Below are 72,089 nucleotides of genomic sequence, written 5' to 3'. Positions count from 1 at the left end.
TCTTTATCAGGTTCAATAATATTCCATTGTATGTGTACCACATTTTGTTCATTCATCCATTGAAGGATATTTGGTTTGTTTTCATCTTTGGAACATTGTTGTACAAATATCTGCTAGATTCTCTGTTTTCAATTATTTGGAGCACATATCAAGAATGTAACTACTGGACATGGCAATTCTATGTTTATCTTTTTGAGGAATCACATTATATTTTCCACAGTGGCTGCACCATTTTATATCTCCACCAGCAATACACAAGAGTTTCCATTTCCTCACAGCACTTATTCTCACCAACAATAACTTTCCATTAACTCATAATAGCCATCCTAGTGGGAATAGACTGTTATCCCACTGTGACTTTGATTTGAATTTCCCTGATGATTAGTAATATTGACCATCTTTTATGTGCTCATTGACCATCTGTAATATCTTCTTTGCAGAAATATCTATTAAAGTATTTTGCCTATTTTTGAATTGAGTTTTTGATTTTTTTGGTTATTCTTGCATTGTAGGAGTTCTTTATGTATTCTGGATGTTAATTTCTTTTTTAAAAAAACATCTTTATTGGAGTATAATTGCTTTACAATGTTGTGTTAGTTTCTGCTGTATAGCAAGGTGAATCAGCCATATGCATATATATATATATATATATATATATATATATATATATATATATCCCCATATCACCTCCCTCCCACCCTACCTATCCCACCCGTCTGGGTAGTCACAAAGCACCGAGCTATCTCCCTGTACTATGCAGCTGCTTCTGACTAGCTATCTTGAAATAGTCTCAAGGATCTTTTCCTACCACAATGTTTTGAGGCTAGATATCAATTACAGGAAAAAAAACTGTAAAGAAATACAAACACATGGAGGCTAAGCAATACACTACTAAATAACCAAGAAATCACTGAAGAAATCAAAGAGGAAATCAAAAAAATACCTAGAAACAAATGACAATGAAAACACGACAACCAAAACCTATGGGATGCAGCAAAAGCTGTTCTAAGAGGGAAGTTTATAGCAATACAATCCTACCTCAACAAACAAGCAATATCTCAAATAAACAACTTAAGCTTACACTTAAGCAATTAGAGAAAGAAGAAGAGCAACAAAAACAAAGTTAGCAGAAGGATATAAATCATAAAAATCAGATCAGAAATATGTGGAAAAGAAATGAAGGAAACAATAGCAAAAATCAATAAAACTAAAAGCTGGTTCTTTGAGAAGATAAACAAAATTGATAAAACATTAACCAGACTCATCAAAAAAAAAAAAAAGGGAGAAGACTCAAATCAACAGAATTAGAAATGAAAAAGGAGAAGCAACAACTGACACTGCAGAAATACAAAGTATCATGAGAGATTACTACAAGCAACTCTATGCCAATAAAATGGACAACCTGGAAGAAATGGACATTCTTAGAAAAGCACAAACTTCCAAAACTGAACCTGGATGTTAATTTCTTATTAAATATATGATTTGCAAATATTTTCTCCAATTCTGTGGGCTGTCTTATCACTCTATTGATACAGTTCTCTGAGGCACAGAAGTTTTAAGCTTGGTGAAATGAAACATCTCTGTTTCATGTTTCCTGTGCTTTTGATGTCCTATTCAGGAAATTTTCATAATATCCAATGCCATGGATAATTCACATGTTTTTTTTTCCTGAGTTTTATAGTTTTAGCTCTTATTTTTAAGTCTTGGTTCCATTTCAAGTAAATTTTTACATATGGTGTATGGTAAGAACCCAACTTTATTATTTCCATGTGAATATTTAGTTTTCCAGGCACCAATTGTTAAAAAGACTCTCCTTTCTCATTTGAATATTCTTGGCACTCTTATTAAAAAATCAATTGATTGTATATGCAAGGGTTTATTTGTGATTTTTTAAAATTCTAGTTGCTTGATCTATATATCAATTTTTATGCCAGTAACACCGTATTGATTACTGTAGATTAGTAATTTTTATTTATTTATTTATTTTTTTGTGTGTGTGGTACACGGGCCTCTCACTGTTGTGGTCTCTCCCGTTGCAGAGCACAGGCTCCAGATGCACAGGCTCAGCAGCTATGGCTCATGAATCTAGCCGCTCCATGGCATGTGGGATCTTCCCAGACCAGGGCACAAACCCGTGTCCTCTGCATCGGCAGGCAGACTCTCAACCACTGCACCACCAGGGAAGCCCGGTAATATATTTTTAATATAAGAAATGTGAGTGCTTCAACTTCATTGTCTTTTTTCAATACTGTTTTAGTTATTTGGGGTCTTTTGAGATTCCTTATGGATTTTAGTATAAAATTTTAAACAAAAACTTGCTGTTGGGATTTTGATAAAGATTGCATTAAATCTGTAGGTCACTGTTGATAGTATTGTGACCTTAACAATATTACATCTTCCTGTTCATGAACACAGGACCTATTTCCATTTATTAATGTCTTCTTAAATCTCTTTCAACAATTTTCTGAAATTTTTAGTGTACACTGATTTTTCTTCTTTGGTTAATTTTATTCAAAAATATTTTATTCTTTTTGATGCTATTATAAATGGAATTATTTACTTGTTTTCTTTTTGGGGTTTTCATGTTACTATATAAAAGAGCAACAGATTTTTAGGTGCTGATTTTGTACACTGTAACTTGGTTGAAATTGTTTATTAGTTTTAACATTTATTTGTGAACTATTTAGTGTTTTCTGCATATAAGATCATGTTATCTGCAAACAGATGATTTTAACACTACTTTTATAATTTTGTAATTTGTAACTTGATGTCTTTATTTCTTTTTCTGCTTAATTATTTTGACTAGAATTTTCAATACTATGTTGAATAGACATGGCAAAAGTGATTATCCTCGTCTAATTCTTTATGTTAGGGGAAAAGATTTCAGTGTTCCATTATTAAGGATAATGTTAGCTGTGGGCTTTTCATAGATGAGCTTTCCTATGATGATGACATCACCTTCTATTGCTGGTTTATTTCTGGTATCTGATAACAGAAAGAGGTTTTGAATTTGGCAAATCATTTCTCTGCATTAATTGAGGTGATCATTTGATGTTTCTTTCCACTTCATTCTGATAACATGGTATATTACATTGATAATTTTTCATATGTTGAACTATCCTTCCATTTCAGGAATAAATCTCACTTCATTGTGTTTAATCTTTTTAATGTGCTGCTGAATTTGGTTTACCAGTACTTTGTTTCGGATTTTTTTCATCACAAATCATAAGGAATATTGGTCTATAATTTTCTTATGATATATTTGTCTAGTTTGAGATATGAATAATACTAGCCTCATAGAATGAGTTAAGAGGTGTCAAAAAAAGTGTCCACTACTCTTCTATTTAGGGAAAGAGTTTGAAAAGAATTGACATTAATTTTTTTTTTTAATATTTGGTAGAATTTAACAGTGAAGCCAACTGGTATAGACTTTCCTTTGTTCAGAGGTTTTTGATTACTGACTCAACCTCCTTATTAGTTATTTCTCTACTGAGATTTACTAGTCCTTTATTCAGCTTTGATAGCTAGTGTGTGGTATGAACTGAATTGTGTCCCCCAAAATGTATATGTTGAAGTTCTAACCTCAAATGTTAATGTGTTTGGAGATAGAGCTTTTAGGAGGTAATTAGGATTTCTGGCTTTTTTCTTTTTTTTTTCTTTTTTTTTTTTTTTTTTTGCTGTACATGGGCTTCTCACTGTTGTGGCCTCTCCTGTTGCAGAGCACAGGCTCCGGACATGCTGGCTCAGCAGCCATGGATCACAGCCCCAGCCACTCCATGGCATGTGGGATCTTCCCATACTGGGGCACGAACCCGTGTCCCCTGCATCAGCAGGCAGACTCTCAACCACTGCACCACCAGGGAAGCCCAGGATTTCTGGCTTTTTAAGAAGAGGAAGAGAGCAAGCTCTCCCTCTGCCATATGAAGGTAAAACTAAAAGATGGCTGTCTGCAAGCCAGGAAGTGAACTTTCACTAGAACCTGACCATGTTGACACTCTGATTTTATCCTTCTCTTCTCCAGAACTATGAGAAAATGTCTGTTGTTTAAGTCACCCAGTAAATGTTATTTCATTATAACAGCCTGAGGTGACTAATATAATTTGTTTCTAGGAATTTGTCCATGTCCCCTAGATTCAATTCTCCAATGCATGTACAAATGTTCTTATTATCTGATAACCCTTTTTATTTACATAATGTTCCCATATTTATCTCCAATTTTAATAATATGAATCTTTTCTGTTTTTCCTTAGCCAATATAGCTAATGGTGTGTCAATTTACTTATCTTTTCAAAGAATGAGTTTTTGTTTTTCTTGACTTTCTGTTTCCTTTCTATGTCCTTTTATTTATATCCACTTTAATGTGCATTATTTCCTTCCTTCTGCTATTTTTGAGTTTAGTGTGCACTTTCTTTTCTAGTGCCTTAAGATGTAATGTTAGGTTACTGTTTGACATTATTCTTGCTTTTACTGTATACAATTACAAATGTAAATTACCTTTGTAATACTTCTTTTGCTGCATCCCAACAAGTTTTTTATTTATGTTGTATTTTTCTTTTCATTGGTCTCAAGATATTTTTAAATTTCCCTTATGATTTTTTCTTTAAGCTGATTCTTTATTAAATAAATGTTAATTCATCTGTGAAATTTCCACTTTTCCTTCTATTATTGATTTCAAGCTTCATTCCATTGTTATTAGAAAAATTTTACTCTGTATGATTTTAATATTCAAAATGTATTAAGGTTTGTTTTGTAGCCTAAAGTATTGCCTATGTTGGAGAATGTTCTATTAGCACTGAGAAAATGTGTTTTCTGCTGTTATGAAGTAAATGTCCTATATATATATATATGTCAGGTCTAATAAGTTTATAATGTTTTTCAAATGTTCTGTTAACATATTGACCTTCTATCTGGTTATTCTATCCATTATTGAAAGTGAAGTAATAAAATTTCCATTTTTTAACTGCTGTCTACTTGTCCCTTTGATTATGTCTGCTTCATGTACTTTGGAGCTGTGATATTCAGTACATATATGTTTATAATTGTATTATATTATTGAAGTGACACTTTTATCAATATATAGTGTCCTTCCTTGTGTTTTGTAACAGTTTTTGATTTAAAGTCTCTTTTTTATATTGATATAGGTACCTCAACTCCTTTTTGTTACTACTTACATGGAATATATTTCTCATTCTTTTCGCTGTCAGACCATTTGGTTCATTAACCTGAAGTGAGTTTCTTTTGGACAGAATATTGTTAGTTAATGTATTTTCATCTATCATACCAATCTATGCTTTTTGAATTTAGAGCCTAATCCATTTACATGTAAAGTAGTTACTGACAATGAAGCAATTTCTTCTGCAATTTTGTTATTTTTTCTGTAGGTCATGACTCTTCCCCCCACCCCCACTCATTTTCTTCTTTAAAACTTCTGTTGTGTTTATTGGAGTCGTTTTTCCTTGTTGTTTTAGACTTTAGTCTTATTTATTTATATATTTGTTTACTTTTAACATCTTTATAGAAGTATAATTACTTTACAATGGTGTATTAGTTTCTGATTTATAGTGAATCAGCTATACATATACATATATCCCCATATCTCCTCCCTCTTGCATCTACCTCTCACCCTCCTTATCCCACCCCTTTAAGTGGTCACAAATCACTGAGCTGATCTCCCTATTCTATGCAGCTGCTTTCCACTAGCTATCTAGTTTATATTTGGTAGTGTATATATGTCCATGCCACTCTCTCTTCGTCCCAGCTTACCCTTCCCCCTCTCCATGTCCTCAAGTCCATTCTCTACATTTGCACCTTTATTCCTGTTATGACCCTAGGTTCTTCAGAACCTTTTTTTTTTAGATTCCTTATATATGTGTTAGCATACAGTATTTGCTTTTCTCTTTCTCACTTACCTCACTCTGTCTGACAGACTCGAGGTCCATCCACCTCATGACAAATAACTCAATTTCGTCTCTCTTTATGGCTGAGTAATATTCCATTGTACATATGTGCCACATCTTCTTTATCCAATCACCTGTTGATGGACACTTAAGTTGCTTCCATATCCTGGTTATTGTAAATACAGCTGCAATGAAAGTTGTGGTACATGACTCTTTTTGAATTATGGTTTTCTCAGGGTATATGCCCAGTAGTGTGATTGCTGGGTCGTATGGTAGTTCTATTTTTAGTTTTTTTAAGGAACCTCTATACTGGTCTCCAGAGTGACTGTATCAATTTACATTCCCACCAACAGTGCAAAAGGGTTTCCTTTTCTCCACACCCTCTCCAACATTTATTCTTTGCAGATTTTTTGATGATGGCCATTCTGCATGGAGTGTGGGGATACCTCATTGTAGTTTTGATTTGCATTTCTCTAATGATTAGTGATATTGAGTATCCTTTCTTGTGTTTGTTGACAAACTATATCTTCTTTGGAGAAATGTCAATTTAGTACTTCTGCCCATTTTTGGATTGGGTTGTTTGTTTGTTTTGGTATTGAGCTGTCTGAGCTGCTTGTAAATTTTGGAGATTAATCCTTTGTCAGTTGCTTCATTTGCAAATATTTTCTCCCATTCTGAGGGTTGTCTTTTTGTCTTGCTTATGGGTTCCTTTGAAGTGCAAAAGCTTTTAAGTTTCATTAGGTTTCATTTCTTTATTTTTGTTTTTATTTCCATTTCTCTAGGAGGTGGGTCAAAAAGGATCTTGCTGTGATTTATGTCATAGAGTGTTCTGCCTAAGTTTCCCACTAAGAGTTTTATATTGTCTGACCTTACCTTTAGGTCTTTAATCCATTTTGAGTTTATTTTTGTGTATGGTGTTAGGGAGTGTTCTAATTTCATTCTTTTACATGTAGCTGTCCAGTTTTCCCAGCTCCACTTATTGATGAGTCTGTCCTTTCTCCATTGTATACTCTTGCCTCCTTTATCAAAGATAAAGTGACCATATGTTTGTGAGTTTATCTCTGGCCTTTTTATCCTGTCCATTGATATATATTTCTGTTTTTGTGCCAGTACCATACTGTCTTGATTACTGTAGCGTTGTAGCATAGTCTGAAGTCCAGGAGCCTGATTCCTCCAGCTCCGTTTTTCATTCTTAAGATTACTTTGGCTATTCGGGGTCTTTGATGTTTCCCTACAAATTGTGAATTTTTTTGTTCTAGTTCTGTGAAAAATGCTGTTGGTAGTTTGATAAGGATTGCACTGAATCTATAGATTGCTTTGGTAGTATAGTCATTTTCATAATGTTGATTTTCTAATCCAAGAACATGGTATATCTCTCCATCTGTATCATCTTTAATTTTTTCATCAGTGTCTTATAGTTTTCTGCATACAGGTCGTTTGTCTCCTTAGGTAGGTTTACTCCTAGATATTTTATTCTTTTTGTTTCAATGGTAAATGGGAGTGTTTCCTTAATTTCTCTTTCAGATTTTTCATCATTAGTGTGTAGGAATGCAAGGATTCTTCTATATATGCAAATCAATCAACGTGATAAATCAGATTAACAAACTGAAGGAGAAAAACCATATGAGCATCTCAATAGATGCAGAGAAAGCTTTTGACAAAATTCAACACCCATTTATGATAAAAACCCTCCAGAAAGTATGCATAGAGGGAACTTTCCTCAACATAATAAAGGTCATATATGACAAATCCACAGCTAACATCATTCTCAATGGTGAAAAAGTGAAACCATTTCCTCTAAGATCAGGAAGAAACCAAGGTTGTCCACCCTCAGCACTATTATTCAACATAGTTTTGGAAGTTTGAGCCACAGGAATCAGAGAATAAAAAGAAATAAGTAATCGAAATTGGAAGAAAAGTAAAGCTGTCACTGTTTGCAAATGACATGGTACTAGGCATAGAGAATCCTAAGGATGCTATCAGAAAACTACTAGAGCTATGCAAAGAATTTGTATAAGTAGCAGGAGTAATTGATTTTTCAATGTTGAACCAGCTTTGCATACCTGGCATAAATCTCACTTGGTCATGGTGCATAATTATTTTTTTACATTCTGTAATTTGATTTGCTAATATTGTTTTGAGGATTTTTGCATCTAGTTCATGTAAATAGTGTTCTGTAGTTTTCTTATAATGTCTTTGGTTTTGGTATTAAAATAATACTGTCCTCATAGAATCAGTTAGGATTCTTTCTCTCCACATCTACCTTCTGAGAAAGAATATAAAGTATTTTATCCCCCGTACTGTTGACCTATTTGTTTTTATATTTTAGGCAAAGTACTGATAATTAATGTATATTTGGGTTTTGTTTTTTATTCACTCACAATCTCTATCACTTAATTCGTGAATTTGGATTTTTCACAAAGTGATTATTGATATGGTTTGATTAACATCTACCATGCTTGTAATAGTTTCCTGTTATTTGCACTTGTTTGATTATTTTTTCTTTCTCTATTATTCTTCCTTTTTTGGTTTATATTGAGCATTTTAGATAAATCTATTTCTCCTCTCTGAGCATAATGATTATATTTCTTTTTATAAGTATTTAGTTGTTGCCCTGCAGTATGCAATGTACATTTCTAATTAATCTATGGCCACTCCCAAATAATAGTATAAAACTTCACAGGTAGAGTAAGTTCCTTATAATACTCTATTCCCTATCACTTCATCCTATTTCTTATATCATTGCTATCATTCAGTTCACTTATTCATATGCTGTAATCAACAAAAATGTTATTATTATTAATTTGAACATTATCTACTAGAGAAATTAAGAATCATAAATACTTTACTTCCATTACATTCATTTACTTTCCAATGCTTTTACTTTCTTTTTTTATATCTGAGTTTCTGATGTATACAATATTTCATTTACTTGGAGACCTTCTTTCACCATTTCTTTTAGGGTAGCTCTGATGGTTTTAAATGCCATCAGTTTTTGTTTCTATGAGAAAGTCTTTATATCACTTCCATTTTTGATGGATTATTTATTTGAATGTTAATTTCTAGGTTGGTGGTTGTACTAATTACTTATGTCTACCATAACAAATTACTACAGTCTGGATGGATTAAAATAACAGAACCTTATTCATAACAATTCTAGAAGTTAGAAGTCCAAAATCAAGGTTTCAGTAGGGCTGTGCTCTCCTGAAGCTCTAGATGATATTCTATTTTTGCATCTGTCAGATTTGGTATATATATACATACCCGTTTTGGTATACACACACACACACACACACACACACACACACACGGATATACACATGAATATAAAGCTACATAAATAAAACATTCAAAGAAATCTTGGCTGCACATTTCAAATAAAATCATAGAGTTTTCTCTTTTATTTTCAGCAGTAACTTTGTCCTGAAAGAATTGAATCCCTGTCTATACTTCTCATGGTCCAAGACTCCACTAGAAAACAGTTATTCTATGCAGTTTGATCGAGATAGAATGATTACTACTAGCATATTCAGTTATTCCAAGTAGTTCTTATGCCAAGAAGAGGAAACTTGAAATTATAAGCTTTCTTTTTAATTTATTTTTGAACTATGATAAGTACGAAAAACTAAGTCCAGTTCAACCTCAACTAAATGAAGAAAATTAAAGTAAAACAAAAAAAACTGGAGAAAGTGTTTAAGTAAGGCAATTCATCTATTTACAGACTTTAAATTATATTAATTCATTGAATTTACAATCACTAACTTACAGTACATATGCATGCTGTAGGCTACACAGATATTACTTCTTTTCTCCCTTATATGATTTAGATAGAATTATTTTCCCAACATAAAAGTAATGGTAGAATAAAGCTGGTGACATGATCAGAAATGGTAGACTAGGTAATTCCAGAGTTTGGTCCATCCCCCAAATTATGTCAGAATAAATTTTTGCATAGCTCTGAATCTAGTCAAAAACTCTAAAGAACTATAGGTAGGCTTGGTGAAGAAAGAAGCTGGTGCTTTATGATAAAAAGCACTATGGCTTTTAAACTGCACAACTACCTTCCCAAACTCCAAATAGACAGTGGTTATGAAGATAGCAGCTCACATTCCTGTGCTAGTTAACATTGACAGTGAAAGCATGTTCACAAAAGGCCTGAGAAGACTCTCAGATTTTATACCTCACTTTTACCTTTATGTTCTCTTAAGCAAGAATTAAATTTGGCTAAGGCAGACTTGTAAATGTAGTAGTTTAACATGAAGTACTGTCTCAACACAAAGCCAATCTGCAAAGGCTGGGAAACTTTTCTTTTCTTTTATTCCTTTTTATTTTTCTTTTTTGGTTCTAGGTGTTTTTTTTTGTTTTTGGTTCTAGGTGTTTTTAAGACCACTACCTAATAACTATTTGACCAGTAAGCAAATGAATCACAGACTTCAGTGGCCACATGTGACAAAGTATTCAGTCTTTACAAAAATAGTTTAGAAAAATAACTAAAAAAGCAAACAACAATGACTGACATCAAGCACTAATAACAAATCATGGTTACCAGAATCAAAGTGATATCAAGTTTTGATGTCATGAATGATGTCAGGGTCATGGCAAATTTGTGTGTGGCTCTCTCCCTTTAAAGCTACTACCAGTCAAACATCCAGAACTCAACAAAGTTACCTGTTCCCAAGACACCAGGATGCTGGAGAAGTCCATATATCTGTACATCTAAAGTTGGATGGAGTGGAACACATAGAGGAGGCAGAACCAGAGGAAGGATGGAGACCATGCTGGTAATCCCAGCCTTTTGGCTACAACAGCTGAGCTCATAGCCCCAGAGAAGCCAGTAACAGCAGGGGAGGTAACACACATAACCCCAGCCTCCCATCCACAGTGGTGTCCTCAGCCACAGGTATCTGGGGAACAGTGACAGTGTGGCCTGAGATCCTATCCCTCAAGCTGCAAAGACCCTCATGATTCCTGCCCCTTACACCCCATTCACAACAGCAGAGGCCATGAACCCTACAACACCTGACAGAGCAGAGGTATCCATGTGAGCCCAGCTCCCACAAATTCTCCCCTCCAATGTGGTGATGGAGTCTGCAACTCAAAGGATCCCAGTCATGGTGGAAGAGCCTACTGTCCTGGTGCCCCAGAGAGTGATGCAAGCAACACTGACAGCAGCAAGGTAACAATGACCATGGAGGAGAAGCAATAATGAGGTCGTGGAGCAGCACCTCTGACAGAGGCAGTGGGAGGTAGAATGCCAAATATAACTAGAGACAGCTCAGGTAAAAGGAATAAAAATACTTGTGTTATAATAACACCTATTGGAAAACAAAAGAAAAGCCTGACCCTGCTCCTCATTTTTTCAGGCTGGGAAAATGCTTCTAGACTCAGTTCTCCCCTGGTTCAGACATCCGAGAAAGATATCTATCTACATGGAGTATACAGACCCTTCTTTAGGAAGGAGAGCCATAAGAAGTTTGACTGACTTGAAAAATAACATAGCTCTATTCACTGTTTTAGGAAAATCTTCCTGGTTCCTGTGTGTAGTGGATTCAGAATGCTTTTGCTATGAAGATTTAAAACTAAAGTAAGTAAGGAGGAAGGAGGCAAGATGGTGGAGTAGATGGACTTGAGCTCACCCCCTCTTATGGAAACACCAAAATCACAACTAACTGCTAAACAAACACTGACCAAAAAAAAAATGCTGGAACCTACCAAAAAAAGATAAGCTACATCCAAAGACAAAGAAGAAGCCAAAAAGGAGAGACAAAAAAGAGATGGTAGGAGGGGTGCAATTGTGAAAAAATGAAATCCCATACATGACAGGTGAGCAACTCACAAACTAGAAAATAATTATACCACAGAACTTCTCCCACAAGAGTGAAAGTTTTGAGCCCCATGTTGGGCTCCCCAGCCTGGGGGTCTGTCCATGGGAGGAGGAGCCCCCAGAGCGTCTGACTTTGAAGGGCAGCAGGGGGTGACCACAGGAATTCCACAGGACTGGGGGAAACAGAAACTCCACAATTGGAAGGCACACACAGGATCTCATGTACACCAGGACCCAGGGAATAAAGCAATGACCACATAAGACACTGGATATACTTGCTAGTGTTGGAGGGTCCCCAGCAGAGGCAGGGATTGGCTGTGGCTCACTGTGAGGACACTGGCAGTGGTGGCTCTGACGTATGCTCATTGGTGTGAGCCTTCTAGGAGGCTGTCTTTTTCTCATTAAGACATGGCCCCACCCAACTGCCTGTAGGCTCAAGTGCTAGGATGCATCAAGCCACACAACCAACAAGGAAGGAACACAGCTCCACCAATCAGCAGACAGGCTGCTTAGAGTCTTCCTGAATAAACAGTTGCTGGATAATAAACACACACCTTGACATGGCCCTGCCCACCAGAGGGACAAGACACAGCTCCACACACCAGTGGGCAGGAACCAGTACCTCTCACCAGGAAGCCTGCACAAGCCTCTTAGAGAGACTCATCCACCAGGGGCCAGGCAGCAGGAAGTAGAACTACAACCCTGCAGCCTACAGAACAGAAACCACAATCACAGGAATTTAGACAAAATGAGACAGCAGAGGAATATGTCCCAGAAGAACAACTAAGTGAAGTGAAGATAGGCAATCTACAATAAAAAATAATAATAATAACTCAGAGTAATGAGAGTAAAAATGATCCAAGATCTCAGAAAAAGAATGGAGGCACTGATTGAGAAGATACAAGAAATTTATATAAAAGAACTAGAAGAACTAAATAACAAATGAAAAGAGATGAACAATACAATAATTGAAATGAAAAATACACTAAAAGGAATCAATAGCAGAGTAACTGAGGCAGAACAGATAAATGACATGGAAGACAGAATGGTAGAAATCACTGCCATGAAACAGAATAAAGAAAAAAGAATGAGAATAAATGACGACACACTAAGAGACCTCAGGAAAAACATTAAATGCACCAAGATTTGCATTATAGGGGTCCCTGAAGGAGAAGAGAAAAAGAAAGGGTCTAAGAAAATATTTGCAGAGATAATAGATGAAAATTTCCCTAACATGGGAAAGGAAACAATCATCCAAGTCCAGGAAGCTCAGAGAGTACCAGTCAAAAAAAAAAAAAAAAAAAAACAAGGAGTAATACACTGAGACGCATAATAAACAATTTGACGAAAATTAGAGACAAGGCAAAATATTAAAGGAAACAAAGGAAAGGTAACAAAAAAAAATGTACAAGGAAATTTCCATAAGGTTATCAGCTCATTTCTCAGCAGAAATTCTGCAGGCCAGAAGTGAGTGGCACAATATACTTAAATTGATGAAAAGGAAGAAAATAATCTACCCAGCAAGACTCTCATTCAGGTTTGATGGAGAAATCAAAAGCTTTACAGATAAGCAAAAGCTAATAGAATTCAGCACCACAAGACCAGCTTTGTAACAAATGCTATGGGAACTGACCTAAATGGAAAGGAAAAGGCCAAAATTAGAAATAAGAAAATTACAAATGGGAAAACTCACTAGTAAAGGCAAACATACAGTAAAGGTAGGAAATCAACTGCACAAAACTATGATATCAAAACCAGCAATTGTGAGAAGAGGAGAACACAAACGTTGAATATTGGAAAGGCATATGAAATTAGAAGACCAGCAACCTAAAACAATCTTGTTTATATATAGACTGCTATATCAAAACCTCACTGTAACCAAAAACCAAAAATCTATAATAGACGCACACACAAAAAAGAAAAAAAAATCCAAACAAACACTAAAGTGAGCCATCAAATCAAAAGAGAAGAGAACAAAAGAGGAAGGGAAGAAAAAACACCTACAAAAACAAATGCAAAGTAATTAAGAAAATGGCAATAAGAACATACATGTCAATAATTACCTTAAACATAAACAGATTAAATACTCCAACCAAAAGACATAGACTGGTTGAATGGACACAGAAACAAGAAACACATATATGCTGTCTACAAGAGACCTACTTCAGATAAAGGAAGATATACAGACTTAAAGTTAGGGGATGGAAAAAGTTATGGCATGCAAATGAAAATCAAAAGAAAGCTGGAGTAGCAATACTCATATGACAAAATAGACTTTAAAATAAAGACTGCTATAAGAGACAAGGAAGGACATTACATAATGATCAAGGGATAAATTAAACAAGAAGATATAATAATTGTAAATATATATGCAACCAACATAGGAGCTCCTCAATATACAAGGCAAATTCTAGCCACCATAAAAGGAGAAATCAACAGTAACACAATAATTTGGGGGACTTTAACACCCCACATTCATCAATAGACAGATCATCCAGACAGAAAATTAATAAGGAAACACAGGACTTAAAAGACAGATTATACCAGATAGACTTAATTGATATTTTTAGAGCAATCCACCCAAAAGTAGCAGAATACACATTTTTTTCAAATGTACATAGAATATTCTCCAGGATTGATCACGTGCTAGGTGACAAATTGAGCCTCAGCAAATTTAAGAAGACTGAAATCATATCAAGCATCTTTGCCAACTACATGCTACTAGAAATCAACTACAAGAAAACATGGTAAAAAAAACACACACACACATGTGAGGCTAAACAACATGCTACTAAATAACCAATAGAGGGCTTCCCTGGTGGTGCAGTGGTTGAGAGGCCGCCTGCCAATACAGGGGACACAGGTTCATGCCCTGGTCCGGGAAGATCCCACATGCCACAGAGAGGACCCGTGAGCCATGGCCGCTGAGCCTGCATGTCCGGAGGCTGTGCTCTACAATGGGAGAGGCCACAGCCGTGAGAGGCCCATGTACCGCAAAAAAAAAAAAAAAAAAAAAGATCACTGGAGAAACCAAAAGAAAATTTTAAAAAAATACCTAGAGACAAATGAATACAAAGAACTATGACTCAGAACCTATGAAATGCAGCAAAATCAGTTCAGAGAGTGAAGAATATAGCAATATAATATTACCTCAGGAAACAAGAAAAATCTAAAATAAACAATCTAACCTTACACATAAAGCAACTAGAGAAAGAAGAAAAACAAAACCCAAAGTTAGGAGAAGGAAAGAAATCATAAAGATTAGAGCAGGAATAAATGAAATGGAGACAAAGAAAACAGTAGAAGAGATCAATGAAACTAAAATTTATTCTTTGAGAAGTTAAACAAAATTGATAAACCTTTAGCCAGACTCATCAAGAAAAAGAGGGAGAGGGCTCAGATCAATAAAATTATAAATGAAAAATAAGTTACAACAGACACCACAGAAACACAAAGGCTCATAAGACTATGACAAACAACTATATACCAATAAAATGGACTACCTAGAAGAAATGAACAAATTCGTAGAGAGGTAAACTCTCCCAAGACTGAACCATGAAGAAATAGAAAATATGAACAGACCAATCAGAAGTACTGGAATTGAAATTGTTATTTAAAAATCTCCCAACAAATGTCCAGAACCAGATGGCTTTGCAGGCTAATTCTAGAAAACATTCAGAGAAGAGTTAACACTTATCCTTCTGAAACGATTCCAAAAAATCTCAGAGGAAGGGATACTCCCAAACTCATTCTATGAGGGCACCATCACTTTGATATAAAAAAACAGACAAAGTTATCACACAAAAAAGAAAATTATAGGCCAATATCACTGATGAATATAGATGCAAAAATTCTCAATGAAATACTAATAATTGGAATCCGATAATACACTAAAAGGATCATACATCATGATCAAGTGGGATTTATCCCAGGGATAGAAGTATTTTTCAATATCAATCAGTGTGATACACCACATCAACAAATTAAAGAATAAAAACCATATGATCATCTTAATAGATGCAGAGAAAGCTTGTGACAAATTTCAACACCCATTTATGATAAAAAATCTCCAGAAAGTGGGCATAGAGGGAACATACCTCAATATAATAAAGGACATTTACAACAAACTTACAGCTAACATCATACTCAATGGTTAAAAGCTGAAAACATTTCCTCTGAGATCAGGAACAAAACAAGGATGTCCACTCACACCATTTAAAACTTTTTTACTTATTTATTTATTTACTTATTTACTTACTTACTTATTTATTTATTTTGTCTGTGTTGGGTCTTCATTGCTGTGCACGGGCTTTCTCTAGTTGCAGCAAGCAGCGGCTACTCTTTGTTGTGGTGCCAGGGCTTCTCATTGTGGTGGCTTCCCTTGTTGCAGAGCACTGGCTCTAGGCATGTGGGCTTCAGTAGTTGTGGCATGCAGGCTCAGTAGTTATGGCTTGCAGGCTCTAAAGCACAGGATCAGTAGTTGTGATGCACAGTCTTAATTGCTCTGTGGAATGTGAGTTCTTCCCAGACCAGGGCTTGAACCCGTGTCCCCTTCACTGGTAGGTAGGTTCATAACCACTGCACCACCATGGATGTCCACTCTCACCACTTTTATTCAAAATAGTTTGGAAGCCTTAGCCATGGCAATCAGAAAAGAAAAAGAAATAAAAGGAATCCAAATTGGAAGGAAGAAGTAAAAATGTCACTGTTTTCAGATGACATGATAATATACATAGAAAATCCTAAAGGTGCTACCAGAAAACTACTAAAGCTCATCAATGAATGGTAAATTTGCAGGATACAAAATTAATACACAGAAATATCTTACATTCCTATACACTAAAAATGAAAGATCAAAAAGATAAATTAAGAAAAAATCCCATTTACCACTGCATCAAAACTAATTAAATACCTAAGAATAACCCTACCTTAGTAGACAGAAGACCTGTACTCTGAAAACTATAAGGATCTGATGAAAGTAATAGAAGATAACACAAACAGATGGAAAGATATACCAGGTTCTTGGATTGGAAGAATCAATATGGTTAAAATGACTATACTACCCAAAGCAATCGACAGATTCAATGCAATAATCCCTATCAAATGACCAATGACATTTTCCACAGAACTAGATTTAAAGGATCTTAAAATTTCTATAGAGACACAAAAGACCCCCAATAGCCAAAACAAATTTGAGAAAGAAAAACAGAGCTGGAGGAATCAGCTTCCCTGACATCGGACAATACTACAAAGTTACAGTAAGCAAAGCAGTATGTTACTGGCACCAAAACAGAAATACAGATCAATGGAACAGGGTTTAAAGCCCAGAGATAAACCCATGCACCTATGGCCAATTCATATGCAGCAAAGGAGGCAAGAATATACAATGCAGAAATGACATCCTGTTCAAGAAGTTGTGCTGGGAAAACTGGACAGTTACATGTAAATAAATGAAATTACAACATTCTTTAAAACCATACACAAAAATAAACTCAGAATGGACTAAAGACCTAAATGTAAGACTAGATACTATAAAACTCTTACAGTAAGATATAGGCAGAACACTCTCTGACATAAATCCCAGCATATCATTTTCGACCTGTCTCTTAAGGGAAATGAAAACAAAGACAAATGCGACCTAATCAAACTCAAGAGCTTTTGCACAGAAAAGGAAACCATAAACAGAATGAAAAGACAACACAGAGAATGGGAGAAAATATTTGCAAATCATGAGACCAACAAGGGATTTATCTCCAAAATTTACAAATAACTCATGCAGCTCAATATCAAAAAAAAAAAAAACCAATCAAAAAATGGGCAGAAGACCTAAACAGACATTTCTATAAAAAAAAGACATACAGATGGCCAAGGGGCACATGAAAATATGCTCAACATCGTTAATTATTAGTGAAGTGCAAATCAAACTAAAATGAGATATCACCTTCCACCAGTCAGATTAGCCATCATCAAAATTCTGCATACAATAAATGATGGAAAGGGTGTGGAGAAAAGGGAACCCTCCTACATTGCTGGTGGGAATGTAAATTGGTGCAGCCACTCTGGAGAATAATAGTATGGCTGTTCCTTAAGAAACTAAAAATAAAGTTACCATATGATCCAGCAATCCCACTCCTGGGCATATATCCAGAGAAAAACATGGTTCAAAAGGATAGAGGCACCCGAATGTCCATTGTAGCACTGTTTAAAATAGCTAAGGCATGGAAGCCACCTGAATACCCATCAACAGATGAATTGATGAAGACATTGTCCATATATACAATGAAATATTACTCAGCCATTAAATAGAATGAAATAATACCATTTGCAGAAACATGGATGAGCTTGGAGATTATCATGCTAAGTGAAGTAGGTCAGACAGGGAAAGACAAATATCATATACCACTTATATGTGGAATCTAAAAAAAATGATACCAACAACATTGTTTATAAAACAGAAACAGACTCACAGACTTAAGAGATCGAACTTATGTTTACCAGGGGGAAGGGTTGAGGGGGAGGGACAGATTGCGAGTATGGGATTCACATGTACACACTGCTATATTTAAAGTAGATAACCAACAAGGACCTACTGTATAGCACAGGGAACTCTGCTTAATGTTCTGTAATAACCTAAATGGGAAAAGTATTTGAAAAGTGTAGATACATGTATATGTAAATAATAAATAAAAATTTAAAAACAAAAAAATTGTTAGCTGTAGCTTTTCCTTAAAAAGAAAAAAATTAGCATCTTCTCCTACCCCTTAGTCTCTCTCTTCCCTTTCAGCCCTTATACTCTTCAATGACATGGTCTTGAGCTCCCATGACAGCACATTAAATTTGTCTAGATTCATCAGTTCTGAGTTGTTTAAATATATATATATATACTTGTTTTTTTCTTTGATCTGGTAATTTTTTTTAAAACACTAATCTTTACTAAGTTATTTGTTCAGCTTTCACAAATCTCTCGTATTATCTGTGGAATTTGTTTCCATTACTGAGATAGTTATTTCAAAAATTGTTTTTCACGCTTCCCTGGTGGCACAGTGGTTGAGAGTCCGTCTGCCAATGCAGGGGACATGGGTTTGTGTCCCAGTCCAGAAAGATCCCACATGCCATGGAGTGGCTGGGCCCGTGAGCCATGGCCACTGAGCCTGTCTGTCCAGAGCCTGTGCTCTGCAACAGGAGAGGCCACAACAGTGAGAGGCCCACGTACCGCAAAAAAAAAAAAAAAAAAAAAAAAATTGTTTTTCGAGGGAGGACTGTCTTTTTGTTTAAACCTGAGCCATTGAATGCTCTGACTTTTTTTAGCCTTTAACATTTGAATGGATGTTTAGCTGGATATAAAATTCTCACTTCAAATTATTTTCCTTTGTTGCTTTGGTCAATTCATTTTGAAACTTATTTCTTTGTAAGTGATCTCTTTTTCTCTAGAGTTTTAAAATGTTTTGTTTTCTGATACTCACTCTAATATTTCTAAGTGTGCATTTTTCGTTACCCATCCTGTTTGGTGTATTTGGCACTCTTTGAAACTGAGATCTTTCATCTTTCTTCAGTTCCAAGGTTATCTTCATTATTTATTCAAATATCTCCTCCCTTGATTTATTTTCCTCTCCTAAGACTCCTAATATCTAGATGTTGGCACTTATATTTCCATCTCATTTTTGGTTGATGTATAATTTCATTCAATAAAATGCACAGATGTTAAGTGTTCAATTCAATGTGTTTTGACCAATTAAATTACTTTGTAACCATAACCCCAAAATAAGATTTAAAAAAAATTCTATCTCTCTAGCAAGTTCCCTCACACCCCTTTCAGGTCTATTTTCCCTCCCAAATTGCAACCATTACTCTGATTTCTTTTACAACAGATTAGATTGGTCTCTTTTAGAGTTTGATATGCATGGTATAATACAGCAGATACTCTCCTATACCTAGCTTCTTTCATTTAGCATGATATTTTTGAGATTCATCCATGTTTTTTGCCTCAGCAGTTCTCTCTTTTTTTTGCCAAGTGGTTTTCTGTTGTATTTTTATACCACCATTGTTTGTTCATTCATCTCTTAGTGAATATTTAAACTGTTTCCAGTTTGGGGCTATTATAAATAAAGTTCCTGTGAACACATATATGAAAACATATACCCTGAGCTATCTTGAGAAGGTAGAAGAAAAACTGGAGGCATTTTTTAATTTTAAACTATATTACAAATCTATAATAATCAAAACAGTATATTACTTGCATGAAAACAAGCACATAGACCAAATGGAACAGAATAGAGAAACCAGAAATAAATCCACCCTTACATGGTCAATTAATTTACAGCAAAGTAGTCTATTATAATCTATGGGGAAAGGACAGTCTCTTCAATAAATTATATTAGAAAATTTGGATATGAAAAGAATGAAACTGGACCACAAACCTACACCATACACAAAACTTAACTCATAATGGAATTAGGACTTGAACATAAGACCTGAAAACATAATATCCTAAAAGAAAACATAGGCAATAAGCTCCTTCACATAAATTTGGCAATGATTATTTTTGCTCTGACTCCAAAAGCAAGGGCAATGAAACTAATAATATTCTTATGGTACTTTGGCCATGTGATGTGATGCTTGGACATGTGTCAATCATTTTAGTGATCTAACATAATGGACTTTTAAGGAAAGTGTCTTGTTTAATCCCAGAGAAAAGCTTAAAGATTTTTCTCTATTTTTCCAAGTAGCAGATGAACAGTTTTATTTGCATGTGAAGCTTAATTTACTAAGGATAAATGTTATATATTGGCGCAAGTACAGCCTGAAAGACCTGCCTCTGAACAAGTTCTTTTGATGCTTTCAAAAGGTTCATAAATTTCTGTGTGTTTATTCACATACATATGTAGAGGATTGTGTGTTTTTGTGTCTGTGTGTATAAATAATTGTTTTCATCATGTTTCCAATTTATATGTGTGTATGTCATATCAACTAAATAAATCTTCAATATTTTCTGTTTTTGATAAGCGCATGCATACAGTTATTACACTCTATAATTGCTAGAAACAATATTTTCTGGGAGATATATTAGACCCAGAAGTAATCTGATTATATATAAAATATTTTATTTTATAAGTTTAGGAGAAGTATAAAATGTTTCAATCCTTAAGGCAATATATATTTTTACTTTGACAGATTTTTATATAGATTTCATAGATTATTTTCTAAATATACCTAACATTATCTCAGCATTTTCAAGTCCCAGTAGAGATTTGGAATATGATTTAAATATTTAATGAATGCTTTAGCAGTATTTCAGTGTTTTACTCTCCAACAAATCAACTTTTTGTATTACCTTTTGCTATTTGTTAATCTTGACTGCCCATTTTCCAATGTTGTTTATTTCCATAATTTATTATTTATATTCTTAGTGGACAGTCATTCCAAAAGTACTCGATGAATGCCTTCTATGTGCCAGGCTTGGTGATAAGGAACATGAACATTGGAGTCAAATCAAACTGTGTTTGAATTCTGACTCTACCACTTTCTAGGAGAGTGTCTGTAGGGAAATTCCTTATTGACTCTAAGCTTCAATTTCATCATCTGTAGAATGTGAATAATAATAGTACTTACCCTTCAGGTTGTGAGGGATTTAACACATACTAATCCCCTTCTGCTTCTTCACATCTTTGCTAGAATATTGTTTAGAATATCATCCTAAAAGTGGACAAATGTAGTATAGTCCAAGATTTTGTGTTTGAGCTAAATCTTAGCTTTGACCATAGTTTAGCAATCCTATTTTACTTTCCTCATCTTCTCATTGGCTTATGGTTCACAATGACAATAATATATTTTCCCCCTTAAATCCCATTTCCTTACCCTGTCCTTCAAGCTGATGACCTCAAATCTTTCTTTATTAAGTATATAGAAAATTTATTTTCATCTACCCCATCTTCATCTAAAAAAGTTATTTGTGTTTATCATTTTTTACATTCTTCCTTTTGTACCTCTCTTTAATCTGTGTACTTTATCTTTTCTCGAGCCCCAATAGACCATTGTCCTACATTTATTCCCTGATTCTTCATCTAGATCAATATTTCCTTTCCCCTTAACTCCTTTATTCTGCTTTATATAAGCACATATTTTCCTATTTCAAAGAATCTATGTTTGATTTTTGCCACTCTTGTTAATTACTGTTCTACTATTTGTCATGTTTTAACTGCCATGCATCTTTGATTGAGCTATCTGTACACAACACCTTTCTTTCATTGCTATTGACTACATTTTAATCAATCTACTTTCCTTTTCCTGTTTTTCACATAAGTGACCCTACCTCTAGCCAAAGCTAAAGGTTATGCCTTTCATAGTTTTTCTTTATTGTTTTCTTAATTTAATGTTTGAATAATGGACATATTCCAAATTTCAAAACATTACAAAAATAAATATATAGAGAGATCTGGTTCCCCACCCCTGTTCGCATCCACCATGTTTTATCATTTTCACATCAAACATAGGACATTGTTTTCTTTCAGCTTTTTTGAGGTATAATTAACTATTAAAAATTGTATATATTTAAAGTGTATAATATGATAATTTGATATATGTATACATTATGAAATATTAACCACAATCAACCTAATTAACATGTTAATCACCTCATATAGTCACCTTTCATGTGTATGTGTTCATGTAATAACATTTAAGATCTATTCTCTAGCAGATTTCAAGTGTACAATACAATATTAACTATTGTCACATTGTTGGACATTAGATATCCAGAACTTATTCATCTTGCAAAACTGAAACTTTGTGCAGTATGAACAACATCATCCCATTTCTTCCTCCTTTGGTGACCATTATTCTACTCCATGTTTCAATGAGTTTGACTAATTTAGATACCACATATAAGTGAGATCATGTAGTATCTGTATTTCTGTGTTTGGCTTATTTCACTTAGCAAAATGTTCTCCAGATTTACCCGTGCTGTCTCAAGTGACAGAATTTCCTTCTTTCTAAAACTGAATAATATTCACTTGTATATATTCATCCATTCACTGACATTTAGATTGGTTTCCAATGTTGGATATTTTGAAAATGCTGAAATTAACATGGGAGTGCAGGTGCAAGAATATCTTCAAGATTCTGATATCATTTCCTTTGGTCATATACACAGATTGCTGGACTATAAAGTAGTTCTATTTTTAATGTTTTGAGGAACTTTCTCTTTCTTGCCTAATTGTTCTGACTAGCACTTCTAGTACTATGTGGAATAGGAGTGGTAAGAGTGGGCACCTTCACCTTAGAAGCAAAATGTTTAACCTTTCAACACTGAGTATGATGTTAGCTGGGGCTCGTCTTATATGGCATTTGTTATGTTGAGGTCTACTCCTTCTTTACCCAATATGTTGAGAGCTTTTATCATAAACACATGTTGAATTTTGTCAAATGCTTTTTCTGCATCTATTGAGATGCTCATATGTGTTTTTTCCTGTCATTTTTTTTAAAATGGTGTATCATATTGATTGATTTGTGTGGTTGAACCATCCTTACATCTCACTTAATTATGACACAAAAATCTTTTAATACACTTTTGAATTGGATTACTAGTATTTTACTGAGAACTTTTGCATCTATGTTCATCAGCAATATTGGCCTGTAGTTTTCTTTTCTTCTATTGTCTTTGTCTGGTTTTCAAGGTGACGATGGCCTCATAAAATTAGTTTGGAAGTGCTCTCTTATGTTGTTTGAAGCAGTTTGAGAAGTATCAGTATTCATTCTTCTTTGAATGTTTGGTGTAACTCAGCTGTGAAGCCATCTGGTCCTGCGCTTTTCTTCATCAGGAGGCTTTTAGTTGCTGATTGAATCTCCTTATTTGTTTATTTGACTGTTCAGGATTCCTATTTCTTCTTGATTCAATTTTGGCAGATTGTATGTTTCTAGGAATTTAGCAGTTTCTTCTCAGTTATCCAACTTGTTGGTATTTAATTGTTCATGATAGTCCATTATGATCCTTTTTATTTCTGAGGTATCCATTATTATATATCCTCTTTCATTTCTGATTTTATTTATTTGAGTCATCTCTCTTTTACTCTTAGTTAACTTAGCTAAGGGATTCTATATTTTGTTTATCTTTACAAAAAGCCAACTCAGTTTTGTTATTTTTTTTCTATCTTTTTAATCTCTATTTGATTTGTCTTTGCTCTAATCTTTATTATTTCCTTCCTTCTGCTAACTCTGCATTCAATTTATTCTTTTTTTAGGTTCTTAAGGTGTAAAATTACTTTGTTTATTTGAGATCTTTCCTATTTCTCAATGTAGTCATTCATTGCTACAAACATTCCTCTCAGTACTTCTTTTGCTGCATCCCATAAATTTCAGTATGTTGTGTTTTTGTTTTCATTTGTCTTAAAATAGTATTTAAATTCCCTTTTGATTTCCTCTTTGATGCAATGGTTGTTCACAAGTGTGTTGATTTATTTCTATGTATCTGTGCATTTTCCAGTTTTCTTACTGTTATTGATTTCTGGTTTATTCCAATATGGTCAGAAAAGATACTTCGAATGATTTTGGTGTTGTTAAATTTGCTAAGACTGTTTTGTGGCCTAACATTTGATCTATCTTGAAGAATGTTCAGTGTGTGCTTGAGAAGAATGAGTATTTTCCTGTTGGTTGTAAGTTCTGTCTCTTAGGTATATTTGGTCTATAATGTTATTCAAGTCAGCTGGGTTTTTTAAATTGATTTTCTGTCTGGATATTCTATCTATTATTGTAAGTGGGATATTTGAGGTCCCTTACCCTTACTGTATTGTTGTGAAATTCTACCTTCAAATCTGTCAATATTTGCTTTATATATTTAGATGTTCTGTCATAAGGTATATATATATTTATAACTGTTACGTCTTCTTGTTGAATTGACCCTTTTATCCTTATATAATGAACTTCTTTGTCTCTAGAGATAGTTTTAGACTTCAAGTCTGTTTTTTCCCCCTATATCCATACCTGCTTTCTTTTGATTATGCTTTGCATTAAATATCTATTTCCATCCCTTAACTTTCAGCCTATCTGTGCTTTTAAAGCTAAAGTGAGTCTCTTGTAGACAGCATATTGCTGGAAGTTGTTTTTTTTAATCCATTCTGTCACTCTGTGCCTTCTGATTAGTGAGTTTAATTCATTTACATTTAAGAAAATTATGTAAATACTTACTATTGCCATTTTGTTAATTATTTTCCATCTATTTTGTCCCTCTCTTCCTCTCTTTCTGTTTTCCTTTGTTCTTTGATGATTTTATTTGGTGATTTGCTTTGATTCTTTTCTCTTTACCTTCCTGGTATCTACTGTAGTTTCTTTCCTTTGAGATTAGCTCAAGGCTTGCATATTTATCTTTATAGTTGTAACTTCTATTTTAAGTTGATAATAGTTTAACTTCAATCCCATACTGAAATATTACACTTCTATTCCACCCCACAGACTTTGTGTTCTTATAGTCAGAGTTAGCTTATATTTGTATTTTGTATCTATTAACAATTTTTTAAACTTTTATATTAGGGTAAAAAGTAATTTACACATCATCATTACAGTCTTAATCTGTGTATGTCTATATATTTAGCTTCACTGATGAGATTCACACATTCAAATGCTTTCATGTTACTCTTTAGTATGTTTTTCTTTCCACTTGAAGAACTCTCTAAAGCATTTCTTGTAAGGTAGGTCTAGTGGTGCCAAACTCCCTCAGTTTTTGTTTGTCTAGGAATGATTTTTAATCTGTTCTACATTTTAACAGGTAATATTGCTGAGTATAGAATTCTTGATTGTCAGTATTTTTCTTCCAGTACTTTAAATATACCATCTCATTATCTCATGGCCTGCAAATTTCCTGCTGAGAAATCTACTGATAGCCTTATGAGTGCTCCCTTATATGTGAAGAGTCGATTTTCTCTCACTGCATTCAAAATTCTCTCTTTGTCCTTGACTTGTGGCAATTTGATTATAATACATCTCATTATAATCTTTTGATTGATTCAGTTTGGGGACCTTTTAACTTCATGAATGTGAATGTTTCTTTTCTTCCCCAAACTATGAAACACTTCATGAATTTCTGTGGCATACTTTTGCAGGGGTTATGCTAATCTTCTCTATATAGTTCCAATTTCAATACTGAAAATACATGTGCTGCTGAAGTGAGAATATATTTTTACTAGTATTATTCATACATTCTTCCATTTTTTTCTTTATGCAAATACAAATGAACTTGTATGTTCTTATTTTCCTCCCATTTTGCACAAAAGATAACATACTATACATTATTCTGTAGTTTGCTTTTTTTCCACTTGATATATCCTGGAGGTCTTTGCAGTGCATGATATTCCTTATCAGTTATCAATAACTATACTATCAATATATTCCATTCTGTGAATGAAACATGGGTAATTTCACTAGTCCACCATCATTGTCCACTGAGTTGTTTTCAGACTTTGTCTATTACGATCTTGCAATCAATAACTTTGCACATATATTGTTTGATGTGTGCTCATGTGTGTGTATGTGTGTGTGTGTTTGTGTGTGTATTGTGCAGGATTGTTTCCAGAAGTGGCAATGCTGAGTCAAAGGACATATACATTTGAATTTTTGCTTTTCCTATAAGTTATAATTCTTCATCATAAAGTGGAAATAGTGTGTTATAATATAAAAGGAAGTGGTATTTCAGTGTAGTTTCAATTTGCTATTCTCTTATTATGTGTAAGATTGAGCATCATTTTATGTTTTTTTTTTTTTTTTTTTTTCTTTTTGCGGTATGCGGGCCTCTCACTGTTGTGGCCTCCCCCGTTGCGGAGCACAGGCTCCGGATGCGCAGGCCCAGCGGCCATGGCTCACGGGCCCAGCCGCTCCGCGGCATATGGGATCCTCCCAGACCGGGGCACGAACCCGTATCCCCTGCATCGGCAGGCGGACTCTCAACCACTGCGCCACCAGGGAGGCCCTCTTTTTATGTTTTAAGGACAATTTCTATTTCTTATTCTCTGAATTGTCTGTCCATGTTTTTTTTTCCATTCCATATTAAGCTATCTTTCTTTTTTTCTGACTTCTATGAGAATTTTTTATGTTGGATATGTTAGATCCCTTTCTGTCACATGAATAGTGTACCTTCAATTTGTCATTTGTCCTTGAACTTGCATAGGGTAATTTTTCTTAGTATCTTCATTGGAGTATAATTGCTTTACAATGATGTGTTAGTTTCTGCTTTATAACAAAGCAAATCATCTACTCATATACATATATCCCCATCTCCTCCCTCTTGCGTCTTGCATAGGGTACTTTTTAATGAATGTTTAAAATTTTTTCATGTAGTCTATTTTATCAATCTTTGTAATATGTAATGGTATATGGTTTAAGGTAGGGATATAGCTTTATTTGTTTTCCAGATCACTACCAGTTGCCCCCCAAGCCATGTATTACAAAGTTTGTTTTTACTCACATTGTTTCCATCTATAAGCTTATATATGGAATATGTATTTTAATCAAATGGTTAGTCTATCTCTTTTAGTATCACACTGATTTAATTATCCAACATTTATACTATGTTTTGTAATCTGATTGGGCTGTATTTTGTGTTATTTTATGAAATAATCATTCATATGAGGGAACAAGAAAAGACAGAGGAGAGGTTCAGGAAAACATTATACTCACAGATTATAGAAAGAGAAGGCATGGCATGCCATGCATTACCACATGGGAGAAACAGCAGGGTGTTCAGGATGCAGAAGACAGGAACAAAGGGAATGTTTAGGCCACTGCCTTTATTGGGTTTTCTGCAGGAAAGGCAAATCAGGGAAAGCTAAGCAGTTTAGGATTGGCTAGTTTGAGTAATTTCAATAGGCTTTTGTCTATAGGGGGCTATCCCTAGCTGCCTGGCACCTGGCACTTAGATGATTAAGGGAGAATAATATTATCTCCTGGCACGTGTGGGCCAAATAGAGGAGGTATGGCTCTGGACTGGTTAGTTTGTATATCAAAACCAAATTCCAGACGAGCCTTTTGCTAACTCTAAGAATTGGCTCACGCTGGGAGGGGTAGTCTCTCCCCAGCCAAAAAGAAGGTCAAAACATCATAATGAGAATTTTTTTAAGTAAAATACAGGCTAATGCTCCTCATAGTTCTTCCTTTTCATTTTTTCTTGATTATTTATTTAAAAAAAGTAATTTACATGAAGAAAAACATTCAGATTTCAAAGTGTAGAATACAATGAGGTTTGAAAAAATGTATAAATCTTTGTAATATCTAACCCAATTAAGGTATAGAATGATTTTACCATCTCATTAACTTTCCTCATGGCTTTTTACAGTCAATCCCCAGACACTGACAGACAATCATCATTTCACTTTTTTTAACCCTAGATTAGTTTTGCTTTTTCTAGGACTCCTTAGAAATGGATATATATAGTATGTTCTCTTTTGTATTTGGCTTTTTTGACTCAAAAAAGCCAAATACAAAAGATGTTTTTGAGATTAAGTCATATTTTTGTTATTGTATGTGTTGGCAGTGCACTGTTTTTTACTGTTGAATAGTATTCCATTTCATGGCCATATCAGAATTTATTTATCTGTCTACCTAAGGATATACTGGTTGTTTACAGCTTTTAGGTACTGTGAATAAAACTGTCTTCAATATTATTATACAACTATTTTTGTGGGTTTCTATTTCTATTATTCTAGGGTGAATTGCTGGGATATTATGTATATAATAGATATAACACACAATAGATTATGTAAAAATATATAATATGATACAAGTAATAAAATTATATTTATAATTTTTCTGTTTTCAAAACTGGTTGTAGCATTTTACACTCACACAAGCAATGTGTGAGTGTTCCATTTGCTCAACATCCATACCAACATTTCATGTATCAGTCTTTTTAACTCTAGCCATTCAAGCTTGTGTAAAGTGATTTTTTTTTGGTTTTTTTTTTTTTCCTGATGACTGGATATTGAGTATTTTCTCATTTGCTAATTAGCCATTCATATATTTCCTTTGTGAAGTGTCTATTCAAGTGTTTCAAATTGGTTTTCCTTTTTAAAAATCATCAAATTGTAGAAGTTCTTTATTTATTCTGATTAAGATACCTTTGTTGGATTATGTGCATTGCAAATATCCTCTCCCAGTCTAGGTTAGTTTTTTCATTTACGCAATGGCATTCCTTGATGAGCAGATGTTTTGAATTTTGATGATATGCTATTTACCATTTTTCATTTTCTGCTTAGTGCTTTTGCTAAGTTCTCTAAAAAATATTTGCCTGAATTGTGAAAATATCTTCTAAGTCTTCTCTAGAATGTTGAAACTGTTAGAATTTATGTTTAGGTTGGTGATTCATCTTGGATCAACTTTTCTTTATGGTATGAGGTAGGAGCTGATGTAATTTTTTATTTTATTTATTTTTTATTTTTTTGCAGTATGCAGACCTCTCACTGTTGTGGCCTCTCCCATTGTGGAGCATAGGCTCCAGATGCTCAGGCTCAGTGGCCATGGCTCACGGGCCTAGCCACTCTGCGGCATGTGGGATCTTCCCGGACCAAGGCACGAACCCATGTCCCCTGCATCGACAGGCGGACTCTCAACCACTGCACCACCAGGGAAGCCCTGATGTAATTTTTTTAATGTAAAAGTACCCAGTTATTCCAACAGCTTGAAGAGTCTCTTCTTTCCTCACTGAATTACCTTGGTGCTTCTGTTGAAAATCAATTGATTATTTATAGACCTACTTTTGGACTTTATTTTGTTACATTGTTTATTTATACTGATTCCAATACAATGCAGTCTTTTTCTTAATGGAACTATAGTTAATTTACAATGTTGTCTTAGTTTCAAGTGTATAGCAAAGCGATTCAGTTATATATATATAGATATAGATATAGATATAGATATATCTTCTTTTTCAGATTCTTTTCCATTATTACAAGATACTGAATATAGTTCCCTGTGCTATACAGTAGGTCCTTCTTATTTACCTATTTTATATATAGTAGTGTGTATATGTTAATCCCAAACTCCTAATTTATTTCTCCCCCATCCCCCCCAATCTCCTTTAGAAAGCATGTTTTATTTCTATGTCTGTGACTGTATTTCTGTTTTTGTAAATAAGTTCATTTGTGTCATTTTTTTAGATTCCACATATAAGTGATATCATATGCTATTTGTCTTTGTCTGACTTACTTCACTTAATATAATAATCTTTAGGTCCATCCATGTTGCTTCAAATGGCATTATTTCATTATTTTTTATGGTAAAATAAAAGATATACCACATCTTCTTTATCCATTCATCTGTCAATGGACATTTAGTTTGCTTCCATATCTTAGCTACTGTAAATAGTGCTGCAGTGAACACTGGTGTGTGTGTATCTTTTGAATTAGAGTTTTCTCTGGATACATACCCAGGAGTGGGGTTGTAGAATCATACAGTAACTATAGATTTATTTTTTTAACAAACCTCCAGATTTTCTCCATTGTGGCTGCACCAATTTATATTCTCACCCAGAGAGTCGGAGGGGTTCCTTTTTCCCCACAACATCTCCAACATTTGTTATTTGTAGACTTTTTAATGATGGACATTCTGACTGCTGTGAGGTATTAACTCATTATAATTTTGATTTACATTTCTCTAATAATTAGCAATATTGAGCATCTTTTCATGTGTCTGTTGGCCATCCATATATCTTCTTTGGAGAAACGTCTACTTAGGTCTTCTGCTCATTTTTTGATTGAGCTGGTTTTGTGATACTGTACTGGTAAATGGTCTGTTTGTATTTTCTATTTCTTCCTGGTTCAGTCTTGGGAGATTGTACATTTCTAAGAATTTGTCCATTTCTTCTACTTTGTTCATTTTCTTTGTGTATAGTTGTTTGTGGCAGTCTCTTCTGATCTTCTGTATTTCTGTGGTTATGGTTGTAACGTCTCCTTTTTCATTTCTGAATTTATTATTTAGGCCCTTTTACTTTTTTTCCTGATGAGTCCAGCTAAAGGTTTATCAATTTTGTTTATCTTTTCAAAGAACCAACTTTTAGTTTCACTGATCTTTTCTCTTTTTTTAGCCTCTATTTCATTTATTTCTGCTCTGATCTTTTTGATTTCTTTCCTTCTTCTACCTTTGGGTTTTGTTTCTTCTTCTTTCTCTGGTTGCTTTTGGTGCAAGGTTAGGTTGTCTATTTGAGATTTTTCTTATTTCCTGAGGTAAGATTGTATTGCTATAAACTTCCCTCTTAGAACTGCTTTTGCTGTGCCCCATAGGTTTTGGATCATTATTTTTCATTTTCATTTGTCTCTAGATAATTTTTGATTTCCTCTTTGATTTCTTCAGTGAGCCATTTGTTGTTTAGTAACATATTGGTTAGCCCCCTTGTGTTCGTGTATTTTGCATTTTTTTAATCTCATAGCTGATTTCTACCCTCATAGTGTTGTGGTCAGATAAGTTGCTTGATATGATTTCAGTTTTCATAAATTTACTGAGGTTTGCTTTGTGGCCCAGCATGTGATCAATCCTGGAAAATATTTCATGTGCACTTGAAAAGAATGTGTATTCTACTGCTTTTGGATGAAAGCCATATAAAAATTTATTAAGACCATATGGTCTAATGTGTCATTTAAGGCCCATGTTTCCTTACTGACTTTCTTTCTCAAAGATCTTTTCATTGGTGTAAGTGGGGTGTTAAAGTTCCCTACTGTTATTGTGTTACTGTCAAATTCTCCTTTTAGTCTGTTAACATTTGCCTTATATATTGAGGTGCTTTTGTGTTGTGTGCATATATATTTACAATTGTTACATCTTCTTGGATTGATCCTTTGATCATTATGTAGTGTCCTTCTTTGTCTCTTGTGACAGTCTTTATTTTAAAGTCTATTTTTTCAGGTATAAGTATTGCTACTCCAGCTTTCTTTTGGTTTCCATTTGCATAAGATATCTTTTTCCAACCCCTCACTTTCAGTCTGTACATGTCTCTAGATCTGAAATGTGTTTCTTGTAGGCAACAAATATATGGGTCTTGTTGTTGTATCCAATCAGCCAGTCTGCATCTTTTGGTGGTAGCATTTAGTCTGTTTATACTTAAGGTAATTATTGATATGTATGTTTCTATTGCCATTTTATTCATTGTTTTGGATTTGTTTTTATAGGTCTTTTGTTCCCTTTTCTTCTTTTGCTCTCTTCTCTTGAGATTTGATTACTACCTTCAGTATCATGTTTGGATTCCTTTTTTTTTGTGTGTGTGTGTGTATCTATTACAGATTTTTTTTTTTGCAGTAACTGTGAGGTTTTTGTATAGGGGTCTATATATGTGCTTGTTTTAAGTTGCTGGTCTCTTAATTTCAAACACATTTTACATACCCTGCATTTGTACTCTCCTCTCCTCATGATTATGGTTTTTGATGTTATATTTTACATCTAATTATTTTGTGTATCCCTTAACTGCTTTTTGTGAATACAAATGATTTAACTACTTTTGTCTTTAACCTCCCTACCAGCTCTGTGAGTGGATGATTTTCTACCTTTATTGTATTTTTGCCTTTACCAGTGAGATTTTCCATTTTGTAGTTTTCTTGTTTCTAGTTGTGACCTTTTCTTTTCTCCCTACAGATGTTCCTTTAGCATTTTCTGTAAAGCTAGTTGGGTGGTGCTGAATCCTTTTAGTTTTATCTTGTCTGTAAAGCTTTTGTTTTCTCCATCAAATGTGAATGAGTGCCTTGCTGGGTAGAGTATTCTTGGTTGTAGGTTTTTCTCTTTCATCACTTTAAGTATATTGTGCCACTCCATTCTGGCCTATGGACAAATCAGCTGATAGCCTTATGGAGATTCCCTTGTATGCTATTTTTCCCTTGTTGCATTTTTTTTTTCAGTACATGGGCCTCTCACTGTTGTGGCCTCTCCCATTGTGGGGCATAGGCTCCGGATGAGCAGGCTCAACGGCCATGGCTCACGGGCCCAGCCGCTCTGCGGCATGTGGGATCTTCCTGGACCGGGGCATGAACCCGTGTCCCCTGCATCGGCAGGCGGACTCTCAACCACTGCACCATCAGGGAAGCCCCTCCCTTGTTGCTTTAAAAATTCTCTCTTTATCTTAAATTTTTGTCATTTTGATTGCATTGTGTCATGGTGCATTCCTCTGTGGGTTAATCCTGTATTGGACTTTCTGCACTTTCTGGAATTGGGTGAATGTTTCCTTCACCAGGGTAAGGGAGTTTTCAGCTATTATCTATTCAAGTATATTCTCAGACCCTTTCTCTGTCTCTTCTCCTTATGGGACCTCTATAATGCAAGTATTAGCATTTTTGATGTTTTCCCAGAGGTCTCTTAAACTTTCCTTGTTTCTTTTTATTCTTTTTTTTTTCTTTTTTCTGTTTGGCCACAGTGATTTCCAGCAATCTGTGATTTCTGTTTTCCAGTCACTGATCTGTTCTTCTGCCTCACTTAGTCTACTATTGATTCCTTCTTGTGTATTTTTTTTCATTTCAGTTATTGTATTCTTTAATTCTGTTTGTTTGTTCTTTATATTTTCTAATTCTCTGTTAAAAATCTTATAATTTCTCATCTGTACATCCATTCTGCTCCCAAGTTCTTTGATCATCTTTACAATCATTACTCTGAACTCTTTTTCGGGTAGATTGCTATCTCCACATCATGTAATTCTTCTTCTTGGGTTTTATTTTGTTCTTTCATGAAACATATTCCAAAGGACCATAAAAATAAGGAATACATACAGAAAAGGCCCACAATTCCTAACATTAACTTCTAAGAGTTATCCTCCACACATTTTGAATATTCTACTTTCTGATTACAAGGTTAGAGAATATTTTTGTTTTAGTTTTGTTTGATTTTTGCTGATAAGAAAAGTGATATAGTCCCTCTCCATTTACATTTTACATTGTGAATAAATTTGGTTAGTAGATGTATGTGCCAAAGCATATATTACTCCAAAGCTTGAAGGATGGTTCAACTACATAAAAAGACCAAAATGAGAGGCCTATCTCTTAAAATAATTAATCAAACTACATATTGATTCTAAATAGTAAACTGCAGCAAATAAGCAAAGAAAAGCTTCCTGCTCAAACAATTATCATTCACTAAACCAAAAGAATATAAACCACTACTTAGAAATAACAACAGAAATATAAAGCAAAATCCTCAGTTAACCCTTGTGGAATAGGATGGAAAGGTAGGAAAAATTAGTATTTACTGAAAGAATTTCCCCCACAATATGGTAAAATGATAAGAGTAAACCAAAACATAAAGGAAAAATTAGAAATGTTCAGGATCCTGTTTTCATTTTATGCACTTTAGCACATGGTTTCCCTGAGGTTTCCAGGGTAGAGCTCACTTAAGATTTAATCTTGCTTTTTACTAGCCATAGTTCAGCACTTAAGCATACATTATATATAAATAAAAAAACAGATATTCATAAAAGTTCATTAGGGGAAAATAAACTGGAAGGTGAAATTAAAGCTGTGCTTAGGGATGTGACATTTGAGAACAGAGAGGAAAATTAAATCACAAGAGTCAGAATAAGCTACTAGGTATTTTTGCCAATGTTTACTTAGTCTTTGAAGTATTTTAAAATGAAAGATTTGTCCCTAAAATGTTTTAATGGTTTAATTTGATAATCGGCAATAATTGAATCTAAATAGTCAAACTATCTTTGGTGAAGCATCTTAAGCATGTATTTATCAGTGACAGAGCCTTGAAAATGTGTCAGTGTAACCCATTGTATTTTAGTGAATACAAAATTTTCAATATACAAGTCATCTCATTATTGCATTTGTTTGTCAAATACAAGTTCACAGTCTTATATTGCTTTAGACTATTTCTACTATGTTTGATATCATAAGTTCACTACCCTAAATTTTCTCCCCTTCTTCATTGATGTTACATGTTAAAAAACATACTTTAAATTTTAATTAACACAGGGATATTTGTTGAAATAGATTTTGTTTCAAGTAATTAATAGATATGATATCAAAGTAAAATTTTATTTTTATAAATTAAAGAGCTGCTTTCTAATTAAAGATATTTAATATCACAAAATATGACATTTAGAATATCACTTCATACTTCTAAGGTTTATTAATTTCAACTTTGTATTCCACCCTATAAATTTCCAGCAATATATATTCAAAACTGTCCTAGTAATTGGTTATTTCTGTACATTTTCAAATCAATTTTATTTACATAGAAGATGTTTATTATATATTTTGCATATATTTTTGAAATCATCATATTCTGAAATAAACTCTATAAGCTCTACTATAACAGTGATTTTTGATGAATTCTAAACCTTGTTTATTTTCTAATGACAATTATCCTTTTATGAACAAAACCTTTATGCAGAGAGCACTAGATATACTTTGTACCAAACGGAAAGGTATCTTTCTCAAAATCGAATTAGGTATCCAGGTAGCACAGTAGGCTACATTACTGTGGGAGGCGGAAGAACTTTGACCATTGAAACTCAGCTAATTTCCCTATGCTAATATAATACTGACAAAATTCAGGACCTCAGTATTTATGACGGTAATTGAAAAACATTCAAGCAGTCAAGTTTCAGGGAATTCAATTAATCTACACACTTCAGAGACTAAATCAACTGTGATGAATTTTTAAAATTGTGTTGTAATAAATGCTCTTTAAATGTTTTTAAATTCCACTGTTAAAAAATATTTTTAAGCCCCAGCTGATGGCCCATAGTCATAGTGCTTTGTGGATCTGGTTACATGAAGATTTGCTTTATAAATATTAGAGAGTAAAGTAAATAGTTATTGCCAATCCAGGTCTATAAAATAGTCATTCACTAAGATGGAAAACAAAACAAAATACTCCAATGTCTGATTATGTAATATGGAAAATCTGCAAAGAAAAAAAAAAACAAAGGTGAAAGAACCCAAACTTCAGTCCAGTGTCAAAGTAGAGTAAGAAAACAGTATTTTTGCAGGATTTTCTTTCAAAGAAAAGTGAAAAGCAGTGGAAGTAGCTGACTCTGATAGGAAGAATGGTGATCTAGGCAAAAATGTTGTATCCTTCTATGTTATTCAAATTCTTAAAAATAATTTTGTCTTTGCATTGAGTTAAAATTTATAAAGCTTTTGAAATTACCCTTATGTATTCTAAACTTCTTTTGAGAACTCCAAATGAAAACCAAATGCCAATATTTAGTATCAAGTAATTAAGGTATGCCTCTAATGTCAAAAGTAATACAATTCAATTCTTTTGACTTTTACTGATGATATATGACTGCAAAACTTGTATAAAATACTCTTTTATTGTATGTCCACTTGAAGTATGGTCTTCCTGCTTCTTAAAATGTACTTTCTAGTCCTCTCCCTCTTAGCCATTTCAAAGAAGAATGGCTAAAAGGCCTGAATATCACTTACCACAGGAGGCAAGCAACCTCCTATCTATTTACAACTAGTAACCAGATTAATCCCTTGTCACCACATTGATCATGCTTCCTGTTATCTTGAATGTGATAAATGACCAGTTAAGCATTGGTAAAACTGTAGTTAAATCTGTAGCAATCCAAGAGGGTGGACAAGTGGAGGAAATAAAAGCCATAGGAGTGGTGTTGGAAGAATGGAGTATTTTTTAAAAACCTGTACTTGAATATTTATAGCAGATTCATTTTTAATCACCAACAACAGGAAAAAACTGGATGTCCTTCAATAGGTAAGTGATTAAATAAACTGTGTACATTCATACCATGGGGGTACCACAATAAAAAGGAACAATCTATTGATATACACAACAACTTGGAAGAATCTCCAAAAAAATTATGCTAAATTAAAAAAGCCAATCCCAAATCGTTACATGTTGCCTATTTCATTTATGGATGGGAGCAGCTGGAGGCATTAGAGTATAGTTATAAAAAGGCAGCATGAGGAATCTTTGTGGTAATTGAACTGTTTTATATATTGACTGTTGTGGTGATCACACCAACCTCCACATAAAATAAAATTGCATAGAGCTAAATAGATGTATATGGACACACATACAAATAAATATGTGTAACACTGGTGAAAGCTGAACAAAATCAGTGGATCATATCAATGTCAAAATCCTGGTTGTGATATTGTATTATAGTTTTACAAGATGTTACCATTGGGGAAAACATAGGATCTCTCTGGATTAATTATTCCAACTGCATGTGAATCTACATTTCTAAATAAAAAAGTTTTAAAAATCTATGGGAAAGGAAAGCAGAGCACATGATTCACGTTTTTTAAATTATACTATTCTGTGTTAGCTTTCCTTTCTAATCAAAGTGTGGACATATCAAAAATTAAACTATTTCACTTTTATTTTAAACCAGGGTGGGATTGAACTATAGATAATAGTTATAAAACAATACAAACTTGAATTTTAAAAAATATTAATTTGAAATGGTCTCCCTTCTTCAAACTATTGGTTGCAGGCCAATGATCACTGTTCTTGTTGCTTTTTTTTGTTAATGAGTGTTCAATAAAATTTAGCTAGGTTCCAGGCATGTATTATTATTATCTTATTCTTATAAGGACCTTATGAGACTAATTACTCTTATCCATATTATATAGATGAGGAAATTGAGGATATGAAAGGCTGAAGAATTGTTCAAAGTTATCAGATAATTAAATGTTAGATTTAAGATTCTAACCTTGGTCTGTGTGATCCAACTCAGGTCTCTTAAGTACAGTCATCCCTCAGTATATACAGGGGATTTGTTCTAGGAGCAAGGGGATACCGAAATCCCCAGATATTCAATCCCTTTATATAAAATGGCATAGTATTTGTGCATAACATATGCACATCCTTCTGTACACTCTAAATTATCTCTATATTACCATATTCTTAAATTATTAAAATACCTAATACCATGTAAATGCTACGTATATAGTTGCCAATGCATGGCAAATTCAAGGTTTGCTGTTTGGAACATTCTGGATTTTTTAAAAATATTTTCTATCCATGGTTGATTGAATCTGCTGATGCAGAGCCCACAGATACAGAGGGCTGACTGTACTATGCTTTAATGTCAATGCTATATTTTATCCATTGGAAAACTTTCTAAGGAAAACCACAGTTCTTTTCTATAGGTATAAAACTATAGTGGTGCCTGGGAGGGGGAAGCCTTGTTAGCATCTTGTCAGATCCTCACAAGTTTTGTGATCTATCTTATAAATAATTATACAAATATGGAGTGGGTTAATGACAGTAAATTTTGAATTGGGAAATGTGTTAATATCAAATTAGTAACTATGACACTGTATAAAACCATAGCTTTAAGTTAATCAGATGAAAACATAATGAATTAGAATATCAATTACCGGGCCTCCCTGGTGGCGCAGTGGTTGAGAGTCCGCCTGCCGATGCAGGGGATACGGGTTCGTGCCCCGGTCCGGGAGGATCCCATATGCCGCGGAGCGGCTGGGCCCGTGAGCCATGGCCGCTGAGCCTGCGCATCCGGAGCCTGTGCTCCGCAACGGGAGAGGCCACAACAGTGAGAGGCCCGCGTACCACAAAAAAAAAAAAAAAAAAAGAATATCAATTACCAAATTAAATACAGGTGATTTGTCAAACAACTATTACATGAAAGCTAGACACCATTTTTTCTTATTGCAGTTAGTAGAATCACAGAAAAATTTAATCTCCCACCAGCTGAGTTTTGTTATGTTGTAGTATTAACCCTTGAGCTTCTGAAAAATTAAAGCATAGTTGAATTATTGTTTATATTCACAAGTTTGAAAATGAGATGTTTCCTTTAAAGGCATATAGATCAGTTTCAAATAATTTTAATTAAGTTTGGATTTTATTTATTTTGCTTACTGACCAGAGTGTATTACATAGTATAAAACTAATTTATTATGACTCAGTAAAATTACAAAATGAAATAATGATCTGAGTCAATCTATAACAGATATACTTTACTCCACTTCAACAGAAAATGTTGTCCAACATACCATATAAATCTACATCCACTTCAAATATATTTCTGATTATATTATCCCAATTGTCCTTTTCTGTTGTTCTTTTCATTTTTCACCATAGAAGATTAAAATGATTTGGTTGATCTTTGTCCAAGTTTCTGAAATATATTGTAATAAAGAAATAAAACATTATTTGACATGCTTTACAATAGTGTCATACAATTAGAGATAAAAGTGTCTCAGCTGGGTTATAACCATGTAGTTATTCTTAATATTAAATTTGTAATTACATGCCACTATAATGACAGCTACATTTGCTATATAGCTCTGGGGAAGGGGGAACTTCACTAATTTAGAAAGTATAACTAGAGAATGACATTGGAAGTATATAATGAAAACATTCTTCACTCGTTTTATTTTCACACTGGACACAATTACAAAAATAAAACCAAGTAGGTAATAACAATGAAACTAAATTAAAAAGTCACCAAATAACAGGAAACTAAGAATTAGGGAAATATCAGAAACCAAGAAAGTGTACAACAATATTAATTAGTAACACACACTTGATATTACCATCAAGTACATTCTACTATCTAAGAAAGTCCTTTATACTTATATCAGAGATCACTAAATGTACTAAAATAAGACCTTCGAAGTATGGTTAGATTTTGTATATGTAAGTCTTTTTTCCATTTTAAAGTTTTCTAAATTTTGGAATCCCTACAATCCCTCCATTGGTTGCAGTAAATATTTCTTCACTCAAGTGACAAGGTCTACCTTTCTTTTCCTTTGTTAAGATCATTTTGTGGCAGTTGTCCTTGTGACCAACATCTCTTCAATCAATTAGATCTGCTGCTCAATCTGCTTCAGTTGTTAGGATGACCCTAAGCAAGAGAGCAGTCATTTTTCAGTTTGTGATTTTCATCAAATAAACTTGGCTTTCAATATTAAAAATAAAATTTTTCATTGAAAATTTGAATCCAGGGTATGTGCATTAAGATTGTACAAACGATAAAGCCTAAATTTTACTAAAGCATAGATATTTTAACTCTCACCATAGATTATTTTTAGGTATTGAGAAATAAAAGTGTTGAAAAGAAATTGGAATATTTAAGTTTTTAAAGACTTTTTTTTGGGAAGCATTACATACTTCATGCACCACAAAATCTTATATTTTAGAATGATTTTTTTCAGCATCACATCATCTCAACAACTGGTTTCATTCAGAGTGCTGAATGGAAAAGTATATTTTCTTTCCCAAAATGGTGGTTAATATTTACTATAGTGAAAAAAAAGTCTCTTAATCACTTCCAGTTTCAAAGGAGTTTTAGCAAATGTTGAAAAATCCTTTTAAAATAATGATGTTTCAAAGGCCAAAATATATACGCAAATGCAATAAAACAAAAATTGCAACTTAAATTTCAAAGTTATTTCTTTGGGCCTCTTAAGTGCTTATGTGCTAATTGCACCTAAAATTGGTCACTTGTATTTAGTAGATGTAGTGTCTAATCTGAACAGTTAAGTAATGGTGCTAAGTAAAATAGAGAATGTCTGAAAATCTAGCCTGTAATTTTCCATTAATCATGTCCAATGTCAACCTCTTCTGAGAATAGTCAAAATAAACAGCCTCAAGTTCCCAATTTAAAAATTGGCATTTTGATACATTCTAGCAGGAGGAACTGGGTGAAACGTTCTTGGTTTCTCACAAAGTCAAATTATTGATAAATCAATGGCCCTATGGATTGTGATCATTTAAAGGTTATTCTGGTCCAGGAAGATGGTGGGAAGCTGAATCATAAGTAGGGTGATGTCACTGGGTAATACAGACTGACAGAAGCACGACAGAAAGTGACGATTATGCTTTGACTTCCTAAAGTAATTGATTGTGAGGAGGATTGTTTGCTCCAAACAGCTTTTCTATTATAGGAAAGAGATTTTGGAGGCCCTGATGTGTGGTAGCAGCCTTTTCCCCAAACTTCGGAGCACTTTGGGGCGCACAGAGCAGTCATAAACTTGGCTGAAAGAAAGCTAGTCTCCTGGCAGAGCTCTGAAAATTGCCAGGACAGGTGGGTTTGCTCTGGAGGCCATCACCAGGGGTTGGAGGCTGGAAAAGCAAGCGAAACAGAATGGTGCCAGCACTCCTTGAAAGGCTGGCAGCTGAGTTTTACCCCAAGGCTTTACAAAGCCCCTCCTACTGTGAATGCCTTCAGGGCACCTGGACTGGGAGAGGGCCATGTAAAGGTGGCAAAAGGTTTGGAAATTCCTTACTTTCCGGTCCTTGAACAGTGTTCTTGGAAGCTCATTGAAGAGCTGGAGATTGGCAGTTGGCTCTACCACTAATGTAATTTTTCTAGGCCTCCACTTTTTCATCTGGATAATGGGGAAATGAAATTACCTCATTTCTTATTGTTGCTGTGAGGATTAAGATTATATAAATCAATAACAAGTAGCAAGCTTCCCAGAAAATGGCAGTCGTTATTGTTAGAGGCTCCAAACCTGGACGCAATGTCTGGCCAGAACCCTGCCAAGATCGCCTGAACTGTGGAAAGCCAAGCCCTTGTTCTCTTCTATTCCCCAAGTATGGTTTGTTAGGAGCCACTGGAAGTTGAGTGCACCTGCTGAAGTCATGGGGAAAAATATACGTTTCTTTGGAATGTCAAAAATTTTCCCCAGTTGAAGATCACTGCAGTATCTACGCAGGAAGAGCACACCTAGGGCTTCCGTCTGGTCTGTCCTAGGCATGCTGAGGCAGGTTTCTGGAAAACACTTGCCCTCTGGCTACCTGTGTGACTCTGCAGATTATCAAGCCAGATGCCCCAGAATCCCTCACCCCAAAGGCTAAAAGTGAAGTATCAACTGACTGTACTGAGCTCTTGCTCAACACCCAGCACTATGGAACTCACAGCGGAGAGTGGAGGGAGGGAATAGGACTCAAGTCTCTTGAGTTGCCTGGGTGAGATAGTTGACAAGATAGCCACAAGTCTCTTCTGCTCCAGCTGGCGGCGACCCTCCCACAGTGGGATCTTGTCTGTACTTGCACTCAGCTCTCTCCCCGCACAGAAAAAAAAGAGGGCGGCTGTCCTGGGTTCCAGGAAGACAGTTTGCACTGTGGGTCCTAGCCCTGCTGGTGCTCACCAACACGGAAAACTTTATCTCATTCATAAATAATTGCCTGCCATGTTCATTACTGCAGAAGAAAAATGGTTACAAATTCCTTTGTTTTGCTTGGGAAGTGATCAGCTTTGGTTGGTAATTGCCTGCCTGATCAAGAGCCATTTCCTTCATAGTTAACCAAACATCAACTCAGTCCGGCTCGTTTTAAATATCACCGAAAAGTGAATAGCCCCAATTAGGACAGGAAACACATTTTCCGACGTGAAACCAGGACCAGAAACAGATTTGTCTGTGTTTCAAAATGCAGAAACAGGTTTGTCCGTGTTTCAAAATTCTTCTTTAGGGGATGTGAAATGACCCCGTTGGAAAATCCTGTCCTGAGTTCTCTTCAAAAATGGCTGGAACCTGTTCCTTACATTGATTTTAGGGCTTAAAACTTGAAATAAAATGAAAGGGAAGTCATGAACGGAAAATAAAATCGCTCTTTTCACTTTCCTTGAGAGAAGGAGAAAATATTAGCTGGAAGAATTATTTTAGAATAACAATTCTTTAGACAATTATAACTTGCACAGGAAATCGTCAAGAAAAACTAGATTTATGCATGGTTGACTGTGATTTGGAAACATCAGGAACTCAGGAACATATTGCACCCCCAAAAGTTAGTGTCAAATTTTGATAAACCACGTGTATCACTCCTTGGCATCTGGTTTCCCACGCAAGATCTGCGCACACTTTACCTGGTTTAGGGGTTTCATTACGGAGGCCCCTGGTTCTTCCAGGTAACAGAGGATGACACAACGGGGTAGCCAAATGCCTGATTCCTGGGTTTTCCTTCATTCCTTGGAAGGTTTAGGGCTCCCCACAGCAGAAAAATATGCTTGGGCGTTCATCCAATTAAACCGAACTGATATGAAATCTGTCTTCTCGGGAAACATTCCACTCCAGGATAAAACGAGCATTTATTTTCTTGTCCCTGTAGGTCGCTTGGTGCTAGTAAAGTCTTCCGACTTAGGGTCTTAGCCCTTTTCAATTCCCTCTGAGCTGCCCTAGAGAAATAAATCAAGTAAAAATCAAACATTCTGTTCTGCCTCAGGAAAATCAGTCGGCCAACTCATTTCTGGGATTCCCTATATATATATATATATATATATATACTGACTCTTTCCTTTGGGAAGTGTAGGGCTTTGATATGTGCGCGTGAGGTCGACCCGAGGAGGGACCATGACTCCTGAGAGTTTCTGAGCTGTCCAAGGCACCTATCATTGGGTGCCTGTGTGAAATTGCTGAGACTGAATGGGTCCCTTAGTGGACCACCGGGAAACAGAGCAGACTGTGCGAGCTGGGCGCCGCAGGCAGAGCTGCTGAGCTGCTGTTGATTGGGGTTTGAAAAGGGTTTTCCAGCTCCTGGAGGCGGGGATGGGCCGATTTAATTTGTATGGTCAATCTGCTTGTGGTTCAGAGGTATTTTTCCCAAGAAGAGTTTGCCTGCAGCTCAGATCAGAGCACAGCCGGACAAGCTGCCTAGGGAGGCTGAGGAAGGAGGCCGGGAGCCTGAAACCTTGCTGCCCTGAAGGCTGAGATCACAGACTGTCATTGAGTCAAAGCAGGTCTTCCGCGTGGAAGAAGGTGCAAGACCGGTCCAACACAGGAAGTAGAAGTGCAGCTGTGGCCAGTGGGGGCCAGAACATCATGTTCTCTTGTACTCTGGCTCCAGGCCACTCTCTGCTGGACTGTGGAGACCACTGGTACTGGCATCTATGGAGTGAATGAGCCCAGCCTGAGACAGATTTCAGACCAGAGGAAAGCCTGGCCTCTTGACACAGAGACCAACAACTTGTTGCCTCCTAGGTAAAAGCCCCTGCCTTACTAGTCAGGCTGTGGGTTTTCTTTGGGCGCCTCAGAGGAAAGGATTCATCTCAGCATCTGCCCTTCCTATTAACTATCACTAGGCAAGTACATAAAGTTAGGGAGGTCCAGCAAAGTCATAATTGTTGCTTTCATTTTCTTCAACTGGCGGCTATGTAACAAGAATCCTGAAACCTTTACTTCTCAGGGGACCTGAAGTGGAATGTTAATCTTCTTAAAATGAATAAAGGTTAGACTTGGCCTGTCTTTTGAGGGTAGGCAATGACACCCATATGACCCAGTAATAGTCCTTCTCCTGGGCAGGGTCGCTGTGGGAAGGCCCCCAGACCCAGGAGACTTCATGTAGGGCAGATTAGAGAGCAAGGGAGCAAAAGGAAGAGGCTTGCATACCTTGCTGGAAGGTAAGACTGTGGCCTGTGATGAGGGCAGATCTGAGAGAAGTATACTGAGTGGTAAGTGTCTAGCCCTAAGAGGTGGGAGGAGGGCTCTGAGCTGTGATACTTTCTCCCCAGGCTCTTCCCCAAGGAGCTCCAGATCATTGAGCCAGCTGACTTTTTGAGTTCATCTTGCACTCACTTGACTTTAATCCCTCACCCTCTGGAGGAGGCCTGAGACACCAAAATGTGTGGCATTGATCATCCCCAGGGGAGAGGGGAAGGAACACCAGTGTGTGCCAAAAGACACTTTATTTTATTCATTCTTGCTTTTTCTCACCAGAGCTTTAGTTTGACACTGTGTTGTAAACCTACACACACACACACACACACACACACACACACACAACTCACATACCTGCTTTCGAGCTAGAGAAGGTGACTACAGAAGGCATCTGAGTGAAAAGGATGTTAAGGAGGTTGCTGTAAGATGGTACGGTTGCTTCTGTACATCCTCCTACTTATGGAGGCATTCTGGGGTTGTTGATACGGGAAGAATATAAGGGACAAAGACAGAAAGGGAGAGGGGAAAAGATGAATAAATAGAATAAGGAGAGCGAAAAAGAGGAAGAGAAAAAGAGTTATAAAGACACAAACTGATTCGCAGAGACTGAGAGAGACAGAAACATGCACAAAGAAAAATTCAAGTGGCACGAAAAAGAGACACAGAGAGACACAAGGAAACTGAGACCCATTGAGTCTTCTATCAGTAGATGCCTCCATAACAGTTTGACCTAGGCTGGCTTATTGTTTCAGGAGAAATTGATAAAATGCACTGAGATCTCTTTCAAACCAAGATGCTTAACTCAAGCCAGCTCTGGTGCTTTGGGGAGCCCAGACATTCTATCATGGCAACAGTTTATCAAGACAGCATCTAGAGGAAAACTGAATTGAGAATCTGTGTTGGATAAACTCACTGTCACCTAAAAAAAATTCAAAACTGACTTTTACATTTTTTCAATGGCAAAATGAAATGAGGGGGAATGGGAAAAAAAGAAAAAAAGAAATCAGTGTTGAAAATACTTCATATCACTCTCTACACTTATGTCCTCAGACATTCTTACTTGAAAATACAAACACACACAAAAACATATACATATAAAAAAATGCTTATTGTGAAAATTTTCTTCCAGCCTTAAAAACTTATTAAAACATTAAGAGACATTCTAGCTAGTCCTTAGACAAAGGAAAAGCAAAGAGGATGTATGTGTGTGTCAGTGAAAATGACTGTAGAGTTTTAAGCTTGCCAAAATGGAAAGTAATGACTAGGTTTCTTTTTAAGCTAGAGTTTTAAAAATGCATCTCCTTGTAATAAAATAAATCAGACAAGGACCATAATCTGAGAATGGAAATCAATTGTGAAGTGACACCAAATGCTTTGCTATTTATTAAAGTGCTAGTACACTGAACCTTCTAATCCAACTGTTTTCCAAAGAGTTACTAGCATCATTGCCTTGAAAAAGTTCAATAATCATGTTCCATGAGAAATATGCACACACACAGCTTAAACGACTCTGGATTCATCATCATAAAACACAAAAAAATGTGTATTACAACTTTCTATCAGCTTTTTTGGTGCTGTCAGGTGAGTCAAGTTTTAGACTGGAGGTACAAATTCTGAAGTTTGAGAAGTGGCAATTATTTAACTGGCTTCACTGAGATGATTTAGTCAGTCCCCTAACTGAGTAGTGACCAGAGTGAGTCGCCTCCAGGGTGTACATCATGGTCCTGTGGACCCAGTTTATTAAAGGCTGGCATTTATTTGTCAATAGATGTAACCATTGACTTTGCCCTTCCTTCACGCTCTCTTTCTCCCCCAGTATTAAAACGTGATGGATTCAGAAAGTGAGATCCTTGTTGTTTTCAGTGGTTCCTCTTTTGTATCTTTCCTTGTGTATCTGTATTGCTTTATTATTAAGGCCTGCCATTTTACCCCTTGGAAGTATTGATCAGGGTGTCATAACTCTAGAAATATTTATTTCATGCAGAAGCAGCTTTTGTCTAGTAATATTAACATAGGAACCCTGGGAAGGAAGATAGTGGGTGAAAGTAGCATAGATTGGCTTTAAGCATAGGCAGGGTAGGTGTTTGTCTACCTTTCATGTTTTGATGGATTTAGGGAAAATCTTTCAGCCTAATACCAAATATTTCTCACTATCAATCGGTACTTCTGTAGATGTTAGATGTTGATTTTTTAAATTATGTCATATAGTAGATAGTCTGAAATACTAGAACAGACATTGCAACAAATATATTTTGCTTTATTTTTACAGAAAACTGGTGTTTATAAAACTACCAGGCAAAGCCTTCCCTTGATACACAAGGCAATTTCCTGCTTTTTAGCAATAAACTGAGCCAGGGTTCAAACGCAAGAAAATGCTCACATTGAGACACTACTGCAAGTGATCCATTGTGATTAACACTCAAAATTTAAGAAAAAAAAAAAACTCTTAACTTTTCTGTTTCTGAGCTGTGTCTTTTAGCTAGGAACATACAATGGATAAAAAAAATATATATCCTTTGAGTAAGAAAGGATAGGCAAATGCATTAATATCCTCCCCTCTGCTTTAATGACTGCAGAATGAAACAAATACCCATGGAGATGTGTCCAAGATCACACACAGACCTGGCTGTTTTCCAGCTCAAATGCCTTGTATACTGGCCTTGCCGTGAGCTTCACTCTGCCCCTCTAGGGTAGGGGTGGTGTCTTTCTCAGCCCTTCAGGTTGAGCAGCTTATTGAACCAAACCCTTCAGCAGCATTCAGATTGTATTTAACCCTTTGTCATACTATCTGAGATCATCAGATGCTTAAAGTTGTACCTGATTCCTAAAGATCTCCTTTCCATGGACCAGCTGGATGTCAATCCCAGCTGCCTTTAACTGGACATGCAATGCCTACTCTGGCGATTACCAGACCACTATAGAGTAGGGCCACATCTGGGCTTATTATTTATTTTTATTTCATTCATCTTCTCTGCCCAAAATTAGTCAAGAAAAAAATTGTCCTCATATCTCTGAGGGCAAAGCTCCTAGATCCAACATTTTTAAAAAACCCACCAGCCATAAGTTATAAATTGAGTAGAAAAAAATGGGAAAAATAGTTGCATGCGTTTGATATAAAATTCAGTGAGAATGAGGAACATAATGAACCCAAAAGCAATGTTATAATCATTAGCATAGGAAGACCTTCATCATTTGATAGCAGACACCTGATGAACACAAGACATGATTAAATTCAAAGGAATAAATTTTCCTTCAGCTAACTTTTTTGCAAGAATAAGCATTTAACTTCCCAATTGTCACCATGAGAACACAATGAACACATAAGAATTTGTCTCCCTGTTCTTTTTTCCTCCACTCTACCTAACCTAAGAACATGGATTACAAAGTTTGGCGTGCATAACTGAATTGCTAGATGCGTTAAAGTACTGAAATCTTGAAAAATTATATTGAAGTAAGCTTATTAGAAGTTGAAGGATTCAGTGTGAGAATTACTTTTAATATTAATTAGACCAGTTTTCTTAATTTTCTGGAGTGAGAAAACAGCTATGTGTTAGAGGCCTGTAGTTAATAAATTTTATCTACTACTATAAAAAGAACGTACACTTACACTGCATTGGTAAAATAGCAAAAATATCTTTCCAAGGATCAAGTTGATAAAATCAGATCAGAATATGCATTCTAACAGATGTATTTCCCATGGATTTTTGAAACTCAAATCCAATATTTTTTGTTTAATTCATTAGTTTAATTTATTAAAATGGTTCTCAAATTTAAGGACCGTGATTACTTTAAAGACTTCTGAACTTTTGAGTCTGCTTTAGGATTTAAACAAAAGTTGAGTGTGCCAGTGTTAGCATAAACTTCTGTTTCTAGTGTCTGGCCACAAAGAATTTATAATTGTATAGTTAATGTAAAGATTAACACATTCTCGAAATTAACCTCCATCATCTCTTTAATGTTGAAAACAGCTGTGCTTATTATGTTCCAGGCATTATGCTAAGTGGTTTGTGTATATTATTTCACTAAACCTCAGATAGATACACTTACAGAAATATACCCTGTGATGAAGGTATTAAAAGTAAAAACAAAAGTTTAGAAGAAAGAGACTGAATGTTAAAAAAAGAAGAAGAAGAAGAAGAAGACTTGTGTAAGGTCTCTCAGATAGAAAGTAGCAAAGTCAGAATTTGAATCAGGTCAGTCTGAATCCAAAGTCTGTCTTCCTATGTGCTATATTGCTTGAGCCTTATTCCTTTTTGTCAGTTATCATAGTCCTAGTAATTTGCGTAGAAAGTCAAATTTTCTTCCGGGTTTTATGAGTCTGGGATAGTGTGTAGCATGCAATTTCCCAATTCACAGAACCAGTAGTATTGAAGAAGGAGGAGGAAGAAAGAAGAACTAGAAAAAAAAGTTGATTTTCCAAATTTTTATCAAGATGAGTGTATTTGTCAGGATTCTTTTGCTTGCAAGTGATGAAAACCCAGCTGAAACTCATTTAAGCAAAGATGATTTATTTATGTAAGCAACTTAGCTAGTTCAGGCAAAGTGGAATTCGGGTACTCAAATGATGTTGTGAGGAAACTGCCTCTCTGCATTTCTTGACGTTGGTAGGCTTTTTCCCAAGAAATGGCAAAAATGATCATAAGCAAATTATTTCAGACTCACATTCTACAAGCTTGGAAGTATGCCAAAATATCTTAACCATGGGGAATGAGGATCAAGGGAGAGTAGGAAGAATAACAATTTGAGGAAATGATCTCTATCATGAAGTTGCTTGTACTTTTGCCAAAGTGTGGCACTAGGTATCAACCAGTCTCAAAACATTTTATTTTATTTTATTTATACTTAATATAGGTATATATTTGAAATATTTATATATTTCATTTAATATGTTTCATTCCTTCTTTTGTAAATTAAAAGTGACAGTTGGAATCCCTTCATATGAGTTTGACATCATCCCTTTGATTAGTAAGTACTGCGGAACACAGGGGATTTTTTTTTCCTCCAGTTAGATTTAGTTTCTTTTATACATGCGTTTTTCTTCAAGTAACCCACATTTCCTATATAGAAAACTAGAGAGGCCATGAATCTTTGCCCTTGACCTGCCATAAATATCTGAGAAATGTAATGCTTTCAGATACATTAGCTTAAATCTGAACATCTACTTTGTTGCACATACAGTTCATTAGAAGCAATATTTTCAGGGCCAACCTTGTTTTGTGCATGTGTTAATTCACATACCTATTTATAGTCGTTAATAAAATATTAGAATTTTTATTAGAGAATTAAAAATTGCTTTCTATCTCCTTAAAGCAAGTTCGGATTTCATATTCAGTAAGAGCTTTTATAAACCATATATCCCTTAAAGCACATCTATATCCTCTGTATCTCCATAGATTTTGAATATATTTAATTTGTATTAACCACAAATTTATTTTTCTTTCAAGAGATAAATTCCCTTCATGTTCCTAGTTATAACATTTTTTGGTAATTCAAAATCAACATTTTACTGTAAGGATTTTCCAATTGTCAACCAAAAAAACTTCATTTTCTTTCTAATGTGGGCATCTGTGTGTCCCAGAGCCTCTCTCTCTGCATGTTTCATGTGGGCTGAAGAATCTCTTATAAAGGTTTATGGGTGTTTCTGGCTGAAATAAAGAGAATGTTCAAAAGAGTCTTTCAGCTGTGGAAAATGAACTTGTATCATAAATGTACATCCCTCATGCCCCCAGTACCTGACAGCCCAGTGCTTTGGCAGCTGAACAGATCACAAATCTGGTTCTGAGGCTTGCAATAACTTTACTCTCAGATAAAAGTTAACAGGAATTAACTATAGCTTAGTTCAGTACACATGAGAGAGCTGAGCTCTCTGAAAAGGTGAAAATGTCAATAATTCGGATGCAGTTTGCAAGAGAGCCTAGGGGTGCCTGATTTCTTATTGCTGATGAAAAGTGCATGACCAAATCCTAAGTACACAGGCAGGCATCTCACATCTGCATGCATAAACATGCTCCTTGGAAGTGGTAGGCAAGTCTCTTCTTGACACAAAGAAGGTGTCTTTATCCATTTTAAGGAAAAGTAAAACTTAGCCCAGGAAGATATTTCAGGATACATTGGAATCAATTATTTGAGCACAACATTTTGAGGTGTCACATCCTTGGGAGCACAATTCCGTTTGGTACTCTGCTGGCAGCCCTGGAGTTCTTGGGCTGTATTTGCTGATTAAGTCATGTGAGTAAGAAGAGGCTGTGTGAGGGAATATTGGGCTCCAGTAGAGGCAGGGATTCAAGGTCCAGGTTTGCTCTTGATCATTGAAAGTGGTTATCTGGGAGCCTCCTGCCTGCACTGGCTCTTACTTCCCCACCTGGATAGAGAGGTCAGAGTAGTACAGGGTCCACTTAGTCTGAGACCCAGACTGTAGAACAAACAGGCCCAGAAAGTTTGTGTTGCTCTTTGTTTCCCCAGTGTACTCACTTAAGAGCAAAAGACCCCCTATACACCTCTCTGGATTTGGTTAAATAATATTTTCACTTTTGTTGGAAAAGTGGTCCCCCCACCGTGGGCAATTACTTCGCATGTCTTTTAGTTTCACAATTTAATGCAAAACAGTAAGTTTGTGTATCCCTCCTCCGCACTAGACTATCCTGAGCCCCTTTCCAGTCAACCTCCAACCCCTTTCTATCCTCCCACTCCCACCGCCCCCTCCCCGTCAGTCTCTGAAGTGTCACGGTGTTTTTTTTTTTATGCTTCCAACAGTTTCCAAAACAAACAGTGGAGGCTATGACCAGCCGGGTATTCACTCAGTCCGATGCAACAGTATCTCCCAATCCGAGCGACCTGAGCCGCCATTAGGGGCAGGTCCGCTCCCTAAAAGGGCCGCGCTTGCCAGTATCTGAGCTCTGCCAGGTCCGGGAATCTGGGACTTGAGGACTGATGTTCCGCACATGTCCACTGGGAGGGAGAAGAGCGAAAAGGGAAAGGGGACTAGACTCTAGAGGACTCTGGCTCCAGTTTAATCTCCTTTCATTCTGTCTATTCAAAGAAATTCTATACGTATATATAAAAATTATACACACACACATTTTTCCCCCTGAATATAGATTAAGAAATTGTTTTCTGAGTTTTCAGTTTTTTTCTGATTTTCCCGCTTTCCCTCCTTTGCCTGTCCTCTGCGCCCTCCCACCCTCTCCCTCCCTAACCCAGCTCAGGTTGAAACTTTGCAGAGTACGTTCTCTTCACCCTCTCCAGGGATGGCTCTGAGCTCTCGGGCGCACGCCTTCTCGGTGGAAGCCTTGGTGGGGAGACCCAGCAAAAGAAAACTGCGAGACGCAAGAGAGGAGGCGCAACTTGAGCTGCTTGAGAAAGAGGGTGGAGAGGCGGAGGAGGAGAGAAGGAGCAGCGCCGCAGGAAGGAAGAGCGAGCAGCCTGGTGAGTACCCCTACCGCGGCCCAAATCCCAGCGCCGGCTACCATGGCTTGCTGGATCGGAAGGTCTCAGACTAGCGCCGCGTCGCTGCAGGAGGGCGGCTAGCCCTATCAAAGGATGTCTTGGCCCAGCGATGGCCGCGTACGGGGCGGCGGGGATACCTCAGCCATCTGGCTGTAGGGGGAAGTTTCAGAGGCTCCACGTTAAGCCCATAGTGTTGTGGTTCATTTGCGGTGAAGGGGAGGGTCCCCACAGATTTATGAAGAGAGACTCTCCAACCTCCCGGAAGCCCCGAGAGCCAGAGTGTGAATGTTTTTCGGGTTAGGAAGCAGGACATGGACCCAGATCCTGAGGGGATTCAGCATCAGGGACCAAAAGTCTCCGAGAGAGATGAGGATGGGCAAATTTGAAGAAGGGTCATGCATTTCACAGGGCGCTACCTGGGCCCCTTTCTCTCCATCAGGGGGCCAGAGTGGGTGTTGTGGGGAATTTAGAGATCAGTCGCCAAGGTTCCCGGGGAAGAGACAAGGCCGGTCTGTTCTGAGACAGGCGTCAGTGAGAAGGGGGCGCGGGAACTGCGAAGCTCTCTCAAACTCTCAGCGTCTCTGTGTCCAGCAGAAAAGCGACCCAAGACAGAGCCCTTAGCAACTACTTTCTCAGGCTGTGGAGGCAGCAGTGGCGGCTGCAACAGCTTCGGAAGTCTGGAAGAAAAAGATGCTATCCAAGTGGAGCTTCAAGGATCTGAGCTGTGGAAGAGATTTCATGACATTGGAACTGAGATGATCATTACCAAGGCGGGCAGGTTCGGCTTTGCCCAAGCTGTTCAAGGGCCGCACACAGTAGGCACTTAATGTTCTGCTCTCATAAGATGGGTGCCTCCAGTTTTAAGCTTTGGTACTCTTCTCCCCATATCCCCACCCCAGACAGATATTGGAAGCCAGTGCCTCTCAATCGACCAGACTAGGCCTTGCCTGGCCCATGTTAGTGGCTCGGCCTTTCTTTCCTGTACACCCTGATTCCAAGAACTCATTTTTGCAGCTCCTGCCTGTGTAGTATATGACAAAAATTAGACCTCCCAAGGCAGGTGCCAGATGCCACCCCCACATCTTAAGCTATGGCCAGGCCTTTCTGTTAAAGCCTCACAGTTATCAGTGGACAATACCCCATCTAGCAGGTTCCCAGCCCACTGCCTGAGCCCAGGTCAATTTGAGGTGGGGCTTTCCCTCTTCCAACTTTTCCTGTGTGGCATTTTCTTCACATCAGCTGGGTAATTTTTTTGTGTGTGAATCTTCCTAATTTCAGTCTTTCCCAAATCTTCCTCACAGAAAGTACCGCTGAAAACTCAGGGGAGGGGCACAGCTGTTTCTTTCCTACATTTTCTTCTATAGCTTTTTATTATGGTGGTGATAGGAAGTGGGGTGGGCAAAGCCTTGTGGTAAGGATATTCTGATCCACTCAAAAATCCTGAGTTTGTTCAATCAAACATGTAACCAACAATCTTTCCTCATGTAGCAAATCTCATTCACTGAACCTGTCTAGAATAAGAAGAGTATTGTTTATTCCTTTACTTTTCATTTGTCCCCAGCCCCACCTGGCTCCAAACATTTCTAATAGTGCCCAGGTCAGTCGCTATTTTCTCTCCCACAGGAGGATGTTCCCCTCTGTTCGGGTCAAGATAAAAGGACTGGACCCAGGGAAACAGTACTATGTGGCCTTCGATGTGGTGCCGGTGGATTTCAAACGCTATAGGTAACCAGGCCCAAAGGAGGGTACCACAGGCTGGGAATGGGGATTCATATCTATGGAACCTGAGAGTGCTGTTTTGAAAACTCTACCATGGTAGGGGTAATTGCTCCCCTGTGGGCTTTGAGAGTTGAATTTTCTCCCTCAAACTGGAGTTCAGGGAGTTCAGACTGAGAGAAAAGCAGGCTTGTTCTTCTTTCCTCTCACTCCTGGATCACAGGTTCCAGCTGGTGCTTCAGTGTCCCCCAAACCTCTTGCCTACCCACTTCTCTAGCCTTGGCTCTGCAAACTGCCGAGGGTTTTGGCTCGGGCATCTGGGAGGGAAGCTGTTTAAAGGAATTTGGGGAGAAATGCCTGGGCTTCTGGGGCCCTACCGGGCTCTGGGGTGTGCTACTTTAGCAGTAGGGTCCTTGAGCGATGCCCTGATTTGCCACCCAAAGCTAGTCTAGCAGTTATCTCGCCTAAGTCTATTTTTCTTCCTTCCTTAGCCTCTCCCCTGAAGCGGAGGCCAGGTCCCGGAGAATACAAGTAACCTTTCTCTTGATGTAAGCTCTCTACTTAAAGCAGGCTAAAAGTGGCCGAACTGATCTAAAGCCAAGAGGCCCTTCTTTGCTGGCAGCCCAGAAGCTCGGGTCGGCCAGCGCTTTAGCTCAGGGGTATGGGGGTTGGGCGGCAGCCGCCTGCACTCAGCCTGTGAGCGTTCGACTGAAGTGGGTGTCTAGCCTTTCTAGGAAACCGCCTGCAACGCACCCAGTGCTGGGAGTGAGGGGTAAAAAGAAGGCTGGGCTCAAGAGCCTACTGGGGCCGTAGCCCAGAAATAGCAGAACAAGCTGCTTATCACGTTTCAGCTGGCTTGGGAATTCGGCGCATAATTTAGCGGTTGAAATTGAAGACAATGCGAAAATCAGCCCCGAGGCCGCAGCGGGCAGAGTTCCTTGAGGGTATTCTGATGTAAAGCATTGTGGACAAAGGGGCTTCCAAGACTACTGGTCTGGTGGCGGTGCGATGCACAGACACTTTCCCTCACCCTTCTGCTTCTTCCCTGACGCTTGTAGGACAGGAGGATTTTTCGGGTGCCTCTGCTCGGTAAAACGGGTTAGATGAATTTTTGTTGCGGTTTCTGTGAGGAAATACAAACCAGACTCTGAAACCCCATGACACTATACTTGACCCTGGCACTTCACTACATTTTAATGACGTATGCTTATTTACAGTTTGCTTTTTATCCCTAGACACTCTTTAGAAATGAAGTTGTATCTTTTACTAGTTGCCTTTGAGATTAGCAGGCAAACCTTGGCCTAGGCCTTTAGGATGGGATCGCGGTAGCCCCTGCTCCTGGCTTTGGCCTGCTGCGCCTAAAGCCACACTCTGCTCATTTTCAGATACGTGTATCACAGCTCGCAGTGGATGGTAGCCGGGAATACAGACCACTCATGCATCACTCCCAGGTTCTATGTTCACCCGGACTCGCCTTGTTCGGGAGAGACATGGATGCGTCAAATCATCAGCTTTGATCGCGTGAAACTCACCAACAACGAGATGGACGACAAAGGCCATGTAAGTGTGTGCAATCCTTTGTCCCGAGTAGAGGAGGGGGATGCCAAGGTGTCAGCTGGAGGGTCACCCTGGAGAAGCCAAGGAGGCGTCTCCCAGATGTGCTAGTTGTAGTCTTTAGGAACTGTCCAAGTTCTAGGCCTGTGGCCAAAGTAGCTCTTGTGACTTTTATTTGGCATCTGAGAGTGCTGGGCGTTGAGGATGGTGAGTGAAATGAGTTTGAGGACCAGAGGAGACTTGTTTAAGCCAGGATGCCTGTTCTGGGACAGTGAAAGGGAATGCTTCCCTGAGATCTCTGGCACTTCAGCCTCCCTGGCAATCACTGTGGGCTCTGATTGCCTTCCCCTGATGGGCACCTTCTGTGTGACATGGTATGGTGGGAATCTTCTCCACAACCCGCCCTAATGGAAGGCCTTTTCAAGTCACCTAGATCTTGAACCTTCTTCCCAGGTGCACCTCGCCTCTGCCCTGCCTGGCCTGGCCCTGTGCCAGCCACAAAAGGAAGAAGGATGCTCCTGGGCTTAGGAGGTGGGGGATGTCAAATGTTTTCCCATCAGTTATCTAAGCCCAGAGAACTTATGGCAGGCAGTTAGATCCCAATAACTCTTGGGAACATCACATGGTCACCCACATTTGGAAGCAGGAAAGGACCCCAACTGGAAATGGAATCACTGCTTCCTGGTGTGCTGTGGTGCCCCGTTCCTGAAACCCCTTATGCCTGAAGGACTCTGTTCAGGGCCAAATGGCAAAGAAAAGTCCTTGTGTGTGGCTAGCCTAGGCTTTCTGGTTTAGCTTCACTTTTGTGTGAGAAAGTTGGGGGTGCTGATGAGAGGGGGACAGTGTGGGGGAGGGGAAGCCAATTACTAGGCAGCATTTGACCACTGATTTCTCCTCCAGATCATTCTGCAGTCCATGCACAAGTACAAGCCCCGTGTGCACGTGATGAAGCAGGACAGCAGGGTCGACATGTCCCGGATTCAGTCCCTGCCTGCTGAAGGGGTTAAAACATTCTCCTTTAAAGAAACTGAGTTCACCACGGTGACAGCTTATCAAAACCAGCAGGTAAAGCCAACTCAGTCCCAGGCAAGCAGGGATGGCTCCAGAGAAACTTTAGGGAAAGAGTGAAGCTGTACTATATGGATTGAATTTTCCAGAATTAAAAAGAAATTCATAGCATTATTGCGTTGTCATCAAGGCAAGTTTGATTATGTATTGTGTGGATCTTATGTTAGAAAGGATAGAAAGGAGAGTAGAACTGGGAGTGTCAGGAGAGAAAGGAGATAAAACATTCCAAATTTTACTTAGCAATATGCTTACATTTATTTAACATGCCGTATTACATGTTGAAAACTTGTGTGGTTGTTGTAACCATTAAAAGCAACAGTGACAGTGTTTTTACTGAGGGCACTGACTTTATCTTTCTTTCTCTTTTGAATTCATAGATTACCAAACTGAAAATAGACAGGAATCCTTTTGCTAAAGGATTTAGAGATCCCGGAAGAAACAGGTAAACCATATAACAGTCACATCCAATATTTATATAGCCCTTTTCACAGGTATAACAGCTAAGGAAACTCTGGCTCAGAGACTGAGTCCCTAAATTTTGTAACTAATAAATAGGTAGTAAGAAAGAAACCTGGGCGTTTTGTCTTCAAAATCTTGCCTCCTCCCACTCCCTCCCCAACCCACTTTTAAGATATTGCTTATTCTAGATTCTTAGGTTTTTATTCAGGGAATAATCACTTGGAATTTTATTCAGAAGTCTATCTATAAAAGAAAAACATTTCAGATAGTCACCCCTACAAACTATAACAAAATAACTCAAAAGCTTACACAAATTATTATTTTCAGGAATTGCATTCTGGACTTGCTAAAGTTTGAATCTCTTTTTCAGAGGTGCATTGGATGGGGTTTTAGAGACCTACCCATGGAGGCCTTCTCTCACTTTGGATTTTAAAACTTTTGGTGCAGACACACCAAGTAAGAAAAGTTTTATTAATTTTCATTTTTAAATGTTATTGAAATAACAACAGCCAGAACCTCTGTACAAATACTACAAAAGTGGATAAGTACATGCCATAAAATGTGTTTAAAATCAAGTGGGTATATATTTATCCTGATGAGGAGGTAAGAAGCAAAAAGGGAAGGTAACTGGCAAGAAGGAAAAGAGCATAAACGTGGTAATGGTGGATTTACTGACTTGTGTCTTCTTGGGTTATCATACATCCTGAGAGCGATAGAAATCACTTGGATTCTTCAGCATCTCACTATCTCATATTCTTTAGGATCTGCCTGTGGTGCACTAGTGGTCTTATTTGCAAACATGTTAGATATTGAAATAAATATTTTATGAGAAACTTTCAGCACATGATAAAAATGACTCCCATTAAATTTCATCATCACTTGACTCTAATTTTCCTTTTGTTGTGACTAGGGAAAATAAATGTTGAAAACAATACTAAGCCATGGCAATTAGTTTAATTGCCGTAAGCATTTAAAATATTTGCAAGGTATTTGTTCTCAGGTAGTACATTACATGACTAAATAATAATTTGACAATGCAGGCTTTCTGGTGGAAGAATGCATACCTTCATTTACTCTGATATTTAAGGATAAATAGAAGATCTTTATTCGTGAGCAATATGGAATCATTTTACCCTTTTGTCTTTACTCCATTAAAGTTGTTTGACTTTAAACATTAATTGAAGGTTACCATCACATTATAGTTAGCTTGAATTTTACATGATACCATAACAACTAATTGAAATGTGAAGAGATCAAGTCTAATTATTTAGTGAAATATTTCACTCAATTGACTGTATTAATTTGGTTTAGAGAGTTGCATAGAAAAATATGAACACTTATTTGATAGTATCACTTTAATAGAATCTAGGCAACATGCTTTTAAAATATCCGTGTCAACACATGGTGCAGTAATTTAAAAATAAAGCTAACCATGATCATTAATTGATAATTTAAAATACACAATTTTCTTAATTATTTAAAATGTCCAGAATGCTCTCAAATTGCAAAGAAAAGGGGCACCAGTTTTTTAAATAACTTTTGGATATTTAATTATAGAATATATTTGCCATGCTGTTGACAAAGGATTAGCCTATGTCTGTATATAAAAATAGTTAAGAAAAACAGTAGCACCTAAAAAGAAAACCCACAAAATTTGATCAAGTTCAATCAATAACCATTTTTTTAAAAAAATTTAAATACTTACAAATATAAGGTGTAAAATCTAGATTTTCCTGGACCTTATATCTATCCCTAATTTTAGTAGATGCTAGGCAACCATAAAAGATCACCTGGCAACATTGATATGAACACTTTCATTTTCATCTTGGTATTTTTAACCTGCAAAACTCTCTTTTACTCTTGATATAGTACACTATCGAACTTTCCCCATCTATGATTTTCATATAAGAAAAAAACTAATATATTTAGATTTTATTTTAATTTATAAGATTACTTTCATATGCACTGATTTTTTAATCAGACTGAAACTTTCTATAAAATATCAAAAAACCAATTTGTTCAATTTAATCAAGTGCTTGTTTTAGTATTATTTTATGGTTAAAAGACAGCTTTTACTTGTAAGATATAATTGGCTCTGGATCATATTTAATTGGGCTTCTTTTGTAATTCACTGAATAAATGTTGTTCAAGTGCCTAGTATAGTTCTAAAGCATAGTGAATGCTCAATGCATGATACATAATAATAATGCCAAAAGTAATAGTGGTAGTAGTAGAGATACCATATTCAACTTTGGTCAGAGGAATGTTCTTTTCAAAGGACTTAAAATAACTGTGAACTTGAAAGGAAAGCTAATCTAAGAATGAAGCAGGGATAGTTATGGACATGATCACTGATTCAGTAGGAAAATTTAGTTCATTGTTCATTGACTGAATTGTCATTCACAGGTGGAAGCAATGGCTCATCTCCAGCGACCTCTAGTGGAGGGGCTCCCTCTCCTTTGAACTCTTTGCTTTCTCCACCTTGCTCCCCTCCAACATTTCACATACCTACAAGCTCCCTTGGAATGCCCTGTCCAGAGGTGTACCTACACAATATCAACCTGCCCCTTTGCTACAAGATTTGCCCAACTAACTTTTGGCGTCAGCAGCCTCTTGTCTTGCCTGCTCCTGAAAAGCTAGCAAGCAGCAGCAGTTCTCAGTCTTTAGCCCCACTCATGATGGAAGTTCCCATTTTATCTTCCTTGGGGGCCACCAATTCAAAATACGGTTCATCTGAAGACTGCAATGGACAGTGTCAACAAGCATCTAATTCTTCCAGTCAAACGTTGTATGGATTACAGGCACCTGGAAATATTTTATCACCCAACCCCATTGCCCGGGAAGCAATTGGTTGCTCTTTCCATCCTCCCTATGGCTTTTATAGGTACAACTTCTCCATGCCATCTAGACGGGTAAATGCTACCAACCATCTCAAAGTGAATGACAAAAGTCAAGTTTCTTTAATAGAAGGCAAATGCATTCATGCTCGTTGGTATCCAAAAATTAACCATTGTCTTTAATGGAATAGCCAAGTTCCTAAAACAATTACATGTAAGCATATATTTCTTTATTTGTAGCCAAAAAAGGTAAAGAGCTAATGGGCTTAAAAAGCTTCATTATCAGAGGGTATTCCTCTGTTCTGCATTTAAAGTGCCTTATGATATGTTTGTAAGAAGGCTGATTACAGTAGCCTTAGGCCTCAAAATAAGATCCTCAGTGAATATTGTTTGATGAGGTAGACTACAGTGAAAAGTGACTTCAGGTGATGAAATCTCTAATTATAGTGAAGCCTGTTTACCACATCAACTGCCTCTTGCATATTGACAATGACCAAAGGAAGGTGGATTTAATTCCTGTGAAGGTAGTGAAACAATTACAGTTTTTATCTATGAATATTGGCTTCATTGTAATTATCTATCTAGTAATTGTAGAAAAAATTTCATTTTCATTATATTTTTATACTCTGCTGTTGAGGGAACTACTACTCTCAATTTTAAGGTACAAATAAAGACATAAACATTCTAATATTAATATTTGAAGCCTAAGGGCCATTTAATCCTGAAGGAACACAAAGATTAAATGAAAAGCAAAATATTCTAAGTAAATTTGATCTTTTATTCTCTTTTATTTTTTGGGTAATTCTCAGGTGATGCTTGTTTACTTAGTCCTTAACAAAGCCGGTATTTTATATACACAGTTTACAAAAACAAATTGTTGTAGCTCTCCAAAAAGACTGAGAAGTTATGATTTGAAGGGAGAGAATATATTTGAATCCATAAATATGAAAACATCATTACAATGGTACAATTAATTTCAGTCCTCTGCGTCAATCATGGTAAATTGGACAAAAGTAGCGTAACATAAATAAGACTTTATTTTAGGCTATGAAGTTGAAAAGTTTCCTTTCACCTGGTCCTAAATTTTCTGAAAAGACTTGTTAAGTATAACCTACATATAACCTCTACATCCTTAAGATGAATTGAATTTTAATTTTTCATGCTACTAGCTCTACAATTTATTAAGCCAGGGCCCTTCATATCACAATAGTATGACTTAACAAACTAAATACACTGATAAACTGTTTTTTAAGAGTTTTCCAACACATATTAGGAAGAGCATGTCATTATTATTTATTTTGCTCAAAATGTTTTTTCCTCTCAAATGTACCTTATGAATATACCTTCTTATATATGTATTAAAATGATATGCCCTTTCACTTCTGGGCTTAGGGATAGAACAGCACATAGTTACATTCAAACTGAGTATTCTAGTCAAGATGAAATATTATTTATGGCCCAGACTAATTAGGTACCTGCTATAAAAATCTTTGAGGCAGAAAACCTGTACTACCCAAGTTTATCAAATCAAGGATTAAAGTAGAAAGTACACGTTATTTCTGTCTACTCCAAAACAGGAAAGCTGTAGGCTAACTTTTACCACTAAAATAAATTAGGATTTTTTAAAGCAAAAACTCCCACATCAGATTATAGCGAAACTTATTCTGATGGCAGATACTTAGCAACTAACAACATAAAGTATTTGATTGCAAAATCCAGAAAATCTCTGGGTTACTTTTTAATGATTATTTATAAGACAGCATAAATTTTGTAGCTGCTCAAGTACATATACCCCATATTTTATACTTCAGATAATTTTTCTATATGTAACCCATATAAAATTGATAATACAGAACTATATGTGTAAAGGCGATTTATATTAAGGAGCAAAAATTTAAAGGCTAGAATCTAGACATCTATTTTAAGCTGTTTTTAAATAATGTTCATAAATTGTCATTTCATACTTTTAATTGAAAAAGAAGAAGTAACCAAGGGAAATTCTTTATAGAAAATTAGACTTGGAAGAGACCTTAAGAAGTTCAGTAAGCAGTCCCCTATTTTCTGAGCAAGTTACTCATCTGCAGGAAACAGACGAGTAACTTGCTAACACCTCTAATTCATGCACAATTTGTATTTAGTGCCCTTACTATTTTATATTAAATAAATTATTACTACCCAATAGGATGGTGCAAAACTTGAGTAACTTGGTAAATTGAGGTAAATTGGTAAATGGAATAAAAAAGAAAATGCTATGGAATTATATTAATTTCAACTGTGCCAACTAAATATTAGGTTTGCTTTAAAAATCCTACAGAAATCTAAAGCCACTCTAGTTAGATAAGGTATGAAATAGTTAGCAAATGAAAGTGGCCAAATGATACTTAGTAGACTCCCAAGTCTAATAATTAAAACTTGTATTTCCATTTGGTTTGACCATATATATACATTCACCCTTTCATCCCATTCAAAAGAAACCATTTTAATTCAGTTATCTAGATTTATAAAATCTGATTCTTAACCTGACCTAGTTATATGACTTACCCTAAATAAATATAGAGAAAATAAACTTCTCATCAACTCTGTAAAATTTGTACATTGAGTCAGGAAATAAGTGAATGTTGCCTTATCTTTGCACAACCTCCAGTCAAGCTGAGACCTATAGTCAAATTCCCGTGTCAGAAAGGTTCTACTATGTGGAACATCAAGATGAAATCAAGGGCTTGAATTCAAGTTTGAGCCTGTTTGCAGAACATATGTCTAAGTGGATAAATCCTCTATTTGTTACATTTTACTCACCAAAATATAACTTTAGGTAACAAACTTAGAACACCAAAACTGTTATTTGTTTCATTAAACAGAGGGGTTATGCCCCCTGGACATTACATTTCAAATTCTAATACATAATTCTATATTACATAATATTAGAGTCTTCAAACATCAATATCATTGCTCCTTTTCGCTGTATTACAAAAATAAAGAATTATATTTTCTTCAAGTTATGAAGGTAGATATTCATGATATTTCACTGCTATTAGGCATGGGTTATACATACATTCTAGGAGTAGACATGATTTCATCCTTCTTTTGTGAGGTTTAAGTATGTCTATGGCACAAAAAGAAATGAACAATTAGAATCAGCAAGGGATGAATCAGTGAATCAGTCTTTGAATGATCAGAGTTCTATGTGATGACAACTTGAAAACGTGCCAACAATGAATAAAGACAAGCATCTTTATTGGACATTATGGAAGATTTCCCTTTCATTATCCTAATCATTTATAGTATGCACATTGGGGAAAATCAAGGTGCACGTAAAGCTGGTAACATGTATCTTTTAACAGTTACTGATGAATGCTAAGCCAAGGCATAATTGAAATAAAAGTTTTGTACAAATATGTAAAATATATTTTACAAAAATATACAAATATTCTAATGACAAATCTAGATGCTTTGAGACAATAGTGCTATATGTCCATGTATATAGTATGGTAATACACAGTTGTTATCCCTTTATTAAACCTCAATAACAAATAATTTCCTTATTTGAATAAGCAATTTGATAAATTCCAGATGTCACACTATAATTTATATAACCAGTGGGTTTTAGTTTAGTTTTGTTTAAAATAATTTATACTATGTTGCTTTTTCTCCCTCCTCTTCTCAAAAATAAGGATGCTATGAAGAACATCTAATCATTGTGTACTTATACTATTAATTACATATACTTGTGAGAACAGGCAGATTTAAATATACTTAGAAATGTCTAATTGCATGTACTGTATTTTTGTGAATTGAATTGACAGGGTGGAAGTACAATGTTTATACTCCAATTTAGGGATATGTTGCCTTTGTGCAGAAAAATCTTTATTTAGCCAAAATAACAATAATATCCTGGCATACAGCAACAGTTTACCAGTTGATTTTGCTGGAATTTAACATGTTTATTAGAGCAGTTTAAAACAACCAAATGCATAGCTTAGGCATTGGTGGCTGTTGCTTCGATGTAGGTGCCTTCATATACATTTAATCCTCTTAGGTTTTGTCTACAATTAAATGATAATTTGTATTAAAACTGTTCAAATAAACATGGTTTAGATGTCAACAAAAAACAAATAAATATACAGAACGTTTTAAACACATCCAGTATTAAAACTATTTACATGTGTGGTGCTGGCCAACTTTTAACATGACGTTTCAATAAAATATTGAGAGGAAAAAGACTAGTATTATTTCCGTTCAAAGTTTCATATGTTCATGTTTACAAATTTGTACTGCACATTAATATGTAAACATGAATTATAGTGAGCAGGTATTTAGAGAATAGTGATGGGATATTTCTACTTAGTTGAAATGTGCACATGTATACTGGATTTATTTTTCAAAGTACCTAAAAGAGTTACAAAATTTGAAATTAAATATAATAGAAAACCTTGAAATTATAGTACAAGTTGTATCATTGAACTCTTTTATCAAATTATCATATATCTGTTATTGTTAAAGATGACAGAATTATTATTTTGGATTTAAGATCACATACTTAGGCACGTGACAAAGTATAATGTATTATTTTAGATGTAGACAATTGTTTATATAATTCAGAATTTTACTAGAACAAAAGGAATAAAATCGTGTTTTCTTTTTTTTTTTTTTTTGTGCGGTATGCGAGCCTCTCACTGTTGGGGCCTCTCCCGTTGCGGAGCACAGGCTCTGGACGCACAGGCTCAGCGGCCATGGCTCACGGGCCTAGCCGCTCCACGGCATGTGGGATCTTCCCGGACCGGGGCACGAACCCGTGTCCCCTGCATCGGCAGGCGGACTCTCAACCACTATGCCACCAGGGAAGCCACCGTGTTTTCTATTGGCTAAAATTAACGTCTTTTTATTATAATGTATTTATCTATCTATTTATTTATTTATTTATTTATTTATTTATTTATTTTTGGCTGTGTTGGGTCTTTGTTTCTGCGTGCGGGCTTTCTCTAGTTGTGACGAGTGGGGGCTACTCTGTTGTGGTGCATGGGCTTCTCATTGTGGTGGCTTCTCTTTTTGTGGAGCACAGTCTCTAGGCATGTGGGCTTTAGTAGTTATGGTGCATGGGCAAAGTAGTTGTAGCTTGTGGGCTCTAGAGCACAGGCTCAGTAGCTGTGGCACACGAGCTTAGTTCCTCCCAGCATGTGGGATCTTCCTAGACCAGGGCTCGAACCCATGTCCCTTGCATTGGTAAGCGGATTCTTAACCACTGTGCCACCAGGGAAGTCCCAAAATTAATGTCTTTAAATTAAAGATGTTTTGATTAAATACATAATTCAGTCTCCCATTTTTATGCTAGTTTTTGGAAAGTGTTGATGATTTAGTATTTTGCCTTTATTTAAATTTTGCCTAAAATTGAACTTTCATATTTCTTTTGTGACATGAAGATTTTGTGACCTCTTACCAATTATTCTAATGTCTAATCATACTGGATTTTTGCTTTATTGAATTTTGTAAATTTTAGGAAAAACTGTCTCATAGAAACACCAACAAATAATTATCCCATTGAAAGAAGCATACCTCGTAACACTCAAGTTGAAGTAGCAAAGTTACCCACTACTGCATTTACACAGATATTTATCTGGATTTCTTTACAGGAATTCATGTGCAGGCCAAATACTTAGTATTTAAATGCTACATTAATAACTATGTTTTCAAAACTCAGGTTGGATCTTCTTCAAACTGTGATACCAAGCAGAAGAAAGAACTATTTGGCAAATATACCATCACTTTGTAAACTGTCACCATGATTATTTCCTGTAGTTGTAACATTCATGATGTTGGAGCAGGGATGGGGTGTCACGAATAGATATGGGATCATATGTATATGTATAACGGATTCACTTTGTTATAAAGCAGAAACTAACACACTATTGTAAAGCAATTATACTCCAATAAAGATGTTAAAAAATAAAAGGCGCTGTAGGCTCTAGCACCACACCTAAGGGATTAGGATAAACTGATCCAATGTTTACCCTCAGTTGTTGTAGCCACATTCAGCAGTCCCTTGGGTGTGCTGACTTAGGGCAGTTGCCCTGAGCCCTTGGTTAGTTAAAATTCAGAGCTGCTCAGTGGGTGAGGGCTCTAGATGACATTAACAAAGACATGAAGCTTCACACACACATATTATACTATATTTTAGTTTAGTTGTTCATATGCATGTTTCTCCTACTTGACTGTGGGGGGGAGGAATGGCACTTTTTAAATAACATTTATTTATTTTCCAACTTCTAAAAGTTTATATGTATATTATTCCAAATTAAAAAACACAAGAGACAATGCAAAACTATTCATAATCACAAGCAGTGTATGGTTTGAGTTCTAGTCATTGTGTATGTCTACACACAACTGAGCATACATTTTTAAAATGTGGTTGAGGCCATACAGTATTGATAATGCTTCTTCATACACCATGAATATTTACCAAATCAAGTTCCCAAAGCCATGAGTATTTTGATGACCAAGAATATACTAACCCAAATTAACTGGATAGAAATGTAATCCTGCATTTCACAGGACCAAGCAATTTTATTTAAAGACAAAAGTGGCAACAGGTCCCTGGATAAAGATGTAGGAGGTGTTACAATAAAAATACTACATTTCCTTAATGCTAAATTTAAAATGAGACAGAGTATAATGAAGTATTGCAATAGCATAATGCTTCTAAGATAAGTCATTATCAGATCTACACGACTATGAATAAAATATTAGTGGGAGGGTATGTTTCCATTAAATTGTATTCCATGGTATGGATGTACCACAGTTCTTTTAACTATTGACTTGTGGAGGGACATAAGAGTAGTATCCATTTTTTGGCTATTAAAAATAAAGCTATTATGAATTTCTCTAATAATTAGCGATGGTGAGAATCTTTTCATATGCCTCTTAGCCATCTGTATGTCTACTTTGAAGAAATATCTATTTAGATCTTATGTCCATTTTTTGATTCAGTTGTTTGTTTTTTTGATACTGAGCCGCATGAGCTGTTTGTAAATTGTGGACATTAATCCATTGTCGGTTACATCGTTCACAAATATATTCTCCCATTCTGTGGGTTGTCTTTTAGTTTTGTTTATGATTTTCTTTGCTATTCAAAAGCTTTTGAGTTTAATTATGTCCCATTTGTTTATTTTTGTTTTTATTTCCATTACTCTAGGAGACAGATTGAAAAAGATATTGCTGAGATTTCCGTCAAAAACTGTTCTATGTTTACCTCTAAGAGTTTTATAGTGTCTGGCCTTACATTTAGGTCTTTAATCCATTTTGAGTTTATTTTTGTGTATGGTGTTAGGGAGTGTTCTAACTTCATACTTTTACATGTACCCGTCCAGTTTTCCCAGCACCACTTATTGAAGAGGCTGTCTCTTCTCCACTGTATATTCTTGCCTCCTTTATCAAAGATAAGGTGACCATATGTGCATGCATTTATCTCTGGGCTTTCTATCCTGTTCCATTGATCTATATTTCTGTTTTTGTGCCAGTACCGTACTGTCTTGATTACTATAGCTTTATAGTATAGTCTGAAGTCAGGGAGCCTGATTCCACCAGCTCCATTTTTCTTTCTCAAGATTGCTTTGGGGCTTCCCTGGTGGCACAGTGGTTGAGAGTGCGCCTGCCGATGCAGGGGACATGGGTTTGTGCCCCAGTCCGGGAAGATCCCACATGCCGCGGAGCGGCGTGGTCCGTGAGCCATGGCCACTGAGCCTGTGCATCCGGAGGCTGTGCTCCACAACAGGAGAGGCCACAACACTGAGAGGCCCGCATACTGCAAAAAAAAAAAAAAAAAAAAAGAGATTGCTTTGGCTATTCGGGGTCTTTTTTGTTTCCATGCAAATTGCGAAAATTTTTGTTCTAGTTCTGTGAAAAATGCCAGTAGTAGTTTGATAGGGATTGCATTAAATCTGTAGATTGCTTTGGGTAGTAGAGTCATTTTCACAATGTTGATTCTTCCAGTCCATGAACATGGTATATCTCTTCATCTATTTGTATCATCTTTAATTTCTTTCATCAGTGTCTTATAACTTTCTGCATACAGGACTTTGGTCTCCTTAGGTAGGTTTATTCCTAGATATATTATTATTTTTGTTGCAATGGTAAATGGGAGTGTTTTCTTAATTTCACTTTCAGATTTTTCATCATTAGTGTATAGGAATGCCAGAGATTTCTGTGCATTAATTTTGTATCCTGCTACTTTACCAAATTCATTGATTATCTCTAGGAGTTTTCTGGTAGCATCTTTAGGATTCCCTATGAATTTGAGTCATTTGTAGTGAGGTGGATTCTGTCATACAGAGTGAAGTAAGTCAGAGAAAGGAAAACAAATACCATATGTTAACACATATATATGGAATCTAAGGGAATAAAAAACAAAGCAAGGTCATGAAGAACCTAGGGGCAAGACGGGAATAAATACACAGACCTACTAGAGAATGGACTTGAGGATATGGGGAGGGGGAATGGTAAGCTGTGACAAAGTGAGAGAGTGGCATGGACATATATACACTACCAAGCGTAAAATAGATAGCTAGTGGGAGGAAGCCGCATAGCACAGGGAGATCAGCTCAGTGCTTTGTGACCACCTAGAGAGCTGGGATAGGGAGGGTGGGAGAGAGAGAGATGCAAGAAGGAAGAGATATGGGAACATATGTATATGTATAACATTCACTTTGTTATAAAGCAGAAACTAACACACCATTGTAAAACAATTGTACTCCAATAAAGATGTTAAAAAAAAAAACAGTTCTATAGTATCTGGTCTTAAGTTTTATGTCTTTAACCCATTTTGAGTTTTTAAAAATATATATATTGGAGTATAGTTGATTTACATTTTTGTTAGTTTCAGGTGTACAGCAAAGAAAATCAGTTATATGTAAACGTATATTCACTCTTTTTTAGATTATTTTCCTATATAGGCCATTACAGAATATTAAATAGAATTTCCTGTGCTATACAGTAGGTCCTTATTAGTTATCTATTTTATATATAGTAGTGTGTATATGTCAAGCTCAATCTCCCATTTTATCCCCCCTCCGTTACACCCTGGTAACCATAAGTTTGTTTCCTACATCTGTAATTCTATTTCTGTTCTGTAGATAAGTTCATTTGTACCCTTTTTTAAATTCCAAATATAAGCAATATCATATGATATTTGTCTTTCTCTGACTTACTTCACTCAGTGTGACATTCTCTAGGTCCATCCATGTTGCTGCAAATGACATTGTTTCTTTTTTATGGCTGAGTAATATTCCATTGTACATAGATACATCTTCTTTATCCACTCCTCTGTCGATGGATATCTAGGTTGATTCCGTGTCCTGGCTATTGTAAATAATGCTGTAATGAACATTGGGGTCATGTATGTTTTCGAATTATGGTTTATCTGGATGTATGCCCAGGAGTAGGATTGTTGGATCATATGATACCTCCATGTTTAGTTTCCTAAGGAACCTCCATACATTCTCCATAGTTTACATTCCCACCAACAGTGTAGGAGGGTTCCCTTTTCTCCACACCCTCTGCAGCATTTATTGTTTGTAGACATTTTCATGATGGCCATTCTGACTGGTGTCAGGTGATACCTCATTGTAGATTTGATTTGGATTTTTCTAAGAATTAGTGATGTTGAGCATTTTTTCATGTGCTTTTTAGCCATCTGTATGTCTTCTTTGGAGAAATGTCTATTTAGATCTTCCACCCATTCATTGATTGGGTGGTTTGTTTCTTTGGTATTGAGCTGCATGAGCTGTTTGTATATTTTGGAGATTAATCCCTTGTTGGTTGCTTTGTTTGCAAATATTTCCTTCAATTCTGAGGATTGTATTTTTGTTTTGTTTATGGTTTCCTTTGCTGTGCAAAAGCTGTTAAGTTTAATTTGGTCTCATTTGTTTATTTTTGTTTTTATTTTCACTACTGTAGGAGATGAATCAAGAAAGATCTTGTTGCAATTTATGTCACAGAGTGTTCTGCCTATGTTTTCCTCTAAGAGTTTTATAGTATCCGGCCTTATATTTAGGTCCTTAATCAATTTTGGGTTTATTTATATATATGATCATAGAGAGTGTTCTAACTTCATTCTTTTACATGTATCTCTTCAGTTTTCCCAGCACCACTTACTGAAGAGACTGTCTTTTCTCCATTGTATAGTCTTGCCTCGTTTGTCATAGATTAGGTGACCATAGGTCTGTGGGTTTATCTCTGGACTTTCTATCCTGTTCCTTTGATCTATATTTCTGTTTTTGTGAATTACTGTAGCTTTGTAGTATAGTCTGAAGTCAGGGAGCCTGACTTCAGCTCCGTTTTTCTTTCTCCAGATTGCTTTGTCTGTTTGGGGTCTTTGGGTTTCCATACAAATTATGAAATTTTTTGTTCTAGTTCTGTGAAAAATGCCATTGGTAGTTTGATAGGGATTGCATTGAATCTGTAGATTGCTTTGGGTAGTATAATAATTTTCACAATGTTGATTCTTCCAATCCAAGAACATGGTATATCTCTCTATCAGTGTGTGTCCTCTTTGATTTTATTAATCAGTGTCGTATAGTTTTCTGCATACAGGTCTTTTTTCTCCTTAGGTAGGTTTATTCCTAGGTATTTTATTCTTTTTGTTGCAGTGGCAAATGGGAGTGTTTCCTTAATTTGTCTTTCTGATCTTTCATTGTTAGTGTATAGGGATGCAAGAGATTTCTGTGTATTTATTTTCTATCCTGCAATTTACAAAATGTATTAATGAGCTACAGTAGATTTCTGGTGGCATATTTAGGATTTTCTATGTATAGTATAATATCATTTGCAAACATTGACAGTTTTACTTATTTTCCAATTTGGATTCCTTCCATTTCTTTTTCTTCTCTGATTGCCATACCTAGGACTTCCAAAATTCTGTGGAATAATAGTGGCAAGAATGGACATCCTTGTCTTTTTCCTCATCTTAGAGGAAATGCTTTGATTTTTTCACCACTGAGAATAATGTTTGCTGTGGGTTTGTCATATATGGCCTATATTATGTTGAGGTAGGATCCCTCTATGCCGAATTTCTGGAGCATTCTTTTTTTTTATCATACAGGGGTGTTGAATATTGTCTAAACCTTTTTCTGCATCTATTAAGATGATCATATGTTTTTTATTCTTTGATTTGTTGAAGTGCTGCATCACATTAATTGATCTTCAGATATTGAAAAGTCCTTGCATCCCTGGGATAAATCCCATTTGATCATGTGTATGATCCTTTTAATGTGTTGTTGGATTTGGTTTGCTATTATTTTGTTTAGGATTTTTGCGTCTATACTCATCAGTAATATTGGCCTGTAATTTTCTTTTTTTGTAATATATTTGTCAGGTTTTGGTATCTGGGTGATGGTGGCCTTGTAGAATGAGCTTGGGACTGTTCCCTCCTCTGCCATATTTTAGAAGAGTTTCAGAAGGGTAGGTGTTAACTCTTCCCTAAATGTCTGAGAAGATTCACCTGTAAAACCATCTGGTCCTGGACTTTTGTTTCTGGGAAGACTTTTAATCTCAGATTCAATTTCAGTGCTTGTGATTGGTCTGTTCATATTTTCTATTTCATCATGTTTTAGTGTTGGAAGTGTGTATCTTTGTACAAATTTGTCCTTTTCTTCTAGGTTGTCCATTTTATTGTCATATAGTCATATAGTTATTGTAGTAGTCTCCTATGATACTTTGTATTTCTGCAGTGTCAGTTGTAACTTCCCCTTTTTCATTTCTAATTTTATTGATTTGAGTCCTCTCCCTTTTTTCTTGATGAGTCTGACTATTGGTTTATCAATTTTGTTTATCTTCTCAAAGAACCACATTTTAGTTATATAGATCTTTGTTATTGTTTTCTTTGTCTCTCTTTCATTTATTTCTCCTCTGATCATTGTGATTTCTTTCCTTTTACTAACTTTGGGTTTCATTTGTTCTTCCTTCTCTAGGTGCTTTAGGTGTAAGGTTAGGTTGTATCATTGTGATTTTTCTTGTTTCTTGAGGCAAGATTTTATTGCTATAATCTTCCCTCTTATGACTGCTTTTGCTGCATCCCATAGGTTTTTGATCATCGTGTTTTCATTGTCATTTGTCTCTAGATATGTTTTCATTTCCTCTGATTTCTTCAGTGATCCACTGGACATTTAGTAACATATTGATAAGCCTCCATGTGTTTGTGTTTTTCAGTTTTGTTTTTTTTTCCTGTAATTGATTTCTAATCTAACAAGCTTGTGGTCAGAAAAGATACTTGATATGATTTCTATGTTCTTAAGTTTACAAAGGTTTGATTTGTGTCCCAAGATGGGACTTACCTTAGATAATGTTCTGTGTGCAGAGAAAAAAATGTATTCTGCTGCTTTTGAATGGAATGTCCTGTAAATATCAGTTAAGTGTATCTGATCCAATCTGTTAGGTAAGGCTGTGTTTCCTTATTAATTTTCTGTCTAGATGATGTGTCTATTGGTGTAAGTGGGGTGTTGAAGTCCCCTAATATTATTGTGTTACTGTTGATTTCCCCTTCTATGCCTGTTAGCATTTGCCTTATATATTGAGGTGCTCCTATATTGAGTTCACATATATTTACAATTGTTATATCTTCTTCTTGAATTGATCCCTTGATCATTACGTAGTGTCCTTCCTTGTCCCTTGTAACAGTCTTTGTTTTTTGGTCTATTTTGACTCATATGAGTATTCCTACTCCAGCTTTCTTTTGATTTCCATTTGCATGGAATATCTTTTTCCATCCCCTCACTTTCAGTCTGTATATGCCCCAGGTCTGAAGTGGATCTCTTGTAGACAGCATATACACAGGTCTTGCTTTTGTATTTATTCAGCCAGTCTATGTCTTTCTTGTAGCTTTTAATCCATTTAAATTTAAGGTAATTATCGTTCTGTATGTTTCTTTTGCCATTTTCTTAATTGTTTTGGGGTCTTTTTGTAGGTCTTTTTT

General features: G+C 36.1%; 1 protein-coding gene and 1 pseudogene across 1 annotated transcript; one reads left to right on the top strand and one right to left on the bottom strand.

Moving 5' to 3' along the window:
- Positions 1-25,766: 25,766 nt before the first annotated feature.
- On the bottom strand, positions 25,767-25,865 carry LOC132482772 (U6 spliceosomal RNA; annotated as a pseudogene).
- Positions 25,866-51,298: 25,433 nt separating this feature from the next.
- Positions 51,299-59,314, top strand: TBX22 (T-box transcription factor 22). Its single transcript, XM_060087740.1, has 8 exons — positions 51,299-51,476; positions 52,092-52,275; positions 53,121-53,222; positions 54,599-54,773; positions 55,668-55,832; positions 56,213-56,277; positions 56,665-56,750; positions 58,701-59,314. The coding sequence occupies exons 1-8, from the start codon at positions 51,299-51,301 to the stop codon at positions 59,312-59,314; spliced, it is 1,569 nt and encodes a 522-aa protein (XP_059943723.1).
- Positions 59,315-72,089: the final 12,775 nt, after the last annotated feature.

Source organism: Mesoplodon densirostris, chromosome X, assembly GCF_025265405.1.
Source record: "Mesoplodon densirostris isolate mMesDen1 chromosome X, mMesDen1 primary haplotype, whole genome shotgun sequence".
NCBI classification, from domain to species: domain Eukaryota; kingdom Metazoa; phylum Chordata; class Mammalia; order Artiodactyla; family Ziphiidae; genus Mesoplodon; species Mesoplodon densirostris.
This window is presented reverse-complemented; position numbering and strand designations above follow the sequence as displayed.

What these genes read in the sequence shown, in the direction of transcription:
- TBX22 (XM_060087740.1), top strand. Translation starts at nt 51,299, where the DNA reads ATGGCTCTGAGCTCTCGGGCGCACGCCTTCTCGGTGGAAGCCTTGGTG. An exon ending in CAGCTTATCAAAACCAGCAG is followed by an intron (nt 55,833 to 56,212) that starts GTAAAGCCAACT and finishes TTGAATTCATAG; the next exon opens with ATTACCAAACTGAAAATAGA. An exon ending in TTTTGGTGCAGACACACCAA is followed by an intron (nt 56,751 to 58,700) that starts GTAAGAAAAGTT and finishes TGTCATTCACAG; the next exon opens with GTGGAAGCAATGGCTCATCT.